The 72,089-nt window shown below is 40.7% G+C and overlaps 2 protein-coding genes and 1 pseudogene across 4 annotated transcripts; all 3 read left to right on the top strand.

The window, feature by feature from the left end:
* Positions 1 to 7,511: 7,511 nt before the first annotated feature.
* SELE (selectin E) lies at positions 7,512 to 16,760 on the top strand. Its single transcript, XM_040986791.1, is given in 12 exon segments — positions 7,512 to 7,515; positions 10,903 to 11,286; positions 11,783 to 11,890; positions 12,214 to 12,399; positions 13,010 to 13,195; positions 14,250 to 14,390; positions 14,393 to 14,464; positions 14,591 to 14,779; positions 14,989 to 15,165; positions 15,684 to 15,794; positions 16,553 to 16,574; positions 16,706 to 16,760. Coding segments are annotated over 12 exon segments (1,635 nt in total).
* Positions 16,761 to 35,396: 18,636 nt separating this feature from the next.
* Positions 35,397 to 56,348, top strand: SELL (selectin L). Of its 3 annotated transcripts, XM_040986811.1 has the most exons (10): positions 35,397 to 35,545; positions 36,308 to 36,389; positions 38,008 to 38,394; positions 39,735 to 39,842; positions 43,232 to 43,417; positions 44,565 to 44,750; positions 46,187 to 46,315; positions 50,693 to 50,741; positions 51,448 to 51,466; positions 56,047 to 56,078. In XM_040986811.1, the coding sequence occupies exons 1-8, from the start codon at positions 35,543 to 35,545 to the stop codon at positions 50,722 to 50,724; spliced, it is 1,113 nt and encodes a 370-aa protein (XP_040842745.1). In that variant the 5' UTR covers positions 35,397 to 35,542; the 3' UTR covers positions 50,725 to 50,741; positions 51,448 to 51,466; positions 56,047 to 56,078. The 3 variants fall into 3 exon arrangements, with proteins under 3 accessions (XP_040842745.1, XP_040842744.1, XP_040842746.1); XM_040986810.1 differs by lacking the exon at positions 50,693 to 50,741 and having other exon boundaries at positions 35,398 to 35,545; positions 56,047 to 56,348; XM_040986812.1 differs by lacking the exons at positions 43,232 to 43,417; positions 50,693 to 50,741 and having other exon boundaries at positions 35,400 to 35,545; positions 56,047 to 56,348.
* Positions 56,349 to 63,383: 7,035 nt separating this feature from the next.
* On the top strand, positions 63,384 to 64,427 carry LOC121160740 (annotated as a pseudogene).
* Positions 64,428 to 72,089: the final 7,662 nt, after the last annotated feature.

The raw sequence follows: 72,089 nt of genomic DNA, 5'->3' as shown, positions 1-72,089 counted from the left end.
TCTTATATGTAAGTCAATGGATGCTGTGGCCCAGCCCAACCCTGCCCATCACCCACTCAGCTCTCATATACCAGTTGGAACTACAGCCTAGTTGGAGTGACCCTCAGTAAATCCCCACCAGGTCTGCCCCCATTCTTGGTTTCTGCACAGGCCATTGTGTGCAGCAGAATAATTCAATCCATTCCATATCTCATTCAGCTCTCGTGTACATCAGTGGGTGCCCTTTCCATCCCATTTCCCATTTAGCTCTTGTACAACCACCCTGGCTTCTGTGAGCACCAGTGGATGCTGGAGCCTAGCCAAGTCTGGCACATTCTAGACCCAGTTCACACCCATGCCAAGGGATATTATAGCCATGTCCAGCCCATTTGGCTGCCCTCTTTATGACTCTCATACTTGCAATGGGAAATGTAGCCCAGCCAGAGTAGCCCCTTAGCTTCTCAGCCAGGCCTGATCCACAGACTTTGCACATGCCATTAGTTGCTCTGACCCGGCCTGGCATAATCCATCACCTGGCTTGGTCTTTGCAATTGGATGATGCCATCTGACTTGGCTCAGCCAGCCCACAGTCCCAACTTCTGCGAGTGGGTTCTGCAGCCTAACCCTGTCCAGCCTGCCCCCATCCCTGGCTTACATGTAAACGAGTAGGTGTGATAGCCTAGCCTAGCCTAGCATGGCCTAAGCCCCATCCTGGCTCCTGTGAGTGCCAGTGTGCTATGGTTTGGCACGGCTCTGCCTGATCTGCTCTCCATTCACCCCACAGAGCCAGCCCACACACCTTTTGACAAGTGCAGCAGCCCTGCCTGGCCTTAGCAATACTCAGCCCTGACTCACATGTTCAACAGAGGCAGTGATATCCCACCAGGCCCACTCCCATACTTAGATTTCATGTGCAATAGCAGGTGGTACGCCCTTATCTGGCACAGTCAGCCCTCCAGTCTAGGCATTTGTGTTGTTGGATTTTGAGGCCCAGCCCACGCTACACATAAGAATTGGGTGCTGTGTGTGCTACAGCCTGGACCAACCTGGTCTGTTCCCAACCGTAGCACCCAGGAGTGTTGGTGAGTTCCATGATCATGCCCAGTTTGGCCCGTCAACACCCCTAGCTCTTGAGCAAGCCAGCTGGTATAGCAGTCCCAAAGGAGTGAGCCTACAAATTCCCCATAGAATCTGTTCCCATACTAGGTTCTCTTTTGTGCTGCCGAGTGTTATGGCCCAGCCTACTGTGGTCTACCTCCTGCCTGACACTCACTGGCTGGGCCTATGGTCAAGCCCTACCAGACAGGACCCCTAGCCATGACTTTCATATGTGCTATTAGGCAGTGGTTGATACCAACAAGCCCAATTTAGGTCTCCCATGTAGGTGGTTGTATTGGTTTGGTGTGGAACAGTCTTCCAATTTCCCTCCTCCAAACCACCTGGTTTCAGCCCCCTCATTAAACTGCAAGTGCAGTAGCCTGGTTGGTGGAAGTCCCCCAGAAGTCATTTCTCACCTGTCACATACTCTTTCAGCAGTCCTCCTTCCCACACATCCCCAGACCTCCCTTCCCTGAGTAATCCATAGCCCCACATATCTGCAAATGCACAGATCCCCAAGCCCAATCCTCCATTGGTGTGTTGTGCCTCGTTGGGGCCCTGCTTTCCTACTTAGGGCCCATTCAGGCTCAGACACATGTCCCCAGACTGCTGGCATGCCAGCGTCTGCCCCCCACATATCTTTAAAAAATAGAATAGGCAACTATGTTGGCACATTGGTATAGCTAACACAATTTTGGTATTTACCAGGTCCAGGATGCCTGCCAGCTATTAGCTGATTATCCGCAAGCAGAGTAACACTTGCTTAGGTACAAAGCAACCTTGCCTGCAGGTGGGAAATGTGCTATTATAAATCTATAGCACACATTTACAAATATTTTACATGCCCCAAGTGACTTTATTCATGTAACCATTCTGCATATTTTTTGATTATGCACTAAAAGGCTGAATCAGGGACTATAGTTACAATACATAAAATAGCATAGGAGAAGAAAGTATTATGCCTTCCAGTAGTATTCCTGTTTCTCACTAAAACTCCTTAGGCCACGTTATTCAAGCATTGCATATTTAATTACACTTCATTAGTAAGGTTTGCAAATGAAGCAACTATGGGCTATCAGTTCACAGAGTGCTGTAACAAGTGAGATATAAAGCTAAGAGAGTTGAGTTATTGATCGGAAAGGTGAGTGGCAAGCGGTTATGGGGAGACATCAAAACTGACTGTGATGCATTGTATATCAAATCTCCACTTAGAGGTTTGATGATGTCCTAGAGATCTCCAAGTGGGGAAGACTGTTCTGAGGGTGTTGAGTGATTTTTGATAGTTCTGAGATGTTGTCCTTTTTGTTGCACTAGGGTTGAGAAAATCTTTCCGAGGTCTACTGGTTGACAAAGTCCACCTCAGTGCATCCATAGATTCAGGGCCAGGGGAACTGTCAGATTTGTTCTGCTTTCATCCTCTTATGAGGAAACTGACCTTGTCCTCTTCTGGCTTAGGCAAGTTGGCTGTTATATCCCACATGTGCTGTTCCTTGCATAGGCATCAGCAACAGAGGAGGCCCCAGTGCCGACACATGCACTCCAAGGTTGGACCACACATCGTGTGATTTTCCCTCTGGCCAGAGTCTGAGTCCGGCAGGATTCAAGAGCTTAAGAATCACACACATACAGGTTTGAATTCCAGTTTCACCATTCATTAACTACAAAGCACAGGCCAATTATTTAATGAAAGATTAAATAAGTCTGTTTTTCTCCTCTTGGAGAGAAATAATGTCTACCTGTCTTTTAGTAGATAATCTACTTAGCACTTTATGAATGGTTACCTAAAAATTTGGTATCAGGAAAAAATAATGGAAATTTTGATTTGATTTAAGGTAGTGTCTTTTCCCATATAGTTTCTTGCCATGACATGTCACAGCCAACAACAATCAAGTGTGCTTGATTTATGGGTGACAAATTTGATGCTTAAAGAGGCAAGGAAATATAATGTAAAAGGGGAACCTCTTACACTAAATCACTGTTTAAACGATATAAATATAAATGGAAACTCACTGTTATCAGGTTAATTGCATCATTTCCAACTATGAACGTTTTTCTAATTAGCTGTCACTTATTGATCTGTAAAGAGGTTTAGAAAATTCATTGTGCTCTTTTCTTCTGTAATTACGTATATTGTGGAGGGAAAAAAAGAGAGCCTTGTCCTTGTTACCTGGCATCCTTTCAGAGCTATCTGTACTGGTTACATTTTCTTTCTCATGGATTGTATTCTCATAACATATAATCAGTTGCATTTTCAAAAGTGACCAGGCTGGAATTTTTCAGATGTGCTGTACTGGGAACAAAGCTAATAATAGTCTTTAGGAAAATTCTGACTTAAAACAAAAAGTCGGTGCAGGTGGCCAAGGAAAACAAGTAAGGGAGCTTTGAAAAAATCTTGTGGGGATATTCCTTCCTCTCCCATTAGCAACATCTCCAAAGCAGCGAGGCTGCATTCAGGAAGAGCTCTGTTAATTAACCTGCTTCCCTTCACTTGTTCCTTCCGCTTTGGGAATTGACCAAAGTTGGTTCATTTGGGAGATATTCCCATTAGCTCTGAGGTCCTGAAACGGAAAGCGGAAGCTTTAAGCTAAGATGCTGCCAAACAGGAAGCTAAGAACACACTGAAACTGTGACTCAGAACCATCTAAGAATGCTGGAGAATGAGCATGAGAGAGGCTATGGACATTTTTTTAATCAAAGGAAAAAAAATATATGTCTCTATTACCATGTTCCTTTTTAATGTTTTTTCTCTCTCTCTTTGGTTTAAAATGATTCACTTTCCATGTCTGAGAATTTATGGTAGATGCAAATATTTGATGTTAATTTATATTTGATCCCCCCACTGCTCATTGTAGCTAGAAAGTAAGAGTTGTATTTGTTTGGTACCATTACAAGTAGAGCCTCTGGGCCTGGCACAATGGCTCCACGGCTAAATCCTTGCCTTGCACACCCTGGGATCGCCTATGGGTGCCAGGTCATGTTCCAGATGCTCCAGTTCCCACTCAGCTCCCTGCTTGTGACCTCGGAAATGAATACAGGACTGGCCAAAACCTTGGGATCCTGCACCCATGTGGGAGACCCAGAAGAAGCTCCTGGCTCCTGGCTTTAGATAGGCTCAGCTTCGGCCACTGCAGCCACTTGAGGAGTAAATCAGCAGATGGAAGATTTTTTTTTTCTGTATCTCTTTCACTCTATAAATCTGATCTGCTTTTTAAATAAAAATAAATCATTTTTTAAGAAAGTAAATAAACAAGTAGAGCCTCCTGATTTTCCTAGTCCCAAAGAAAATGTTATGGATTAACTTTAATGAAATTTTCCATTGCGGTTCTGGTACCTAGACCACAGGACCAACAAACGATGCTTCTGATATTTTGTCAAAACCAGGTTTCTCTGAGCATGATGTCTGGAAGTACAGCAGGGTTTGCTCATCTGTACCAAAATTGCCTGAGAAAGTCATACCAGATGCAACCTGAAAGCTTTAAGTCAGAACCGCTGAGCATTCAATCCAAAGGTGTATATTTATTTTACATACATCTCCCAGGAGATTCTTCTCCATGCCAGAATCTAAGAGGATCATTTTTCCCTAGCATATGAGAAAGCAGAATGAGACAATGTCTGTGAATCCCAAGTGAGTGAGCGTGCTTTCCTAGGACCCCAACCAGACCAAGTTCCCATCAAGTACACTTCTTTATGTGTTGAAACAAGAAAAAATGCCATTCTTTATCACTATGTTCTTCCACAATACCGTGCTTACATTTGGCAAATAGGTTTCCATCTTTACTGGAGTTTTCTTCCTTCTGCCCAAGACAATGCAAAAGCCTACATTTCAACAGAACAGACTTTGAGTGAGGGTGGGGAGAGAACAAGGGAGAAGGACCAAGGCTTTTGAGAATTAAAACCTTTGCAAGGGTTAGGAATCTGTGGCACCCAAGAAGACAGGAGAGGCGTGCTGTTCATAGCTTCCTGCTACATTGAGCCATGGGGACCAAGCAGAAGTTCACATTTCAGTAGTTGCTTCTGCTCCAGTTGAGAAAGGCCAGAGCTGCTTTCCACACATCCAGTACACTCTGTGGATGGGTAGCCTGGTTAAAATTCCATCATTTGTTGGTGGGGGAGAGGCGGGGTGTCTCTGACATGCTCTTACTGTCTCTGCTCACTTCCTTAGAGCTGCCCATTGGCCACAGAGATGAAAATGAGTGGGTCTGGGCACAGACGCAGACAAAGTTGGAGTCTTTGAAATTCAATGAAAGGGCGTGGAGGAGAGAACAAGGGACTTCCAGGAAAAGGGATGATAAGGCCGGGAAGTGTGGCGCCTCAACAGGGCACCAGTCCTGGCAGTGGAGCCCAGGGTGTGCCCAGGTTTCCCTCATGATGGGGATTGCCACAGGGGTTGTGTGAGGCTAAGTTGAAAACTCAGAACTCCTGGGATGGCATTCTATTTTTTTCTAACTATTTATTCATTTTTATGGGAAAGGCAGATATACAGAGAAAATGAGAGGCAGAGAGAAAGGTCATCTGTCAGGCCTGGAGTGATAGCCTAGCAGCTAAAGTCCTCACCTTGCACGCCAGGGATCCCATAGGGGCACGGTTCTGATCCTGGCAGTCCCGCTTCCCATCCAGCTCCCTGCTTGTGGCCTGGGAAAGCAGTGAAGGATGGCCCGAAGCCTTGGGACCCTGCACCCACGCAGAAAACCCGGAAGAGGTGCCTGGCTATTGGCTCAGCTCCAGCTGTTGCGGCTGTTTGGAGAGTGAATCATTGGACAGAAGATTCCTGGGAGTGCAAGGCAAGGACTTTGCTCACTTCATTCTTTCCACCTCACCTGGGTCCTCTTGTCTCCAATTTCCCACAACAAGTGAGTCCTTGTCATCAGAGCATGAGAGGAAGAGCAGGTGAAGAAGCTGCAGCCCCGTCTTGTCTTTTGTTGTCCTGAGTCCTCATGACAGGTTCTCTCCAGGGCCTCTGTGGCCACTCTGGGGAGCCTCCGAAAAGCCTCGTAGCACTGAATATCCATACACCTGATTTGTGAACACAACCTCAGAGGAAGGGATGTAGAAAATGCAGAATAATTATAAGGGTGAGTGGATTTACACCAACATATCTGGTTGACACACTCTTCCCCTCTCTCTTTGTCTCTCTCTCACACACGTTTTACCTTTACTGACCCATTCTTTTCACTCCCTATCTCCCTGTTATTGGATAACTCTTTCCCTAGTTGTAAATTTAGAGCAATCATCTTACCCTTTTGCCTCACAAGAAAGTTTGCTTTGGAGGCAGGAGTGTGGTTTAGGGGTCAAGCCCTTCCGCAGGAGAGCTGGCTGGACCTTGTTCTCTCTGTGTGCTGGGGAGTCTCACTGCCCCTCTCTGTGTAGAGCTGGAGGGTCCAGATAATCTCAGGAATAGAAAGCAAGGAGAGGTGTGGAGGTGGGCAGAACAGGGAACCTCAGCCTAGGGTGTAGCAAAAACAGCAATCAAGGTTTGGGACAGCAGCTCAGGATCCTCAACTCCATGCTTTTAGGGATCAAGACCTTCATGCAAGGATGGAATTAAAAATGTTTATTTTGGTGCAAAGAAATTTGAATTTGATGCACCGTTTTTTCATAATGCATATTTCCATGAATTGTTTGAGCATCTAGAACACCATGTGCCTTTGTATTAAAAGGAAAGGAAAAGAGAAACTTAATTATGAAAAACTCTTTCTTTGCAACTTTTTTTTTGGCGGGGAGAGAGTGGGGGTCTTTGGAATGGCCAGTTCTGGTTCTCTGAATGCAAACAAAGCACAAAGTGGACCCATGTCCTGGGCTGCCGGGAGCCCCAGCTGGCAGGGCTGTGAGTTGCTAGAGGGGACCAAGGCTAAGGCGAGTCAGAGGCATCCACTGGGAACATGCTGGCCTTGGTGACAATGCTCTGCTACGAAAAGTAACTGAAGAATAAAGCAGCTTTCACTGTACAGGGAGTGACTATCAATGATTGCAGCCCAGTTCCTCTGTATCCTTCACAATAATAAATAGTTATCAAGGGTTATTTATGACTTATATCTATTTCAAGAATAATTATTCGGTGTTTTACTTTAATATGTTATACATATTTGTTTCAATATTTGACTACAATGTGCATTTGACGATGCTTTTTCAAAATTTAATAGCATATTGTAGATTGTAATTTATTTATTTATTTATGTAAATGACTTATTTTATTTGAAAGGCAGAGTTACAGAGAGAAGGAGAGAAAGGGAGAGAGATATTTCTTCTACTGGTTCACTTCCCAAATGGCTGCAATGGCCATAGCTGAACCGATCCAAAGCAGGGAGCCACGAGCTTCTTCCTAGTCTCCCATGTGGGTGGACGGGCCAAAGGACCTGATCCAGCCTCTGTTGCTTTTCCAGGCCATTAAAAAAGAGCTGGATCAGAAGTGAGCAGCCGGGATACGAAGTGGTGCCATGGGTGAGTTAGCTTGCTATGCCAAGGTGCCGATCATATAGATTGTAATTTATTAAAATAAAGTGGAACAGGCAGATTACATATGAATCGGTTTCACATCCTTCCCTAATATTTAAATAAGCTTGTGTGAGTGATTTCTCGGGCATGTTTATTGATCACCCACCATTTTATTTTTCTGAGTAAAGTGGGATAAAGACTTGGAATCATGGATTGATGGCCGAGATCTTTCTGTCTCCTTTTCTCTGTAATCTGCCTATCAAATACAAATAAATAATTTTTGGAAAGAGTTGAAATCATTTCAGTATCTATATAATGTAAAGAGAGTGGGAAAGAGGAGGTTCCAAAATTTCTGTTATGAGGACAGTGTTGTGGCACTGTGGGTAAAGCTTCTACTTGGAATGCCTGTATTCTGCATCATAATTCTGGGTTCAGGTATAGAGCCCAGGCTTCTAATCCAACTTCCTGTGAGGCAATGATGACACCAGTGGCTGGGCCTCTGCCAGCCACCTGGAAGACCTTGATGAAATTCTTGCCTCCTGGCTTGGACCTGGCCCAGCCAGTAGAGCAAGAGTCTCACTCCATCTCTTTGTATCTGTCTCCACTCTCAATTTCCCTCCTTCTGTCATCCAGCCTTTCAAATTAAATAAATAAATCTTAAAAAAAAATCAAATCTTTAGGTAAAAGTTGGATTTTCAATAGGAGTTGCATTAAATTAAACAGTTTTCTTTAAAAAAAAAACAGTTGTATTCACTGGAATTTTTCTTTTTTCTTTTTTCTTGGCTCTAGTATTGCTGCTTTTTTGAATGCAAAAACAGCCAATGCTATGACAAAATAGGCCTTTCATCATCTCTCATGATGGCTGAAGGGACTTCTTAAACCCTCTTTTCTTAAAAGAAGAATGATCGTATCCATAGAATAGTAGCTTGACTTAATCTCTACATAATACGGAATTCCTAAATAATATGGAAGTTATAATGATCCCCATTTATTGTCTTTGTCATTTAAATTGGATAAGATGCTGCTATGGAATATGAACCTGCTTTACAGTTATCCAAAAGAAATGTCAAGATAAAGAATAAGAAGTTAGGATATTATTGATATGGTTCTCTTTCAGTTGCATTTGTACATAGGTTTTTAAAGACAGTTTAGTATGAAGCAAAAAAAAAAAAAAGAAAAAAGATCATTGTAAACATTGAAAAATGCTTAAAATACTGGTGGAAGATGTAAAGATCATTCAAAATTTTGCAGAAAGGGATAATCACTGCTAATATTTTGGTGCAGATGTTTTTCTCTGAGTATTCGTAAGCTAAATTTTTTTTTAAAAATGGAGTAAACTAAATAAGTGCATTTGACATTTATCTTTGTTTCAGTAATAGACTATGACTATTTTCCTCAACATGAATATTTGAATCTATTTTCCATTTTTTAAAATAAAAAAAACATAGATATACTTCTTATTTTTTTTTTTTTAGGAAAAAAATAGGGACACAAGCAGAGAGAAAGAGAGAGAGAGCTTCGATTTGTTAGTTTACTCCTCTAAATGCCTCCCGGGTTGGGCCAGGCTGAAGCCTGGTGCTGAAAACTCAACCCAGATTTTCCATGTGGGTGACAGCATCCCAATACTGTCTGTATTTACAGGGAAATGGAATCAGGAGTCTGAGCTAGAAATGGAACCCAAGTACTCTGATGTGGGACACAGGAATTTTAATCACTAGCCTAAACACCCACCCTAAGGCATTATTTTCAATGCTGAGTGAAAGATATTATTTTTAGTGATTTAAGCACAAGTAGTGTATAGAATTTAAGGATTAAAGTTCAACTGTGATCCATTCCTTTGTGTGATAGTACATATTAGAATGATGTAACTAGGTGAAAGAAAAATTAAAAGTGAGTGGATGAGAATGCTGAACAGTAGTTGATGGATGACTAAACTAGTCTCAGTTTATTCCCATGTTTATGAAATTCTGACTATGGCCACAATTACATGAGAGATTTTAATGCAAATCAAGTTTTAACACTTTTTAAAGATATAGACTTTATGTTATTACAGTTGAAAATCATGCATTTGTGGTATGTTAATAAAGATTACATGTTAAGGTATGGGCAAAGCAAGTTATTTTGAGGGACAGAGCATCTGACATCACTGTAACTTTTAGTTTGTGGACATTCCCAGGAAACGTTTTTGGATACTGTTGGGAATTTCCTTTTTACTGGATTTGGACAACTTCCTGCTATTATTCACAGGAAGCAAGCCACCCTATAAAAGTTGGGCAGTGAAAGCAGTGTTCAGAGGTCCTGGGCTTGGCTGCATCAAACTGTTAGTGTGGCACAGGACAACGTGGTGGTTGCCCTGAGAAAGCTACCTACCAAACTAGTGCTTCCCAAAGTGGTAAGTACAGAATTCGTTTCAAAGATGGGCTTGGGCTATGAGACATAGATGATTAAAATCAATGAATGTGGAAAAATCTTTCCTATAAAAGATTTGTGCAAGTGCTAATGTATTGTATCAACACCTGTCTTTTTACTTTGACCTACATTATGAATATCTTAAATTTTGTACTACTTCAGGTTAGTGTTTATGAAGTGTTTATGAAGACAATGGCTGAGGTACCAGAATCACATCTCCAAAATCTTAGGATGCTGCCTTACACATCATGGTTGACTTATTTGAGTATCTGGCTCCTGGAGATTTCCTTCTACAATGAATTTTGTACTTTCTTTTTTTACTCCCCAGAGAAGACTTTTAGATCCAGCTTTGGTGAAAAGAACTGATTGTGATGATGCCCATGCATTTTCTCTCTATTCTCACTTTTGGTAAGTTAGCATCATGAATTAGACCATACTAATAGACTAGGCTATCATCCTAGTGCTATTCTTGTTTGGGATCAGAGTATTATGCTTCGTGCAAGGCTGTCCTGCGACTTGCCTGATATTAGTAGCATTCCTGCCCTCTACCTGCAATATTCCACCCTTGGCAAGGGGCAATTTTCTTTACTTCTAATAGTCTGAATGCAGTGTTGGTCACAAATAATCTGTCTCCCAGAGGCCTGGTGAGGATTAAACATCTTGGCTCAGATATAGTGCATTACACAATGTTCAGTGATCTGAACTGAGTGCTCAGAAAAGCAGTTATTTTGACTTTTCAATCACAAAGTGAGTATATTATTGGGTTATGGTGCCTACTGTGCTAAAGTATCCAGTGGAAGGGCAGTCACAAGAGACAAAATAAATGCTAGTTTCTTCCAACATACCTCTTCTTATTTAAAAAAAAAATTTTTTTAATGTTGTTGGAAGTCCAGACTGTGTCAGAAATACAGCAAAAAGCCTGGCTAGCAGAATTAAACTATAATGGTACTAAACTCTACCATTCCTTTCATCTTTCTGTCCTAGTGCTTCTCATTCAAGAGAGCAGTACCTGGTCTTACTACTTCTCTGGAGAAAACATGACTTATGATGAGGCCAGCGCTTATTGTCAGCAAAAATATACACATCTGGTTGCCATTCAAAATAAAGAAGAGATTGACTATTTAAATTCCATATTAGACTATTCACCAAGTTATTACTGGATTGGAATCAGAAAAGTTAACGATGTGTGGATCTGGGTAGGGACCCAAAAACCTCTCACCGATGAAGCCAAGAACTGGGCTCCAGGTGAACCCAACAATAAGCAAAACAATGAAGACTGTGTGGAGATCTACATCAAGAGACCCAAGGATACAGGCATGTGGAATGATGAGAGATGCAGCAAGAAGAAGCTTGCCTTGTGCTACACAGGTAGGACGGTTGAAGCAGTAGTCAGAGGCAGTTCCACCCTGTGGGCCTCTTGACAAATCTGTAGCATGCACAAATTAGTCTCCACTGTATGTTTGGAAAGAGATGGTTTAAAATCTTTTGCCTAACTGTGCAAGAGTCTGATTTTTTTTTTTTCAGTGAATGCAGGCAAGAATGTCTAATATGCTATGCCTATGTAGAATGTATTCTCATCTGAAAAGCGTATTTTAGTTACTGGTTTATTTATTTATTGTAGGCTATCTGTCTTCAGTCTATGATAGGTTTTGCCAGTGACAGCAGTACTCTGAGGTCTGGATGGACCCTCACAAAAAAAACTCAAAACAGATGATCCTGAATCCTCACAGTTGGCATTTTAAAAAATATTTGGCAGCTTGAAGCATTAGTAATATGCGTGTTGCATAGTATGGATTGTAAATTCATTGCAACTCATTATCAGCATGGTAACAACCCTCCTCCGCATGGATTGTGTTTTCCATAGCTGCCTGTACCCAAGCATCCTGCAGTGGCCATGGTGAATGTGTAGAGACCATAAATAATTACACTTGTAATTGCTACCCTGGCTTCAGTGGACACATGTGTGAGCAGGGTGAGTCTTGTCCTCGTCTCTTTCTTTGGCAGAGTCAGCATGTGTGCCCTTTTTCTGGTGTGTGTGGGGAATGGTGAAGTCAGACGCATGTGGGTTTAAGTCCTATATTCATTCGTTCATTGAATTAGGGTATCTTGACAAGGAGCAGGCAAGCTCTCTGGGTCCCAGATTTCTTGTTGTAAAATGAAGATGAAATATTGCTGACTTTGTAACTTTATGGTTACTCAGTGTCTGGAATGCATGAAATAACCGTTTCCAGTGTTCTTCTCACCTATGCGGGGTAAGAGATGAACAGACCTGATTTAAATTTTTTTCTTTTTCAGTTGTGACCTGTGAAGCTCAGGTAAAACCTCAGCATGGGAACCTGAGTTGTGTTCATCCTTTGGGGACCTTCAGCTACAACTCTTCCTGTTCTGTTACCTGTGCAGAGGGCTACTTGCCGAGCAGCACAGAAACCACGTGGTGTACATCTTCAGGACAGTGGAGTGCTCCCACTGCAACCTGCAATGGTAAATCTTTGAAGCACACAGGGCATTGGCTAGTCCATCCATCTTTGCCTTAATTTTCTGTCCAATTTGTAATGTTTTCAAAACTCCAGGGAAAGTTCTTCTTATGAAGTTTTAAATAATCAACAGTCAACCTATTGGCAAATCTGATATATGCTTGGGGTGAGATTTTTATTTTCTGCCTGGCTATGACAAAAAGACACGTTCAATCTCTTTTTTCCTCTTTCAAGTCTATATTTTTGAACCTGGGTAACCTTGAGGGCCTTCCATGATAGAATATTAAAAGTATTGGGCATGTCAATATTGTTCCTATCACAGTCCATCACAAGTACTGATGTAGAATTTGTTTTTTGTTTTCATTTTTGCCTATGTGTTACAATAAAGCATATCATAGCCTACCCAGCCTAGTCAAAGTAAAAATGTTAGAAGATAAAAACTCAATAGCAAAGAGTAAGAGCTTTATTATGGTTGTACAAGTCCCCAAGAATTGACATAGGACTTCCGAGTCTACTCTAGGGAAGTAATTTCCTTACCTTGGTCTAAATTTTAAATTCAATAGAAAGCAAATGTATTACTCTTCTGTAAAATTTATGGTGCTCTTTCAAATCCCCAGTGGTTGAATGTGATGCTATTGGAAAGCCTACCAATGGAGATGTAAAATGTTCTCCAAGCCAAGAAAGCTCCCCATGGAACACAACCTGTGTATTTGACTGTGAGGAAGGATTTAAACTACAGGGAACCAGGAGCCTGCAGTGTACCTCATCTGGGAGCTGGAATGATGAGAAGCCAACATGTACAGGTAGAGTTGCTCCACATCAAGATTTACTCTAAACATTTTTTTCTCAATTAATTCTACAAATGGCCAAACCAGACTGGCTAATGCGATGTGTCCAGTGTGGTATAGCTGTGTCTTGTGGCATCATCCACAAGCCTCAGGAAGGGCTCAATGACTTGTGGCCAGTATGTGGCCAGCCTCTTCTTGAGCCTTCCATTTCTTGAAGTGCAGTGATCTTCAGACTTCGGCAGTGAAATAAAACTAAATGTCCAACTTTAACCATAGAAATCAGATTTGAATATTTAAGATTCACATAATTTTAAACCAAAGTTTGGCCACGGAGAGGAATGAATGTTTTGCTAATCTAACTGTGCTATGTTAACACAGCTTGATAGATATTGGTATAGAAGAAATAGATTTATTAATCTAAAACAGATAATTTTAGAGCCTTTGCAAATAGAAATAAGGAAAATATTAATGAAATCTGAAATGTTTTCACCTCTTTCTTTTGAAATTACCATCATAATGAATGGTAATGATACTATTTCTAAGCGTGGTGTCACTTACAGAGGCAGTCTTGATATATACATATGTGAACATTGAAATTTACGTCATATTAAAGCAAGAGAAAGAATATTGCAAGTAAGCACCTGTCTTAGTAGGCACTAACATTACTTGACTCAGCCATCATCTAGAATGAGCTGCAATGGCAAAAAGCCACAACACCAAAACCAAAATGTAAATAGATTAATTTGATACAGTGTCTTCATATTTCCTTTATATTTTGTGCTACTGTTAGGCATTTGGGATCCAAAATCTGCTTTCTTGCTGCATAAAGTCTTTCCTTTGACCATAATTTTGTGCATTTGCATGTCAGAAGGCCAATGTTTAGGAACCATTGTTCCTGTTCAAGCTATCCTTGGTTGTGTGCCATCATCATCGAAAGGATTAGAATGTGACAAAACCATAGCCAAGTTGCTTAGGGATTAATGAAAAAAATTCCAATTCTCTGATCATTGCTTTGTCCCAAGTGAACTGGACCGACTCTTCGAATGCTTAGTACTCCCCAATTCCACAGCAATATTTTCTGATTATCCATTGGAAGTCACAGCTTTCCAACGCATAGGCTTGTTCAGCCTAAAGCAAGGCTACTTGAATTGCCTTCCTAATGCTTCTGGAAGTTTCCAACGTACATCCAGCTGTGAATTCACCTGTGAGCATAGATTGTATTAGAGACCCAAAAGTTCCCAGTGGAACTAGGAGAGTAGGACAATGAGAAGCCAACATGTGAAGGCATAGTCTTGTTTATAAAAGGAAATTATTGGTGAGCTTGGGCATTTGACTACCTTGAGAAATCTTTTGCTTCTTATTGCAGACCAAGCTCTGATGTTCTCTGATGTTCCCCTTCTTTGTTTCCAGCTGTGAAATGTGATCCTATAGAGACACTTGAGAATGGCTTGGTGGGCTGTACTGGTCCCCACACTGGGAAATTCACCTATCAGTCCTCTTGCACTTTCAAGTGTAAGGAAGGCTTTGAATTACATGGGCCCACTCAACTCAAATGCACGTCTCAAGGACAGTGGACACAGGAGCTGCCCTCCTGCCACGGTAAGGCTGAGGTCAGACTCGTGGAGTACAGGTGAAATGCTTCCTAATTTCCTAACCCTACATTAGTCCAAAGGGCTTGATCCTCATTTCCTTCCTGCTGAAAATCAAATAGTGCTCATAAATTACATTGACCTGTGACCCTTAAGCCGGTTTAAAGATTTCAATGTATTTTTTTTTGTAAGTACTACTCATGTGCCTGTTATTTGCAGCAGTGCAATGTCCAAGCCTGGATATTCTGGGAAAAATCAACATGAACTGCAGCAGAGAACCTGTGTTTGGAACTGTGTGCAATTTTACATGCCCTGAAGGATGGACCCTTAATGGCTCTTCAGTGTTGATGTGTGATGTCACGGGACACTGGTCTGGGGTGCTGCCTACCTGTGAAGGTGATAAATTGCTTGATGATGATTGTCTGGGGGACTAGAGACAGTAAGAGTTGTCTGGCTATAATAGTTAACTACCCTATGTCCAAAGCAGAAAAACTGATAAGATGAACAAGTTGATAGATGTTTAGCCTTACAGAAATAGAGGGGTAAAATTAGAAGGTAGTGAGATGAGTAGAATTCTGACATTTAGTAGAAGATGATCTGGGAGTAACAGGAGTGACAATGGAAGGAGAGAGAGAAAGAGAGAGAGAGATTAAAGAGAGAAGAGACTAAGGTGGGCCATGGTTTTTATGAAAGAGCTTGATCAGTTAGAATTCAGTCCGGCAGTAGTGAGATATTGGCTCAAAAGTAAAGGGGAAAGATTTAAAGGGATTCTGCTGTCATGGTTGTGCCTCACAATGAACTAGATGACTCTTCTGCTCTTAGTAATTGCTGTATAGAGACAAAGGTCAAGCGGATAGGACAGAAGGATTTCGAAATCAGTTCCTTTCATGATGGTTTTCTCCTTATTTTCTTAGCAGCCAGTGAGCCTGGTGTTGCCTTAGCAGTTGGACTTTCTGTTGGTGGAACCTCCTTCCTGACATTAAGTTCATTTCTTCTTTGGTTTCTGAAGTACTTTCGGAAAAAAGGTGAGGGATGCTGTTTATCTTTCTATCTTTCTATCTATCTATCTATCCATCTATCTATCCATCTATCTAATGAATGGCAGTGTCTCTTGCAAGTTTAAATAGCAACTAGAACATATTTATTAGACAAACACTAATAAACTGACTATAATTAAGTAGAAATCTTAGGGAAAGAGTACAACTCAGAGTGGGAAAAGTTTTATGATATATTGCAATTATGCTGCCCAAAGAGGTGCCCACTTGCATTGAATTCTGTGATGTCCCTGGAGTGGTACAAGAAGGCTGCCATGTTCAGTGTTCTAATGAAAATGAGTAAGATGCTTCCTAAAGAGATGGCTTGGAACATAGACTGAGATATCCCATCAGGAATTTGTAAATGCTTCTTATAGCCACATCCATGATTTGTTTAGCTTACAGATATTTTAAATTTTCTGATTTAAATTCCCATGTGTTCAGAATAGAAAATTTAGCGTAAGAATCTGGACTGTGAACTCCTCATTAAAGATCGGAAGGTGAATCTGACAAACTGAGCGTGCAGCATTGCTGGTGTTGAGTAGTGACCGTGCCCTTTGGAAGGGTGTGAACTTTGCATTTTACCAGTTTTTGCCCCACCAAACTTGGTTGTAGAGGCCCAAGGGCATTGAGTTTGTAACCCTTTATGAGCCATGTCACATTGTGTCTGGATTTGATTTGTTCTCAAAAGCTATTTAAATTAATGATTTTCTTTTTTCTTTTCTTTTCTTTTTTTTTTTTTTTTGTAGCAAAGAAATTTGTTCCTGCCAGGTAAGCTGCATTCCAGTACAGAATGCATGTTATAAATATTCTACACATTATTCTCTCTTCATGTTGAAAACCAATGCTTTACATAGTGTTCTCATCCGTTTTTTTTTTTTTTTTTTTTTTTTTTTTGGCAGCTATGCAGGCCTTGAATCACAAGAAAACTGCCCAGTGCCTTCCAACCTCATTTAAGTTCCAGAGAATCAGGTGAGATCTTAAAATCAGGCATGGCTATGATGCATGCTCTTGTTTGCCCTTGAACTCTCTGAATCTGCTGATCTCTAAGGAAGGCATCAGCATTTTCATGGTATTTTGTAAAAAAAAAAAAACAAAAAAACAAAAAAACTTCATTTCTTTTCAGAAGAAGATTGAGATCTGGTTTCATTGAGTCATTTTGTTTGTAGAGGATGATAGTGACAACAGTCACCCTTTTATAGGACACTATTTCTAGAAACTGTTCTAAGCCTGGAAATGGGGGCAGTTACTGAATTTTGCATTATACAGACCATGTAAATGAGGCATAGAGAAATTAAGTAACTGCCTAACCACTAGAGTTAGTCAGCAACATAATGAGGATTCAAATCCAGACTGCCTGGTTTGAGATGATTTTATTAGCCAGTTAGCTGTGCTTTGTGGGAATTTGCAAGAGTTATGTTCCCCTAATCCAGTAAAAAATAATGTGTGTGTGTGTGTATGTGTGTGTGTGGTGTGTGCACGTGCGTGTGTGTGTGTGTGAAGCTTGAGGATTATAGAAAAATTAATCAGGAAATATAAAGAATTTCAATGTATGTCCTCATCACATCCTCTAATGCCCTCTATTATTGACAATCTGTGCTAGCATGATTCATTTATTTCATAATTGGTGGGCTCAAATCAACACGTTATCATTAAAATCTGCTGGTTCTATTAGGACTCACTCTTCGTGTTGTACATTATACAAGTTTTGATGACTAGAGGATGACACATATCACTACTACAATGTCGTGCAGAGTGCTGTCCTAACTGCATAGGATTTGGTGTTCATGTTTGGACTACCCCCATAAGCATGAATACAGCAGTCTGGGCTAGCATGTATATTTATTATTGCTTGCAGTATATTTAGTGTGATGTTAACATGCATGTTTATGTTTATAGGAATAAGAAACATATCCAAGGACCTCGAGCAATATGTGAAGATGGCAGATATGAAGAACTTCCTTAGGGTCTTTGGCCCTTCTCATCTACTGTAACCGCTGCCCTTAAAACAGGGCTATGAGAACCCTTGATTTCAATGGACCTAAATACGGTAGAACGGCCATCCTTTCACCAACAGGACTCAGATTTCTCCTCCCTTTTCTCAGGACCAAGCATTTGAAGGCTGCTCAATGAAAAGTTTCGAACAAAGCTGCAGGGACTGGAGTCTGGAACCTCAGTGTTCCTTTGCTAACTCTGTCCTCTGCTCAATAGGCAGCAAATTGGTCAAATATTGCGTTGTAACTTGAAAAATGATACAAGTTAATGGTGCAAGGTGCAAATCCTACTTAATGCTCTGTGTAAGGGTTACTAAAAACAGCTGTTTTCATCTTTATCCCTATGGGATTCAACATATTTTTTAGAGTGTTCTTACAGACTGCATTTTTTAAATTTATATTGACTATGGCATACTCTTGCATAACTCTTAATCCAGTAGAGGTGTTATAGGTATTGAAAATTTTCTAACATATTGTGGACTGTAGTAGGAGAAGTTATTTACCCTAAATGACCACCTCTTGGTTTATTAACAAAATCTGATGCTACATACTTAGCAAATTTCTTTTAAAAGAGGAAAAGCATTGTCTCCTAGGATTGCATAATGTTAACCAGTGGGCATTTCTAATGGAAAAAAAATATATAGCTGTTTTTAAAATATGGTACTAACAGGAGCACAAAACTTGGTAGAAGGTTTGCATATTGTCAGGATTTTTTTTTTCAGAAATATGTGTGCTTTTACGATTGGAAAAACGTGAGACCAAATGTTCTGATGTAAATAAAGTGCAAAGGTGTACAATTTTATGAGTGTCTTTTGTTGAGAAAACATGTTGAGATGTGGTGTGCTTTGTTTTTTCACAGAAATTTGTCAGATGTCATGTGTAAACAGGTAATCCTTGTATATTCACAAGACTGGACAGAAATTCACAGCATAAAGGTTCTATTGATTTTTTTCTGAAATGAAGATGTGTAATTATTATTCCCTAGTTATTTTATTTTGCATTTTAGGCTTTTCTGAAAGAAAGGAAATGCTGTGTGAGCATGCTTATTTATACATTTCAAATCCCAGCTATCAGTCAATCACTCTCAATAAGGTATTTTGGGTTAGTAATTAACAAAGTTGCCCCGCCTCATAACTGTGGATCAGAGCACAAGCTTTCCCATGCTTTTCGGTGCGGAAAACAAAAGTTTCAGAGCAGGGCTGGCTAAGCATTGATGATAACAAAGTTGATGATAACTAGGAAAGTGTGACAGGTACCAGAGTAGCAGAGGGGTTTTCTTTTTCTTTCTTTCTTTTTCTTTCTTTCTTTTTTCTTGAAAATCAGATTAACTCTGGGAAACAAGAGAGTTAAAAATGCATAATTGTCTCTGATACTACTGGAGATTGGTTCTAGGATTCTTTGTAGATAGCAAAATTTTAGATACTCAAGTCCATTCCATAAAATGATATAGTATTTGAGATATAATATGTATAGCACATATTCCCTTAAGCTTTAAATCATCTCTACATTATAATACCTAGTGCACTATAAATGTGATGAAAATATTTGTTATAATGTGTAGTTTAGGGGATAATGACAATGAGAAAATTCTGAAGGCATTCAGCACACGCACAATTAAAAATATTTTATACCCATGATTGGTTGACTACACGGACATAAATCTGTGGACACTGAGGGCTGACTGTACTGGGATTATGCTACCTATAGCATGAATTCTTATTTCCTCTGAGATGTTCAAATGGTATAAATATTTTACAGGTAGCGGCATAAACAATTGTGTGAATAAAATATACTCTGCACTTGGGTTTTATCAAGTTATTTAAATTATGATTTAAAATGTGTTTCATTTTAAAAGTATGTATCTATTTAAGCTTATGTCTGGCATATTGTATTTAACTTAGCACTATGGAATTTGACAATAAAAGGTCATATTTATCTCTGTGTGTAGGCTTGTTCTTTTTTTTTAAGATTTATTTTTATTATATTTTATTGGAAAGGCAGATATACAGAGAGGAGAGACAGAAAGGAAGATCTTCCATCCGATGATTCACTCTCCAAGTGAGCGTGGGTGCAAGGTCCCAAGGCTTTGGGCCATCCTCGACTGCTTTCCCAGGCCACAGGCAGGGAGCTGGATGGGAAGCGGGGCTGCCAGGATAGAACCGGCACCCATATGGGATCCCGGGCGTGCAAGGCGAGGACCTTAACAATTTGCGCCACCGCGCCGGGCCCATGTAGGCTTGTTCTTAAAACATTGTGCTGGCAATGCTTATTGGGGTCTTTCCCCAGCTTAGTATAGAAATAAAAAGTCAGGAATTGGTTGCACACTAAGAAGTTTTATTTGGAAGTGAACAAGTGAACATGAACAGAAGAAGGAAAAGGGAAACTCTTCCTAGGAAATGGGTGTATCTTGAATGGAGAGCAAAGACACTGTAGTTACCAGAAGTGTCAGAGGTTTTTTTAGATTTTATTTATTGCAAAGTCAGATTTACAGAGAAAGAGTGACAGAGAGAAAGATCTTCCAGCCATTGATTTACTTCCTAAGTGGCTGCCACAGTCAGAGCTGAGCTGGTCCAAAGCCAGGAGCTTCTTCTGGGTCTGCCATGTGGATGCAAGGTCCCAAGGCTTTGGGCCATGCTGGACTGCTTTCCCAGGTCACTTACAGGGAGCTGGATGGGAAGTGGAGCAGCCAGGTCACAAATAGGATCCCGACACGTCCAAGGCGAAGACATTAGCTGCTGGGATACCATGCTGGGCTAGTGTGTCTTAGGTTTTTAAGGGTTCCCTGGCTCCTCCTTATCTGGGCAGGAAACTGCAGGAGACCATTCCCATTGGTACACTCTAACCAGTTAGAAAATGGCTGGGCAATTCCTGTGTTGCCCTCTTGAAGGCATTATTTTCCTAGTCACTTGGTGAGACAAACAGGTGGTAAGCAAATGGTAAGTTTCTTGACAAAACAGTGTAGGTACATGCATGGGGCAGTGAGATGGTGGCCCATGGAAAATGGCCTTACAAGGTTTCCCCAGAAACTTGGCACAATATTTTAGCAGGCTTGCGTGATTGAATTATTTGGATGAAATACACAGGCCATAAAAATTTCCCTTTTAAAATGCAGTTCTTTGTGACTAAATGGGCCCAACTGGAAACTATAATACTAAGGGAAATGAGCGAATCCCAAAAGGTTAGATACCACATGTTTGCCTTGATTTAACCTGAAATTTTTGTTTGGTTGTTTGTTACTTTTTGAACTTGTCATTGATACTGTCTCAACCCAGATGTTTTGAAGAATTGAACTTGCATTATTTTTAACATATTGTTTACTCAATACTATGTCAATTAATTCTGTAACATTGTATATTGATGCTGATGTTATGTTGGGGCTTTTAGTTGACCAGAACTTTACTCTGTTAGCTCTACCTTCAGACCAGAGAAGGTCTCCCCAAGAAGCCACTGAACTTATCTGGACAATAAGATGCTGGACTTTATGCTAGGTATATGCTTGCAATGAAGGAATCTCAACTGAACTTGAACTGTGGTTATGCAGCAAGGTGGAGGAATCCACTATTGGGGGAGGGTTGTGGGAGGGGTGGGGGGAATCCCCAGTGCCTATAAAACTGTATCACATAATACAATGTTAATAACAATTAAAAAATAAATATATATTTAAAAAAATGTACAAGATTGGGGAAGGCACTTATCCTCGTGGTGAACAGGCAAGTGGAAGCTCTCTCTCCTTGAGTGTGCTTCTTTCTACAGATGTCTCTCGGCTGCTTAAATTAAAACAAATTAACCCATTAATCAAATTATACAGCATTGCTCAATTGCCAGCACTACCCAATTCCAGAAGGTTTCTTTTGCCCCCAAAAGACACCTTACAGCTGTTCGCAATTACTCTTCATTCTCCCCTTGGGCCACTATTCATCTAATTCCTGCCTATGCGAATTTTTCTGTTATGGACATTTTGTGTAAGTCAAATCATTCACTATGTGACCTTTGTGTCCATCTTAACATAATGTTTTCAAGATTCATTCATGCTAAAGTGTCAGTACTTTCTTGTATTTTTTAAAGATCTATTCTATTTTTATTGGAAAGTCAGGTAGACAGAGAGGAAGTACTTCCTTCTTTTTTTTTTTTTTTTTGAGAATATCCTGTTCTACTGTCCAACAACGCATAAGGTTTCCAGTTTTTCCACACTCCGGCCAACACTTGCTACTGTTTCTAGTTTTGGTTATCCTAGAGGGTGTAAAGAGGTGTGCAAAAATAGGCTCTTGCATTGATACTGTAAAATTGCCTGAAATTTGCCAGTTATTCCAGAAGATCATTAAGACCAATGAAACCAATGCCTTATCCTGGAGTCTTTGCTTCATGTCAGTTTCAATTCTAAGTTGCTTGAGTTAACCTGCTTTTCCTTGATAGCCTAGACATCGTCTGTTTTCCAAGAACAGTTCCAGAGTAGTTTTTTTTTTTTTAATCACCCGAAATATCTATCTTTTCTATTTTGAGGTAGTGTCAGTCCCAGAACTGGTGTATATCACACTAAAAATTATGAAGATTTTTTTTTTTGGTCAGAGTTAGCATATTGGAAATGTCTGAGAAAACAGCATTTGGCTTTACTATCTAGATGAAGAATTTGTTACTGTAGCACTCTGATGCATGAGGGTGAGTTTTATTTTGATTTTATGCTGCATTGAGGATTACAATAATATATTTTTGCTATTAAAATTTTATTTTTATTGAAAAGACAGATCAGATTTGTGGAGAGAAGGAAAGAGAGAAAGATTTTCCATCCATTGGTTCTCTCCCCAAATGGCTGTAGCAGTTCCCACGTGTGCTTGTTGGGTACTGCGGCCCAGTCTGGCATGGCCTGCCTTGCCTTGGCATTTGCCAGTGGGTGCTGTGACCTGGCCTGGCCTGACCCACCCCCATTTCCAGCTCATGCTGGTGGGAGTTACAGGTAGCCCTGCCCAGGCCTGTTCCTAACCATAGGTCTTGTATATGCCAGTGGAGATCGTGCTTCCACATGGGTGAGCCCACATACTCCCCCACAGATTCTACCCCCAGACCTAATTCACTCATGTGCTGGGTTCTTGTCATGGACCAGCCTCACATTACCTGTTCCGTATTCTGACTCTGGCTGGTGGGTTCCATGATTTAGCCATGCAAGTACAGTGGCCTTGTGCATGGAAGACCCTCAGAAAGTTGCTGCTCACCTGAACATGAACGCTCAGGTTCCTTATTGCCCCCACCTGTGCCATCCCTCAGACAAAATGTAATTCCACACCACCAAGTCTCCAGAGTGCACTGCTGGGTGGCACCAGAGCTTGGCCCAGGATCATGAGCAAGTGCCCAGGGCCTCCCCTTTCTTGGGGAGTCATGTTGCCCAGCTGTTTGCCCCTGTGCCAGTCCAGGAAACACCTAGGCTTGGGGGCCTGGGACCTTGCTGGGCCTCCTCTCCCTAGTGTGTCATGAACTTTTGAAGAACTCTCATATGCATGGAATCTCCTCCCCCTCACCTTACTGTCAGTTTGCTATCTTACATTTTCATGGCCTAGATTTCCTGGTAATTATCTGAAGTAAATCCAGTAGGTATTATTGTAGGGGATGAGCAAAAAGAGGATAAAGAAAAGGCGGGAGTGACGATTTAAAGGAACAGGAGTTGGAAAAGAAAACAAGGGGAAGTAACAAAAAGAGAAAAATTGCATATACTGGGGAAAAAAAAAGTGTGAGTTCTGGATCTGCCCACAGGGGAGAGTTTAAACTGTGAAATCCGATCACAAAATGGAGTCACTTTGGTTCAGGCCTGCATAAGTCTGCTAACCTGATCTTTATGCTTCTGTACAAAATACCTTGCCATCTTCCTGCTTTTTGGACCAGCTCACTAGGTGAGCATGCCCTGCTAGCATTGCTTGGTTCAATACTGTATGATTTATTCCCCTATTGTTCCTATTATCCCCTCCTGTGGCTGCTAAGCCCACCCATTCTGCCCATGGCAGCTTCCTGCGGTTGTTACAACCCACCCATTGTCCTAATGTCAGCCTCCTGTGGCTGCCCAACTCACCTGGTTGCCATTGCTGTATAACTCACTGTAGACTCAGTCTTTCTATAAAATCCCATCTAACTCTCACCTTGGGGTCACCTTGGAAAGCAGAGCTGACCCCAATCAGTTGATCTGTTTGCTTGCCTCCTCAATAAACTTTGCTACTTTGCAGAACTGTCTGGTCTATACTTCTTGGGGAGAGGCTTGGCTTGGATGCAACAGAACAAGGCAGGCAAGTAGAAGTGCTCATGTGTGGGGCACGAAATTTTTTTATTTATTAATAAAAATAATTTTAAAATCTCAGTAGAAATTCACAGGTGGTATTTTATTTTACATTGATTAAAATTAAACCTTAGGGCGCCTATTACTTATGCAGACTGTGATATTACAAGTCCTCAGTCTTAGAAATGAAGTTACCTAGTGATGCATTTTGTAACATCTGTAAGAGCAAGGTACTTTTATATTCCTTTCTTAAAGAGAAACCCAGAAAATGCTTCAGAAATATACTTCAGGTCATGTAAAGTTCTGAATCTGTCTGATCAATCCAGAATATTCCGTTTAGTAGGTTTTGGAGTGAATTCTGTCTCTTAAAAAAAAATGTTTATTGTTATTGGAAAAGCAGATCTACAGAGAGAAGGTGAAACAGTGGGAAAGATTTTTAATCCACTGATTCACTCTCCCTAAGTGGCCACAATATCTGGAGCTTAGCCAATCCAAAGCCAGGAGCCAGGATCCTCTTCCAGGTCTTCTACCTGAGTGCAGGGTTCTAAGTCTTGGGCCATCCACTGATTTCCCAGGTCACAGGCAGGGAGCCGGAAGGGAAGTGGAGCAACCAGGAAATGAAGCATGGAGGATCCCTATGTTTGAAGGGGGAAAATTATCTAATCAAGCCACTGCACCCCTTAATGAGGTCTTTATATATGCATATATATTTATTACATTATACTTATTTATTTAAGCAGAGGTTGTGAAGTTATTTTGACACACATGTTTGGAAATCACTGTGAATGGGCTATACACTGAGCAGTTTAAAAAGTCCCTTCCATCTAGGTAAATGCTTCTTTGTAAAATTTATTTTTTAATTTTAATTTACCTAAAATGTTTTGTTTATTTATAGTACATGGTGTAACTCAGTGCATGCACACACTGCATAATGACCTAAACAAGATATTAGCATTTTGACCTCTTCAAATATAATCAGGTCTGTGTAAAAAATCATCAAAATTGGCAACCAGGAAATGTAAAAATTGAGTTGTGGTACCAATAGAGTCACTTCTGCAAGTGTGTCTTGGTACCGCCCCCCACCCATCACTTCACTTCCAGCCTTCTCTCTTCCCCTCTTTGGCCTCTAGTAACCTTGACTCCACTCTTGACTGTAAATGAGAGAAAGCATACAGTATTTGTTGGTTTTTCTTTTCGGGTTGGGATATAAGCCAGGTACAGTATGGAGTATGTAAACAGCTGCTTGGGAACCTTCTCTTCCGCATTTACAGGATGAATCACTCCATGCGTTGTGCTGAGGGCAGCCAGTTCTTCTTACCTGTAGGTTCTGGATCTAAATATTCTATATTAGTAGACTCAATAAACTGCAAACAGGAAATATTTGAAGAAAAGTTAGAGAAAGCTGCAAAAGCATACATTCTAATGAAACACACTTCTGTGTATGTTCTCCCATGCATGGTCTTGGCAGCTGAGGAGGTACACACATGATAGGTGCACTTTAAGGTCAGACCTTGCATTTTGTAATTTTAGCTGTGGCCAGGGTTAGAGTTCAGTTGAGGAGTTCCCCATGAAACTTTGCCTGTGATGATCTCAGACCTCATTCTTTCATGTGCCAGCTACAGCAGGGTTGGGTTTGGTTTGTCACCTGTACCAGCGAAAACATATACTGGTGGATGTAGCTGCCTGGCCAGTTCAGCCTCCAGCCCCATCTCACAAGCAAACATTTGTACTGGTGCGGCAGCCTAGCCAAGCCCAGCTCACCACAGACCTCATGCATATCAGTGCGTATTGTTGGGGTGATCCCTAATAACCTCCACCAGGCCCACTTCTAGCCCTGCTGTTCGCATGTGCTGCTGTCTAGTCCATCTTGTATCCCCAACCCCCGACCCCTGACTCCCATACACACCCCTGTGGCTTGGTTTAGCTTACCATGCCCCAGAACCAGCCCACATGAATGCCAATGGGTACTGTTGCCTTGTCCAGCTTGGTCTATCCTCTACACCGGCTCTCACGCTAGCCAGTGAAAGCTGCAACTCAGTAGTGGAGTGCCTTCAGCTCCCCTTCCAGGCCTGCTCCTAGCCCTGTATCTTTTTCTTGCCAGGGAGTTCTGTGGTTCAGGCTACCACGACTCGCACCCTGTCCTGGCTCTTGTCAGCAAATGCTGTGGTAAAGCTCAGGTGACCCACACTTATTCTGGTTCTTGTGTGTGCTAACAGGTGTGGCAACCCAGCCCAGCCTGGCATTCCCTCAGGTCCAGCCTATATGCAGGTTGATTCGTGTTGCAACCGCAACTGGCCCAGCTTGCTCCGAGTCTAGGCCCTCACACTGAGCAGTGGAAGCAGTTGCCTAGCAGGAGGGTCCCTGAAGCTCCTCTATCAGGCCTATTTTCAGCCCTAAAGGTATCATGTATGTTGGTGGATGGTAGGTCACTGCCCAGCATGGTCTGCAGCAAGTACCAACCTTTGTCTGAGCTGGTAGGTATTAAAACCTGGACCAACCTAGCCTGCTCCTAACCTCAGCTCCTGAAAGTATCCCAGTTCCATGGTCATGTCTGACTCGGCCCATCACCATCCCTAGCTCTTGCACAAAGCAGCGGGTACTGCAGTTCCACAGAGGTGATCTTAAAACTACCCTATAAAATTTCTCCCCAGATCGGGTTCTTTCTCATGCCGGTTGATGCCACAGCTTAACTTCACATGACCCACCTGAAACTCACTGGTGGGAACTGTGGCCTAGCTCTGCTAGGCAGACCTCCCAATGCTAGCTTTGTATGTACCTGTGGTGATATTACTTAGCTCCCAGTCCATGTCTCCCAGATGGATGGGTGCCTTGGTCTGAACCAGTCATGGCCTCTGGTTTCCCTTTTCTAAATCACTCCACCTCAACTCCCTCATTAACCTGTCAGTGTAGTGGCCTGGTCCACGGAAGCCCCCTAAAGTCTTTCTTCATCTGCATTGGCCCAGGTATTAGATTCCCCAAGAAGTCGTTCTACACTGACAAACACTCCCTTAGTGGCGCCCCCTGCTACATATCCCCAAATTCACTTCCCTGGGCATTCTATAGGCCTCTACTGTGTGGGCCGATGCTGCAGCAGCAGTTTCTTGTCTAAGGCCAGGTGCTGAGGAAGAACTGAGAGTTGAAACAGTGGGCTGGCTTGTGCATATGGATGAGGAACTCAGAGATGGGAAATGCTGATAGGGATGGGATTTCCAGGAGCAGCATGAGAGATTGTGAGGTTGCTCCAATGATGCCTGTGATAAAATGGGCTATTTTACTGTCAGGCGCAAGGTTATTTCATTTCTCATATTCCATTTTAAAAGAAGATAGAAAGATCCCAGTCATTGACAACTGCCTGGGATGCTACCTTCCACCTGGGCAAGCATTACACTGCTGGGAGAACAGTAGCCAATAGCTGATGGGCATTCTGGTCCTAAGTAATGCAAATTTCTTTTTTTTTTTTTAAAGATTTATTTTTATTATTTTTTATTGGAAAGGCGGATATACAGAGAGGAGAGACAGAGAGGAAGATCTTCCATCCGATGATTCACTCCCCAAGTGAGCCGCAACGGGCCGATACTATGCCGATCCGAAGCCAGGAGCCTCTTCCGGGTCTCCCACGCGGGTGCAGGTTCCCAAAGCTTTGGGCCGTCCTCAACTGCTTTCCTGGGCCACAGGCAGGGAGCTGGAAGGGAAGCGGGGCTGCCGGGATTAGAACCGGCGCCCATATGGGATCCCGGGCGTGCAAGGCGAGGACTTAACCACTTGCGCCACCGCGCCGGGCCCAGTAATGCAAATTTCAATGTTAATTATACCAGTATGCCAACATAGTGGCGGCTTCTTCTTCTTCTTTTCCTCCTCCTCCGCCTCCCTTCCTCCTCCGCCTCCCTTCCTCCTCCTCCTTCTTCTCCTCCTCTTCCTTTTAAAAGATAAGTGAGGAAGGTGGGGAATACCAGATGGGGATACCCATTCCGGGTCCCCAGGCAGGGGGTTTTAGGTTGTCTGAGGAGAGGTCTGAGATGTATTGGAGTGGCAGTGGTTGAGGGTATGTTTGACAGGGAAGGAATGCTTTCTGAGGTCTCCCATAGGCCTTACCACTGCACTCACAGGTAGGCGATGGAGCTGAGATAGAGTGGTTTAGAGGGGGAGAAACTGGAGGATATGTCTGGGTCTGGCTAAGGCACCCACCCAGTGTGGGAGATCTGGGCTGGGCTAAATAGCATTGCCTGCCAACTACCGGTGCTCACAAAATCTGGGGCTGGAGGTATGCCTGTCTGGACTAAGCCAAAGTACCCACTCATTGAGTCAAGCAGTGGGTAGGTTAGGTCAGGCTGGGCTGCAGCACCTGCCAGAATGCAAGAGAATTCAATTTGGAGGTGGATTCTGCATGGGACTAATGGGCTCACCTGTGAGGAACTGCAACACCCACTGATTTATGGGGAGAGCTGAGGATGGTGAGGGAAACTTACAGGAATCTACCTGATATTCACAGAGGCTGGAGCTGGGAAAAGGCTGCAGCACCCTCCAGCACCCTCCAGTATGAATTGAGGCATCCATCAGAACATGCAGGAACTGGAGTTAGGAGTGGTAAAGGAATTCAGGCGATTCTTCTGCTGGGCTACAGCTCTCATAGTGAGTGCGAGAGCTGGGGTTGTAGGCAGACCAGGCTGGGCAAGGCTACAACACCCATCAGCATTTGTGTAAGCAGGGTCTGGGGGTGAGCCAAACTGGGCTGGGCTCCAGCAAATGCTGGTGCTTACAAGAACCAGAATTGGTGTGGGACAGGCAGGATAAACCATGGTATTCGTTGGGTCATATGAGAGCTGGGTATGGTGGTGTGCCAGGCTGAACTAGGCTGGAGCATCCTGTGGTGAGAGCCAGAATGAGTGTGGGGCAATTGGGCTAGGCCATAGTACCCATTGGTGAGTTCCAGGACTGGGAGCTGGTGATACCAGTTTGGGCAGCAGCACCTGATGGCACACGTGGGATGGCACCTGGCCTGGGGTTTGAAGCAGACCTGATAGGAACTTGGGAATCTCCCTGCTAGGTACAGCTTCCAGTGGTGAGCACAAGAGCCAGGGCTGGGAGCAAGCTAGACTAGGCTGGGCTCCAGCATCTGTTGACACATGAGTGAGATAGGTCTAGGAGTTGGCCAAGTAGGGTCGTTTCATAGCACACACTGACATGAGTGACAGCCAGGTTAGGGTGCGGGTCAGGCCAGGTTGGACTGTAATACCCACCAGTTCACATGAAGGATGGATGTGTGCCATATTGGGCTAAGCAGCTGCAGCTGCCTATGAGAGTTGGTACTGCAGGTGGGCTATGCTGAGCCTGTATGTAGCATCTGCTGATGAATGCTGGGACTGGAGGCGGGCCATCTCAGACTGAGCCACTGAACCTACTGGCAAATGCAGAACCTGGAAATGGATGTGGACCACGGCAGGGAACTTCAGGGACTCTTTCTGGGCTGCTACTGTACTGGTGAATGTGAGAGCTGGCATTAGGGGTGGGCTTATTTGGAGACAGGTCTAGCTGGGCTAGGCTTCTGTACCCACTGGCGTGCATGAGAATCAGTATGGGTGTGGGCCAGCCAAGCTAAGCTGCTACACCAACTGGCAAGTGCCTGGACTGGGTGTGAGTCATTTTAGACTAGACTGCAGTATTCCCTGGCAGGTGCAAAATCCAGGGCTGGGAGCAGGGCTGGCCAGGAAATGTGGGCACTCCCCTGCTAGGTATACCTATCACTGCTGAGCACAAGAACCAGGGCTGGAGGGAGGCAAGGCTGGACAAGATGTTGGCACCTGTCTGTATATGTAGGGCTAGGTGTTTGGGGATGGGTTGGTCTGAGTGACCATCCCTCATTCCTGGGTGCTGATGTAATATAACAGCAAGAATGGCTTCTCCCTCACCCTTCCCCTGTGGTCACAGGAAGAAGAAAAAAATTAAAACCTGAAGCATTTGTCCCACCAGCCTTCTTCTATGCCTGCCTCTTCACCCTAATCAGAGGCTACAGGGGTATGCAACCCTCCCAAAAAGGAAATATGAAATCAAAAAATATTTATTTATTTTTATTTTATTTAAAAGACAGAGACAGACTCAAGAGATGTAGATAAAAAGATCTTTCATCCGCAGATTCACTCCCTAAATGCCCACCACAGCTAGAGCTGAGCCAAGTTGTGTCGGCATCGCCTGCCTTGCCACCTCAAACCCCTAGCTGAGCGGAGGGATTAGGGTTACAAAAAGACAACACACAGTGGGTCATTCTTGTAGAGAGAATGCCATTTATTTGAAGTTGGCCTGCCTCTTTTATAGTCTGCCTAGGTCCTTCCAGTATTATCCCAATGCTCAAGCAACTCCTAAGCTCCCCCAAGGGCATTTTGAAAAAGGGGAAGCAGGGAAGAGGGAACTTGCAGTCAAGCCAGGGGCTAAATGTATCAGGCCAAGATTGCCCATCCTGTTACACCTTGAGAAACAAGCTAAGCTGTGGAGTTAACCCTTGGGAGACCGGTGCCTACGAAGCTGAAGCTGGGAGCTTGGAACTCCATGTGGCCCAGGTGCTGGAATCAACATTTGCTGCCTCCTGTGCACACATCAGGGTTTGCATTAACAGGAAGTTGGATCAGAAACAGGATCTGAAACTCCAACCAAGCAGTCTGAGAAGGAATGTTTGCATCCCAACCAAGTAGAATGTAAGCATTACACCTAATGTCCACCCCCCAGTTCTCTGTTAAATGTCACCCAGATTTTCAACCACAGCAGTTCCCTGAGATGATTTTCACCGAGGCCTTACTCTTCATTGGCACTGATAACCAATTCTCCACTTCATTTTCTTTGACCTGGTTTGCCTCTTACTTTACCAACTACCCCTTCTTTTCTATTCTTTGTCACCCCTGCACCCTCCAAACCTCTGCAAAGTTCAGGGATTAGTTCCTGTCTTTTTTAATCTCTCCTCACTGACTTGGCTATAAATTATCCATGGTGGTTTTATTTTTTAAGGAAGACTATGTTTGGATTGGAGCATTTCCTTCTTTTTAAAAAATTTTTCATGTGAAACGTTAGTTAAAATGAACCCAAATGACAAACAATGTACTATTGCTATAGACAGCAAAAAGTGATTTTTGTCCTGGTTCTCACCTACAACTTAAAAAGAAAAAATTTGTTGTTTTTTATTTTTGAAACTAAATGCAAACACAGTCTTCAGAACATTTGCTAGTGCATGTCTGCACATCAGGATTATGAAGCGGGGAAGCAAAATGCACATTCTGAATAATATTTTTTCAATACAAAATCCTTCCATTCTCTGCAACATGTTGAATTATTTTTATGTTTGTGTACAATTTTATTATATATACATATATATATACATAGTTATTTCATGATACAGTTCCTTAGGCTCTGGAATTTCCCTCACCACCTTCCCAATCCCCCTTTTCCAGTACTAATTTCCCCAATGTTTTTTTTCCTATTTGTTTATGTATTGATTTTTTTTGCATTTTGTTATGTTTGTTACTCTAGTCACCGCTGGACATTTCTACTGTGCTTTAATAACTACAAATATATTCAGAGGGTTTTTTTTGTTGTTGTTGAGAAAGTGACGCTCGGTCAAGTTTGCACAAGCCCTTTGTCTGCGTCATATCCCGAGGACATGCCAGCAATTCAGACCCTTGTCAGAGAAAAGGAAATAGATGCCCTCTGAAGTCATTTTATTTGGGCAGAAGGAGAAAATTTAGTGAACATTATCAAATATATGTACAACCTTTTCACATTTCTGTACTTTTAAAGTTCTGTCCTCATATCAAATTTTTAGCATCTTTGGACCACATTAACTTAGCTCCTGAATTCATAGCACAGTATTTATGTACTGGGGCTGGCGTGGTGTTGTAACTGGCTAATTCTCCACCCATGAATGCTGGCATCCCATGTGAGCCAGCTGCTCTGCCTCCTAATCCACTTACCTGTTCATGGCCTAGGAAGGCAACAGAGAATAGCACAAACCCTTGGATCCCCAGTCCACATGGGAGATCTGGAGGAAGCTCCTGACTCTTAGCTTCATGCTATTCTGGCTCTGGCTGTAGTGGCCATTTGGGGAGAGCGCCACTGAAAGGAAGATCTCTATGTCTCCTGCTCTCTGTGTAACTCTGACTTCTCAAGTGAAAAAAAAAAACAACTTTAAAACTATTCATATTCTTACTATTTATGAATTTGCTTAGCAAGGCAGAGCCACAGAGGAGATAGATAAGTTCCAGCTGATAGTTCATTTTAAATGACTGCCATGTCTCGAACTGGATCAGGCCAAAGTGAGGGGGTCAGCACCTCATTTGTGTTTCCCATGTTGGTGATAGGGGCACTTGGGTCATGTTTCACTACTTTTCCAGGCACATTTTCAGGGAGCTGGATGAGAAGCAGAACAGCTGGGATTCAAAATCGATGACTTTATCCACTACAATACACTGACCCCAAATGGTTTGGTTACTTACTTTTCTTTCATGAAAGATTTTATATACAGGCTTTTTAATCACAAGGACTGATCTTGTCCTTATTTGCAAGCATTCCTGAGAACACAGTGAGGAAATCCTGTTAAAATTTAGTGTACAGTTGTCTGTACTGTGGAACATTACTCAATCATAAAAAGAATGAATTATTAATGCATGTTACAATGTAGATGAGCCTTAAAGTGATATACTAATTGAAAGAAGCCAGATACATAATATATAATTGTATTCACATGAAATGTATAAAAGTAGGTCAATTTGCAAAGATGGAAAGTAGATTAGAAGTTGTCATCTGTTACCTTACACAAAAGTCAGTTGTAAATGCATCTAGGAACTAAATCTGTGCCCAGAAACCATCCAACTATCAGAAGAAAACATTGGAAGCACTCTCCAAGATAGAGGGCTAGGAAAAGACTTATAAGAAAAGTAACCAAAAGCACGGGTAGTCGAAACCAAAATAAACAAATGGGACTATATCTAACTAAAAAGCTCCGTACAGCAAAGGAGACTATCAACAAAGAGAAAAATCAATGAACAGAATTGGAGAAAATCTTTGCACACTACACAACTGATAAGGTACTAATATCCCAGATTTACAAAGAGCTTCAGAAACTCAGCAATAGTAAAACAAACAACCCTGTGAAGAACTGGGCAAAGGAAATGAACAGACAATTTTCAAAAGAACAAGTTCAAATGGCTAATAGACATATGAAAAAATGCTCAGGCTCCCTAGCCATTAGGGAGATATAAATGAAAACCACAATGAAGTTCCACCTAACTCCAATGAAACTGGCCTACATTCAAAACTCTACACCTACTGGTATGGATGTGGGGAGAAAGGCACCCTCCTTCACTGTTGGTGGGAGTGTAGGCTAGTACAACCACTATGGAAACCAGTATGGAGAGTGTTTGGAGAACTGTAAATAAACCTGTCATATGATTCAGCTGTCCCACAGCTGGAAATATATCTAAATGAAATGAAATCTGCATACAACCAAGGGAGCTGTAATCCTATATTTACTGCAATACAGTCTACAACAGAAAAGATATGGAAACAGCCTAGGTGCCTGTTGAAAGAGGAGTAAAGAAATGACAGTACATCTACTTCATGGAATACTTCTCAGTTATTAAAAAGAATGAAATTCTACCATTTGTGGCCAAATGATCTCAACTAGAGATCAGTGTACTCAGTGAAATAAAACAATCTTGAAAGGACAAATATCATATGTTCTCTCTGATATAACGCACCTCCTTGGAAAATACGAGATCAACAACCCTTTCACTACTGTTTTGGAGTTTGATATTTTTATTTTTATTTTTACTCATTCAAAATAAAGTTTCTGTTTTTCTTACTCATTTCCTCTCTGAGTCACAGGTCATACAATAGCATCATTTGCTTCAGGAAGGTCTTTAATTTTCTTTTTCATTTCTTCAGCGACACATTAGTCTTTCCGTAACATGTTATTCAACTTCATGTTGCTGTAAATTTTCTATTTTTCTCTCTCTTGTTGATTTTGTTGTATGGCTTTTCATTTACTGGCATGTATAGTAGAGGTTATCACATACGGATGTGAAGCTACAATGCAGTATGCATCTCTATTGCCAAATCCAAGATGGACTCCCAATGAAACCGTTGAATGTATCTTGACAATAGATGCTGGACTCTTTATTAATGTCCATGCCTTCAATATCAGGATACACTTTGATAGCAGAATGATGGACTTGTGACTGATTGTGAAGAACTATACTATTGTAATGACATGTAAGAAATTTTGCATGTCGGCAGGGGCGCAGACTTGGGGAGGGAGGAAGGGAAATCCTGGAGTTTATAGAACTATCATGGAATTAAAACAAATTGACATCATTCAGGCCCAGAATGCCCAGCAGCCATTGATTGCTTTTCTCCCAGCAGTGTAACATTTGCCAAGGTACAAGGCAACCTAGGCAATTGCCTGCAGCTGGGGAAAAAATTAATTTTTAAGAAGAAAGAATTGGAGGAGATGATTTACCCATTTGTTTTGGAGTATAAGAGCATCACTGGCACATTTACAAGTCTCATTCTCTGCAGACCAGTTCTCATCTTACTGTGTTTTCTAAGAAATCCGGCTTAATGTTTGGGAGTCCAGGCCTTAGAATGACTCCTTCAAAACCCAAACTCTGTCACCTTAATAACTTTATGACTAAGGTAACTTACTTAAACCTTTCAGAAACTCTAAAAACTTCAGATAATTGTATTCAATGGAATGTTATGAAGATAGCATGAGACGATGAATATGGGTTATGAGCTCAACAGCTCAGTAGTTATCTTCTGAAAATACAAAACTGATGATTGTTGTAGCACTTTCAATTTTTCTCTTAACACGAACTCTAGAAAGGATCATTAACAAGGCCCTCCACTAGGGGGTGAGCATGGAAAGAAAGAAGAGAAAGAACTGAAACAGTCAACATGCTGGTTAGCTCTGCTGAAGTTTGGCAAATCACAAATTTGCCCAAAATATAGTTTTGATTCATACTATTTGCATCTGTCACATGTAGGCAAGAGTTGGTCTACTGTTATGGAAAACAGAAGAATATGGGAGGCCAATGTGGGTAGACAACACAAATAAGAAAAAAGAAGAAAGATGGAGGAGGAGCAGGTGGAAGGGAGAATGCCCAGGAGAATGGGAGGAAGTATGGAAAGATGGAGGGAGGGAAAGAAGGGGGAACAGAACAACAATAGCCTGATAACCATCAGTGTGTGTTTTCTAAGTGGTGAGGAGATGCAAGCCAGTCTAGGAAAGGTATGGTGAAAGAGGAGGGTGGTGAAGAGGAAGGGGTTGGGGAAGGGGGAGGGAGAACTGAGACTGGGTAACAGAAATGAAAAACTAAGTTTTTGTGGTGACACTGCCCAAGCACTCTGAAGTACAACAGGCTTCCTTTCAAAAAGGGCTCAGAGATCCTCAGGGCTGCGCTGAAAGGCTGAAGGGCTGTAGAAGAACGCAAGAAGGACCAAGCAAAGCCATGGTGAGCCACTCAGTCTCAAAGATTTCCAGCTTCACAGGTGGAAGAGGCATAGAAGGAGCTCGTTTTATGTTTGATTTGAACACAGATGAAAACCTAAAATGCTCTCAGAGTCTCAAAAGAGGGAGCCTAGGTTCTCCCAAATGTACTGATTTCCTCTTTTTTGGTGTCTGGTAAGGTTCTTGAAGAGGCACTCTTGAGATTAGTAATCTTTCAACTAAACTCAGTGGCTGACATGCTTCAGAAAACGTGATTTTTAAGATATACAATATAGTCTGTGGTTTTGTCATTTTGAGCTGCACAAAAGTGTGTTTCTTAATATTTAGAGGAAAATAAGCTGCTTTGGTTTCCTGATGGCTGTTCGATCACTTAATTCTTTCTGATATTTAGGGTATTGACACATAATAATCAAATGTGAGCTATCAGCACTAGTTCATTAATGACCAGGAACACTTGCAACTCACATTAAATATTACATAGTTTGATCTAACATCTCAGTAGAAAAGCAAGTACTGAAAAATATTGAAATGTAGAAAAAAAAGATGGTGGAAACTATGATTGCAACTTGAGAATAAAGTATGACAAATTTATGTACCAATTTTGAGGTATATTTGAAATTACTTTTGTTAATCTACATCTGAGAAATCTCTTGCCTTTGGACAGGGTTAGCAGACACAGGTGATTTATTGTGAATTTTAAGGAACTCAAAGAGTGTGAGTTTGTGCTATGGCAGCATGATCTAAATGTAACTTTGTCTATTTGCAGATATTTCTATGGAAATGTCAGAACCCTCAGAGGGCACTGTGGAACATCTTCAAGCTGTGGGTGTGGGTAGCACTCCTTTGTGGTATGTTGTGGTAATTGTATATTGCTAAGACCTTTCTTAACCCCATGTTGACTTTTCTTAAAAACCCACTGTGGGTACATAATCACAAGAAGAATAAGGTAGATGGGTGTAGATTCCATCCTTTCTGGAAACATCCCTAGTCTCCCTCTTCCCTTTAGTACTTTGTTAGAAACCTCTTAACCTTGTCTTCACCTACTACCCTCCTTGCTGCGGGGGGTCAAATCCCACAACAGCTTTCAGTTCTGCAGGATTTGAGGCAAAGCAAGAAATCTCTGATAAGGCACTCAGAGGCTGTACAGATTTTTCAATTCTGGCCAAGCAAATGCTGTGACTGTACCCTCTCACAGGTTTCTGATGGCATATGTGTCTTGTGCAAGCAGGGAACCGAATGCTCTTTTCATTCAACACTCTTTCTGAGTCGCTACAATGGGTTAACACTACCTGAGGCACTGAGGAAGCAGCAGTGGTCACGACACTTTCTTCTGCCTTTGAACTTACATTGGGGCAGGATATCCCATCAAAACTTAGGTCATACATTTATAACATGCTGCTATTTATCCATGAACCATATCTGTTTCCTGCTTCCATTTTTGATATATTTGATTTAATTCAGATCATTCCTGTTTTGTTTACAACTGCTATCTCTTATTGAAGATTATTAGAAAACCTTAAGAATTAGATCTTTTTTGGGTATTTATTCATGGTACTTATCTTGCACTGTGAAGACTCAGTAAATATTGACAGATCTGAAAGCTTTTTACTCTCCCATGTTATTATTTTTCATATAATGCATATACTGTACTTACAATGATACGCATTGTAGGGTTATTGTGCAATTGTGTGTTTAATTCAGTTTCAAATTCGTTATCTTTGAAGCCTTCCTATGTTAATCAAAAACTAACCATTCAATATTTTTATATTAAGAAGATGATGTAACTGATGTAATAATTCTACATTATTTTGCTTTATAAATTTTTCTCTTTGCTATGTGGTGTTTAGATAATTAAGACTTGTACTATTGATTGATGCTTTTCCTGCAACAAAATATAATATTTTTATAAGAAATTGGTGACTTAATATGCCATCCTTTTGTTTATTTTGCTTCTTGCTTAACAGAAGAGCTAAAGAAATGGATATAGACTACACATTTTAAAATTAGTTGAATTTTCACCTCAATTATTTTAAGTCAGTGCTAACCAATAAGAAAAAGATGGGTATCCCCAAACTATAGTCCTTACATTTCACTTACAAGAATTTTGACAAAAATTATTGCATAATAGTAATCTATACAGATTTTTAGATATATATATATAACGCTATATATAACATTATATATAATGCTATCTACCTATCGATCCATTTATCTATCTATATATGTAGCAGTAAATCTATAACCAAATTTGTGGAAAATAGAGTTATGAATACAAATGTTCTGCATTCAGTCAGAGACGTAGGTCCTACTTTAAATCTGGTAACAACTAGTTGTGTTGGCGAAGTCATCATTTACACTCTCAGACTGTGGGTTTCCTCATCTTGGGTGGCTCAGCCTGGATTGGAGCCAGGTTCTTTGCAGCTGGGACGTTAGGCAATTTATGTGGGTCACACTGATGTCTTTCAGATTTTCTGAAATATCATGGAATCAGCTGTTGGACTTATCATTATTCTGAAAAACCCATGAACTGGGAAAGGGCTCGAAAGTTCTGCCAAGAAAATTACACGGATTTAGTCGCCATACAAAACAAGGGGGAAATTGAGTATTTGGTAAACACGCTGCCCTTTAGTCGCTCTTACTACTGGATAGGAATCCGGAAGATAGGAAACGTGTGGACATGGGTGGGAACCAACAAGTCTCTCACTGAAGCAGCGGAGAACTGGGGAGATGGGGAGCCCAACAACAGGAAGTCCAAGGAAGACTGTGTGGAGATCTACATCAAGAGGCTCAAAGACTCGGGGAAATGGAATGATGACTCCTGTCAAAAACGGAAGGCGGCCCTTTGCTACACAGGTAGGGTGGGCAGACTGCAGTGCTGCCTCAGGCATGGGGCAACCAGGCTAGGAAAATGATTGGTCTGAGCCGGTGGAACCCTGGAGAGTGGTACAAGTTCCTAATTCAATCTATAACTATTCCAACTTCCTGTCCAAGTTTCAGTCAAGTCATTTCTGAACATTTTTGGTTTGTGAGCCTGTTCCCCAACTCCAAAAGCTGTACCCCTAAATCAAGTTACATCAAGTTGATCACCACCCATAGAAAGTGAGGATGAAGAACTAGATATTAGCAGCCCTAACAAGGCACGGAAGGGGAGCTGAAAATTGGTTCAGTGGAGAACTTACATCCGTAGCACCCTAGTTTCTTCACTGTGGAGTTGAGACTTTCTATTTCTTTTTCTTTTTTTAAAATATATTTTTATTTTGAATTTTGAATTATGTGGAACAATTTTGTATAAGCTGGGATCCCCCCCCCCCAATCTATTTCCTTCTTTAGTCTAATTTCACGTTATTACAGACAACAAAACATTGGAATAATTTTGTGTATGAAAATTTTGGGGGGCTGCTGTCGTGCACAAATTAAGCTGCCACTTGTGATGATATTATCCCATAACAAAGGAGAGTTCAGGTTCCATCTCTGCTTCTTATCCGGCTCCCCATGATTGCACCTGGGAAGGCAGCAGAGGTGACTCGGGTACTTGGGGCCCTTACACTGTGTGGGAGATGACTTGGAGTTACAGCCTCCCGACTTCAGCCTGATCTAGCCCCGGGCTGTTGAAACCAACTGGGGAGTCTCCCAACAGACGGAAGTTCTCTCTTCTCTCAGTCTCTCCCTCTCTATCACTGTGCTTTGAAATAAATAAAGTAAACCTGCAAAGAAGAAAATTTCTGTAAAAACTATACGAAGATTTCAAAAGCTATGTTTCAGATCATTTTACCTGGGAAATATAGTCAATTGGGTCTCTTCTAAATTGGGTGCTTTATTACTTTGTCAAGTTTAGATCTTTAAATCTTAGTACTTTCTATAAAGGAATGGGATTCCAAATAAGACTGCAAAAGTGAATGAGGTTAGGTCATCAATGTATACTGTTTATTATATTAAAAACAAATAGTTTCAATGGGGAAGCTTTGATCAGAAGGCTGTTTTCCAAAATGTTATGCAGTGTTAATGTCAGTAAATTTGTTAGACGTCCGTAACTATGTGTCTATTCCATAATATAGATATTTAGTGTACAATTTTATGCCATGAATGTACAAATAAACCTTAAAATAGTATCAGGCACAAAGTTATTTATGTTTGCTCCAAATAATAAGATGTGATCACTTTAACCTATTTTTTTTTTCCTGACCTCTTTAAAGCTTCCTGCCAGCCTGAATCATGTAGTGGCCATGGAGAATGTGTGGAAGTCATCAATAACTACACTTGCAACTGTGATGAGGGTTACTACGGGCCCCAGTGCCAGTTTGGTGAGTACTTTCTGTTTCATTGTTTCTTTTCTATGTAAAGTCACAGGAATCATTATAGCCCATTGAAACAGGTTGGGCAGAAACGATACTAGCTGTTCTTGAGAAATGGGAAGTTTTGATCAGAAAGCTGTTCTTTCACAATGTTACCTTTCCGAAAATATTTGGTAACTCAGCATGACATGTCAGTTCACTTCTCAACAAATGTTTCTTGTGTACCACAAGGAACATGAAGGTGGCAAAGTAAGTGCCCATCCAGCATTCTTTTTCAATGTTTTTTTTTTTTTTAAAATCTAAACATGTGGAATCACCACATGGGTGATTTATTTGAGGACTCTGGAGTGAGAGCCTCTCATAACATTTATGTAAGGCAACATAAGCTTACATTTTCATAACTTTTCACAGTTTGTCTCCTACTTGCCAACCCTTCACTTAGTTACGTTTGTTCAAGGCTTTTGCAATAGTTTCCTAGATGAGTTCCACAAATTTAAATTAGCTCTCCTCAAATATACTTTTCATACTATTTTGGCAGGCTGATCAGTTAAAAAGAACAAAAAACACAACACACATGTGTAACTATCTACCCTTTAATTTCTGCTTGTCATTTGTCCTACACAATGAAATCTAAGCACCTCAAGGCCTAGGGTAATGTTTGTTATATAATCAATGTTCACTGAAGCAGGTTTTTGTTTTAATTTCTTTCTCTCAAATCACATTTCTTAATATTCCCTGCTTTCTTTTTCCTTCTAGAAACATCATCATATTTGTAGTTCTCCATAATTGTCATCTGTTCTTTGTATCATATTGATTCTACAGATGCCTTGTTTATCATTTTACACATGATTAGCATACTTGCTCTTCTTTATTTCATTTTATTAAATTTTTAATACAATTTCATAAGCTCAGGGATTTTCCCTCTCCCCCTCCTCGTTTCTTCTTCCCCCTCAACTAATTTCCTCTATATTATTAAAATAGCAAGGGCCTTCAAAAAAAAGTCAAAAGCCCATATTTTTGCTATTTAAGTATATCCTGACATTGTTTTTATAGGCAATGCTAGAAAGTCCAGCATCCCATTGTCAGGATCAATTGAACAGTTTCATTGGGAGTCCATCTTTTATTCAGAAGTACAGATGCCTGTTGCAATGTATTTCCACTTCTTGAGATGAGCGCTTTTACTGCACAGTTCCTCTAGATGAATATATGTACATGCATGTCTATATATCTATTGATCCTGTATTTTGCATGAAGATTGCATTATATCAGGGAGAACATGTGATATTTGTACTTTGAGATTGGCTTATTTCACTGAGTATAATGATCTCTAGTGGGACCATTTGGCTACCAATGGTAGAATTTCTTTCTTTTTAATGACTGAATAGTATTCCATAGGGTAGATATACCACAGTTTCTTTATCCACTCCTCTTTCAACAGGCAATGGCGTGTCTTTGCTATTGTAGATCGTATTGCTGTAAATATAGGATTACAGCTCCCTTTCTCATAGTCTGATTTAATTTCCTCTGAATATATTCCCAGCAGTGGGATAGTTGGATCATGCGGCAGGTCAATTTTCAGTTTTCTTAGTACTCTTCATACCGGCTTCTTTAGTGGTTGTACTAGCCTACACTCCCATAAGCAGTGAAGGAGGGTACGTTTCTCCCTACATCCATGTTAGCAGGTGTTATTAGTGGAATTATGAATGTAGTCCAGTTTCATTGGAGTTAGGTGGAACTGCAATGTGGCTTTTATTTGTGTTTTCCTGATGGCTAAGGGACCTGACTTGCTGACCTTTCTCTCTCTCCTCCTTTATTTTGAATTTTATGATACAATTCCTTAGGCTCTGGGATTTCCCTTTCCTACTCCCCAATTTCCCTCCCACCAACTGATTTCTCCCATATTAATATAATAGTATAAACAGTTGTAAGTCCATAATTCTGCCATTGAAGTGTATCCTGACATTGCGGATACAGAAATGTCAGACACTATTGTCTGATATTGTCAAGATATATCCAATAGTTTTATTGATAGTCCATCTTTGATTTGGAAGTAGAGGTGCTTACTGCGTTGTATCTTCACATCTGGATATGGTATTCTGTATTATGTAGTTACTATACAAACCCTTAAATGACAAACCATGAAACAAAATAAATACAGGAATAAAGTTATAAATAAAGGAATAAAGAAATAAAGCTAAAAAATTTACAGCACCATCTTTAAGTTCAGAGACATTTTCTTTCATAAAGCATTCTTTGGCCCACAAGATGGCATAAATGTCCCTATTCTGTATTTGAAAACTTCATATATTTCTTGCTCTTTTCCTCCACATTTGCTGAGGTCATTTATTTACTTGTCTGTCTCCATAGCTGCTGAACTTTTCTTAAGATTGATATGTGTCCCACTTATTAATGAATCTGTGGGATTAAGACTATTTTTATTATACATCAGGAAGTTGTTTGGGGATCCGAGTCAGACAATTTAATTGAATTTAGACTTTTACTGTATAGGATAATACAAATTTTGTCTTGTTCCTTGAATTTATTTATTCTTCTTTGACATCTCCGGAGTAAAAATCACAAGGTAGGCTCTTATTAAACATTTATTTATTAAAAATCTTATTGAAGATTTTTAGGGTGATAGATATAAAGATAGATAGAAGCATCCATCTGTTGATTCATTCCTCAAATACCTGCAACAGATAGGATAAGGCCAGACCTAAGCCAGGATGCAGGAACTTTATCCTGCCTCCCACTTTATTCACTTTCTGCTACCTTTCCAGTCAGATTAGCAGGAAGTTGGACTGGAAGCAGAGCAACTGGGAATGGATGGGAACTTGAGCTAGGACTCGACCAACCCTCTGATATGGAATGCTTGTTTCTTATGTCCAACTTAACTCATTGCACCACAAAAGCAACTTCTCTCACTTGTGTTTTATTGATAAAAAACTAAGTGTGAAATTTACAATATTTCCCCAAATAGCATAGAAGGACTTAAATGTAAAGACTTTGTATTGCTTTAGTCTACTTTACTGCCAATTAGTGGGGAGAAATAGACACAGTTTTGGGGAGGATTAGTAAGAACAAAAGAGCTAAAGTTCTGGAACTAAGAGAGGACGAGGAAGATAGAATTGAAGATGAGGTCTTTCCTAGGCTTTCTCTTGTAAAGACCCATTGAGGAGACTCACCATTTCTCTGAATCTTCTGCCCCCAGGACTCCTTCATCTTCAGGGAGCTCTGGTGCCAGAGTTACTTCCTGCCCGCACTGGTCACTCCAGCTAACATTTCTATCTATTTAACAGCTCTTTCTCCAGATAATTCCCAAAACAATCATCTGAAGACTAGCTAATGTATAATTAGGATTGCTTAAGGAGCCAACTGCTGTTTTTTCTTTATTGAAGTGATTCAGTGTGAGCCTTTGGAGACCCCAGTGCTGGGTACCATGGCCTGCACTCACCCTTTGGGGAATTTCAGCTTCTACTCTCAGTGTGACTTCAACTGCTCTGAGGGAACAAAGTTAATTGGGGTCAAAGAGACCACTTGTGGACCATTTGGAAACTGGTCATCTCTAGAACCAACCTGCCAAGGTGAGTAATCTCGGACTAGAGATTTTGTCTTGGCTTTGTTATGTGTTCACAGTCTGAGAAAATGCAGTGAAGTCTTGCCAAAATGTCTGTTTCTTCTTTTGGAGCACAGTTTAACTTAATTTAGATTATGCTATGATGATTTTCAAAGAGGTTCTTTCTTCCTTCCTTTTTAATTTTATTTACGTTATTCTTAATTTTAACTAGGAATAAAAACCTCCAAATAAAAATCCCAATCTAATGCCTTTCAAGTTTATAGTGTGTAACATGATTTACAGCAGTACAGTGAGTGCGTTGGTACTGGCTTTCTTCTTTATTTCATATTTTATTTTTCTTGTTGTCAGGGCATAAATAGTCTTACTGAATCTTGGTCAAATTTTCTTCCTCTCCTTTCAATAACACTTACTTCATGTGGCATCTTCTTTAACACCAATCAATTTCCTTTTCAAGGGTGTAGAGGTCTTTCTTGATTATTTTATGTGGTTTCTTCTTAAAATCAACCTTTACTTTATTTCCACATGACCCTGAACAGGAATAGCTTCCATGAAAAACAAAAACACAATCTTGTTGTCTTTTGCTTGTTTGTTTGAAAAAAAAAATGTGTTTTTTTTTTGATTGCCAAGTTTATCCTCTTAGTAGAAAATTTGTAGCTTGTGGGTTTGTGAAGTTTTGATTGCATTTTCTACCTTTATGCTCTGATTCACTTAGTTTAAGTAGTGAAAGAACTATCCAAGTCCTGTTTTGAAATCAACGGAATCAACTTACCTGCTAAATTCTGTGCACACTGGACTTGCTTCAGAGAACTGCAATTCTTTTCAAAACAGTTTGAGCAAACTTTAAATATGTACAGGATGAAAATTCTCTATAATCATTGAGAATATTTGCAAAGTACTCTTGAGGCAGAGATCACACACAGCAACCTGGAGTTGCCATCCCTCTTCAAGTGTATTTTCAGGGCCCTCTGATCTTTCTCCTTGAGTCATCACTTACAAATGATCAAAGAAGATGAATTTTGGAAGTAATTTCAAGAAGTCAGAAATTTGGAACATGTTACAGATAGTTCCACAGTTGCGTCAGCCAGATCTGGGTGAAAATGTGTGGTCAATGGAATGTCTCTATTCAGAAATACTCTGTTTTGTTTGCATTGAAGTGATTCAGTGTGAGCCTCTCTCAGCACCTGATTTTGGGGCCATGGAATGTCATCATCCTCTCGCTGCCTTCGGATTTACTTCTACATGCACCTTCGACTGCTCAGAAGGATCTGAATTAATTGGAAATAATCAAACTGTTTGTGGATCATCTGGACTCTGGGATAGTCCTAGTCCAAAATGTCAAAGTGAGTAAGTTCATCCTGATGCATCAAAAACTTACAGGTGGAGCTGATGGACAAACAGGCTGTGGGGAAAGATGCTAAACTTCAAAATTTTGCTTTGCTAAATACACATGGACTAAAAACATGCATGAGATTATCACAATATGTTTCATCCTTTAATGACATTTGTTTCTTTATTCATTATCTTTTCAACTCAAAACTTTAAAAGTCTTAACCCACTGTCTTTAATGATTCATTTCTTACCTGAATTTCAATTCTGTTATTATCTGATTTCTCTGTCAGTTCATTTAGCTACTTCGGCAAGACTGTTGGTGTCTAGCCAATAAGGACCTAGTTCTTCAAATAGTGTTCATGTCTTAATTATCATTGGCAGCTTGTGACTTCTAAATCTGTACATAAGAAGTGACATATCTTCCACATGTTTGAATAACTGGCACAGTTCCTGGAAGCAAATGCTAAAATAAAAGCATACTGAAGTTTCATGTGAAACAATGATGACCAATGTCTTTCCTTGAGATCATTGGTTTGGATGATAAAAGCTTTTAAGTGATGGGGTCTGTGTGAGCACCAAGAGAATATGCTTTCTGTTTAACCATAGTAGAGTGGAATTAGGCCAGCTGATAGCAGAGGAGTATGTGTTGAGCTTATTGGGGACATTTTCTTGTAAGGACTGGCTAGTGTCTATTTCTTCATGTTTACCAAGCTTCTATGTATGAGTCCTCTAGGAGCCCACAAATTCTTTCCATTATAGAGTTAAGAGTGGATGTACCTTGAATAGGTCATTAAAGTAATATGGAGGATTAAAGCACATGGACTCTGGACTAATGAAAAGTCAAGGTTTTCTAGCTACTGGTATCAGAAGACAGATTTTCTTAGTATTAGTGCCTTTTTAATGATGACTCCAAAATTAACTTAGTTTTTGTTTGTAAGAAAAGATATAGATGTGTTCTTAATGGATAAATGGAAATGATAAGATTGTATCATTTGAATGATAGAAACTCAAAGTCCTTGGCATATAAACCATATTTGCTTAACTGCATAATTGCTTTAATGTAAAAACACTAACAATTCCTTTTACTGAAAAATGCTTAGTTCATATTATTGACTTTCACTTTTTCCAATGTTATATTCAGTTCTGTCTTGTGTTTCAGAATTCCAGTCACTTAACAGGACCATGGAACTAAATGACAGTCAGGGTTATTTCTCAAGCATTTTAGAAATGCTACCAGGAATCCCATGAAACATAAATCTGTGTATTGGGTTTTTGTAGGCATAGAGAACCTGTTGTGAACCTCTCTTGGCCTTCCCATGTCTGTTTTCTAATGTGTCAGATGGCATCATATGAGCTATTGCTGGAAAACATAAAGTAGAGAAAGTCAAATATGCCAAGACAGCGTAAGGAGATCATGCTATGTGCCTGACTGATTTTTTTCTTGCAGAGGTGGACAGAAGTTTCTCCATGATCAAGGAGGGCAATTATAACCCCCTCTTCATTCCTGTGGCGGTCGTGGTTACTGCATTATGTGGGCTGGCATTTATCATTTGGCTGGCAAGGCGACTCAGAAAAGGTATGTAAGTTTAACTTTACACGAAAGCAATACAACTTTAAAGGGGAAAAGGAAAAAAAGAAATTCAGAGAAAGTTAAATGTCAGAATAAACTGAAGTACAATTCTGAGCTTTATGTTCTGTGTCTTTAGTCCTTGGAGACTTAGACAGGCTTAGTCAGCCCACTGCAAACCTTTACTGGAGAAAGCTAGTTCCCTGTCAGCTATTTAAGAAATATTGTTATCTTCAGAATACCTTTCTTTGGGAGTAGTTCCAGCTAATGAGATATTCTAATGATCCTTTTCTCAAATGGAGGCAATGGATGCATAAACTCTGTTCTCTTAGAGCCGACATGTCATCGATTTCAGAATTGCAGTTCCATTGAGAAGTGAATGTATTTTTTTATTATAACATTTTTTTATTGCATTTCATTTTATAACAATGTTTTATAAGCTCTGATGTTCCCCCTTGCCCTCTCTGTGCCCTCCTCCCATGGTGGATTGCTCCACCTTATTGCAGTATTACAGTTCAAATCTAGTCTTGTTTCTTTCAATGCAAGCATGTGCCTTGCATAGTCCAGTATCTTATTGCCCAGCTGAATTCAACAGTTTCTTGGGGAGACCAACTCTGGTCTGGAGACACAGCTGGCAGATTATCGTTCCGACCAATTAAATGCCATAACATAACATCAACAACATTATGGGGTTAATTAACATTGTATTGAGTGACTGATATGTTAGAGAATGCGAGTTCTTAACCGCATCCTGAGACTAGAGAAGTGAATGTAATGTTAACTGATATTTCCAAGGACTACTTCCAAATACTTGACCTTTGTAAGAGTTGCATACTTGTCTGTCACCTGATGCGGGAGTTGCATTGTCTCTGGAAGAAATGTCCATCTTTTATTCCTCGTAGCTATTCACCAAGCACACAACTCCACTCAAATTTACTATATACACTTTCTACTCCCTCCTGGAATGTGCAAGATAGAGAAAGTTAAGAGTTCCTTGAGGAGTTATTACCTGTTACCTGGAATAATAATAGAGTATTCTCAGTGAACAACAGCATCACTCCCCCTAACCTCCATCCTGAGTGTGTCCAAGCCTTAAAGTAGGACAAACCTACCAGTGCAGAACCACAGTCCATAGCAGGTCTGGGCCATGTGTTGTCCTCTTTGCCCAAACTTACCATGTAGAGCCATTCAAGACTTGAAATTCATGGACATTGGGCATCCATTGGGATACAGATTTCAAGGGTTGGAGTCATGGATAACCTCAAAATGACTACTAACCAGTTGACCTGCACTGCTCTTATGTGGGGTCAGTTAATACTACATTAACTTCACTTTTTGTCATATTCGCCAGTGGGTATTGCATTTGCTGAACATAGCATTCAATCTTTAGAATTATTACCTACCGTTTTCAAAGATCTTCCCCCTATAATCTGATAGTTCTTCTGAGTTTTGGAATAAAGGGTGTTAAGTCAATGTTCTAGTTGACCCTGAAAGACAAACGGTGAGGGCACTGTTGAAGTGCAAGGACTTCATTAAGGTGATGACAGTGCTGGGAAAACACCGGCAACCCTGCTGCTTGATATTCTGCAAAGACTGAAACTTAAAGACTGACCCTAATAGTAAGCCCTCTCCGCCTCCCATACCTTCTGACTTCCTCCAGTGGTAACAGAACTAAGGCAGTAGAAAACAGAGGAGGTACCAATATGCTGACTATTCCCTGGCTAACCTGAAGGATCTGAGAGCTGTGAGTTACCTTAATAAGGAGACGTTATTCCTAAATCCCAAAATCCCTCAGTAAATGTTTATATATTCAGAAGAGAATCAAAGACATATGTATCTTGTGAGGGATTAGTTGGGTAAGACTATTTCACAGCAAGGGTGAGAAAAAGTAACGGGGTTGTTTTTGCATTTTTTACCTTGGAGTCATTTCTGTACCAGATCTTAAAGTGATAACTTGAAAACTGCATACCCCTGCTGTGGGAATCAATGTGGGGCAAACAGGAAATAGAGAGCGGGCAGTTGGTTACGGTTGTGCCAACAAAGACAAGAGAAGCCCCAAAGCATCACTGACTATATAGGGAAGTTGATGTGTCTTTAATGTAACATTGAAATACACTTGAGAGACATCTACCGATATCTCTAACTTTGAAATAAATGACTTTGTCTTGCAAAAATTTTAGTCATAGGCTGGTGTTTAAGATGTAGAGATTATTTTTCCCCATAGAGATTGTGTTAATAATGATGGCTAGGTTCCCAGGCTACTAGACAGGGATTTTGTTAAACAAAGTATGTCTCTGATACATTCACAAGGTTATAAGTAAAAATTAACGAATCAGTGCATATCAGGGAATTACAAAATGTGGAAATGAAATTAAAATATTTAAAAATAAGACTTTATTTCCCAACATAAGCGCCAGTAAATTCAAAGCAGCCTTGTGTCACAACAGCCATTTAACCTATTCTTAAAGGACTGAAGGTCCTTGAGAAATTAACCATATCTACATAGTCTTTTCAACATTCTAAAAGAAGTAAAATGGCTGCCATCTAAAGATTTTTTTTTTAATAATTAGGAAACAGAAAGAAACCAAAAGAAATCAAATCAGCACGGAATTTGGGTGTCTAATGACTTCTCAAAATTATTATGAGGTTGCCCTTGCTTGATAAGACAAATGAGCAGGAGCATTTTGCAGCAACGTTGCCATTGGTGTTCCTGTACAAAGTCAGCAAGCAGAATGCCTTTCTCACCCTAAGACACAGTTGCCATGACTTCTGCCTTTTTCTGTCTGCTTTTGCTTGACTGGACCATTTCCATCACCTGGTAGCCATTGCTTTGACCATGCTTGGTTTACAGGATCAAACTTTCGTATGAGTGGGGAATAAAAGTGGGCATGTTCCCTAATACCACGAGTCTTCAGATGTGTAAGACTATTGTTTTCCTCAGTTGGGAGCATTTTTCACCTGAACCAACACAAGGGGTTAGAACAGGGCATGAAACTGAACACATGCCACTGTTAGTTCCTCTTTCTCCAAAAAAAGAGATCCTCTTGGTGAGAACCGCTTCTTGCTCATCTACTGTGATTTATTTTATTGTTCCTCAAAAAATAAAATACAAATATATGAAGAAAAGCAAATTGAACCTGAAGTTAACCAATTTCAGCTTGTTATCTCTGCTCAATTACATTTGTTCCATGTCATCAACAGGCTGAATTTTGAAAGAAAAGATTTTTAATTAATTTGAATCACTAATTTACTTTTCTTAAATTCAAAAGGTGGAGAGAAATGAGATCGAGAAAGAGATAGATAGGGAGAGAAAAGAGAGATCATCTTCTGGTTCATTATCCAAGCACCCTTTATTGTTGAGTTTATACCAAGTCAAAACTAGGTGCTGGAAACTCACTCTGGCTCTTGCACATAAGTACCTGAGGTACTACCTACTCTTTCTAAAAGGAGACAAGCAGGAGTGGAAACTCAAAACACTGACGTGGGATGTGCACACACAAATTGGGATTTTATGCTTATCTGAATCCCTGTCCCAGAAGAAAAGCTCTTAAATAGTAATTCCCAACACTTCAGAGGTTTAAGCAATTATTTAGCACTATGCCTAAATGTTAGACCTTGATTTAAGTACTTTAAATACATTTGCATTTTTCTACTTAGTGAGGGAGCTACAATTATTATTCCCTCTGTATAGATGAAGAAGTTGTAGCTTAGAGAAGATAAATAAATGTTCAGACACCTTGTGTAACAGGTGGCAAGATAAGGCTTGACTTTCACCTTTGTCTGGTATAGTGTTCTAGCTTTCAGCCAATGAAATGCCAAAATGCTATGTCTCAAATGATTCTTTTCCCTTAAAAAAACTTTTTTTTTTTACTTTATTTCCTCTGGACCCCAACTTTACAATTAATTTATTTATAGATTTGTTTTTAAAGAGGGAACATGAAGCAACTTACAAAATTCATTCCACTTATCAAATTAAAAAGTAAGAAAAATAAAATCACTGTTAAAGAAAGAGAAAAAAGTTGGATCCGAGGTGGAAGTTTGGACACAAATCCTAAGCATTTAATTTATAGAAGTGATCTCGGATCTGGCTCGGAATATTCTTGCAGCCAAAGGAAGAAGCTAAACCGGTGTGACATCACTGTGTTTTGTGAAATGAAAACACATGAGTTGTTGCGATGAAGCTATTCCGTTCCTAACAATGAAACCTGAGTGAAATTCTCTTATGAATTCACATATAGAAGTTGTCATGAGTTACACTGCAACGTATTCTTACTGTGTTAGTGGCCAGTGCCTTGGGAAGAAGTTGCACGTAGAGGAAGATGGTAGATTTGGAAGATACATTATATGTGATCACCAGGCACTTTAGCCAAGGCTTCTGTCTTCATGAGAGCACTGAGGATGATGCAATGGAACCCTAAACACCATTTGCATGAATGTATGTGTTCTGATGTGTGTGCCACTATTTTAATCAGCGCATTAGGCCTGTGTCTTAACTACCCTTTATCTTGGGTCAGCCAATATCTCATGTAGCCAGGGTCTATCTATATGGGCTACACTTCAAAAGACAATTTTGAGGATGATAATCCTTCCTCGTTGTCACTCATGTGTTGGTTACTCAGCGGTGTATTTGTTCATGGTGCTGTAATTTGTTGTTGATGTTGTTGTTGTTGTGGCTTTTCTAACTCATACCAGTTATTGACCTTGTTTCATGGCTTCTCAATTATGGAAATGTATAGTGATGGAATACTGGAGTCTATCATATACAGTTGTGGGGGTGCAATGGAACATGCATCCCTGCTTACAGGTGAAAGATGGATTCCCAAAGAAACTGTTGGACATGTGTAGACAATGGAAGCTGGACTATCTGACGTTATCTGTACCAACAATGTCGGGGTACACTTAAATAAGAGACGGACAGAATTATGATTCCTTATGAAGGACTACAACATTGTAGTAAAATGGGGAAAATCTGTAGTGGGGTGGGAGTTTGGGGACGAATGCCAGCCTATACAAAATTGTACCACATAATTCAAAATGCAAAAAAATATATATTAAATAATTTAAAAGAAGGAAGGATTATATTTAAAATTCAAAAATATGTACTTTTTATTCATGCCATGTCTCTATTTTCTCTTTTTTAGGGAAGAAATCTCAGAAAAGGTAAGTCTCACCATTGAAAAGATGCTACATCTATTGATCTCCTCTGTTACTGGGTTAAGGGACTTCCTGTTACAGGCTAGTCACATCAAGTGCTAAAGAGTTACTAAAGTAAAATTCCAGTCCAATGGAAGTTTCCAGATGAAGTGACCAATATATTAACTTCCCTGAAAACCTGTGTTACATTTCTTTATATACTTACATATTTATTTTGGTACTAGTGGACCTGAAAGAATGAACACGTACTATCCTACAAAGAAAGAGAGGTTTACGGAAAGCGAGATTTTCTGACTGTCCCTGTTAAACGTATTTAGTGGATAGAAGCTTTGCAAAGTTTCTCTTGTATGTCTCTTCTTGTCCTGAGTGAACATGAGGCCCCGATACAGTATTCAAGAAACATTTGCTGCAATAACATTTGAAAATTTAATGCACAAGGTACATCTCCAGTCTCTAGACCCTCAGTGCCTAACAAAGAGGTAAAGGGCTAATACTCTAATCAGCATCAGCCTTCGGACATGTGCAAAAGGTAAGCAGCATAAACGCCACCTATATTTTCCCCAAGGAGAGAATTTTAACTTTTTTACAGTTTGGCCTTGAAGCTCAAGTTTCTTTAGTTGCAGACAAAGCATACCAAGAAGAGATAACAGTCACGTGAAAGAGCTTGGTTCATCAGGCAGAAATGAAAATTGCACAGTATTTGTAAGTTTCCGTTTAGTGATGACTTTGATATTTTAGGAGGGAGAGTGTCAGAAAAAAAAAAAAAGAAGAAAAGAAAGAAACAATGTAGGACAAGACTTTGGTGGCATATTACATACCCAGCTGGAAAACTGAGGTCCTGCTGAAATGTAAATGAAATTCAAGATGGTTACTGAGTCAACCACAAATTATTATTGAAAAGTTCTTAGTGGTTTAGTGGGCTGTGGCTTAGAGCACTACTAAGAAACTGTGGAGGGATGAGACACTAAATACTCAATCATAAAATACTCATAGACCTGTGCAGAGGAATACAAGCTTTTTCTTGAGGTCTTTGGGATATTACCAAAGGCGTTTAGCAGACATGCCATCTTTCATTATATTTCTCGAGAGCATCACCTTGCACAGAAGTATGGCATATATTGATTGTTGGTGAGTCTGAAAGCCAAGAGATCTATTTTGATGACATTTTAAATTATGAGATTGAAGCCGATGGTGTTTGTCTAGAAAAAAAGCAGTGAGGATGGACTCAGGAGATAAGAGGAAGTAGGATCAACTTAATCTGTTTGTCAGTGCGTTCAGAATGCAAGAGATGAGTCAGAGCAATTGCCATGTTTCTTACCTGAAAACAGAAAGTAATGGTACGGTTTACTGCTGAGTGAGGCAGAGGAGAACAAAGCAAACAAAGAAAATGGTGAACAAAGGAGAATTTTGGAGATGAAGGTCATGAGTTGAGTTTTGTACAGGTTAAGCATCAGGTGTCAGAATTCACTGAATTTATACAAAGCACAGGAAATACATTAAGGTGGAAGAGGTAGATGTAGGGGTTCTCACATTGTAGGTGGTCACTGCCATCCCAGAAGGGGCTGCAGTCATCCAGGGAGAATGAAAGCCAGAACAAAAAATCAGGGCAGGAATCCAAGGAACAATGTCAAACAAGTCAGCGTGGGAAAAGGAGAATGAGGCAAGACTGCCGGAGAGCTAGAAGGGAAATGATAGAGCATGTGCGATCATGAATATTAAGGATAAAAGAAATAGAATTTCCAGTGTTGCCAGGAGAACCAATACGTTTCCACTGGATCTATCAAAGCTGCCACTGGGGAGACCATTTTCAGTGCAGTGACTGAAACAGAAAGTAGAAGGCTAAGGGTTGAGTCGTGAAAATGAGAATATAGGGCCCAGAGTAATGGTCTGGTGGGGCTAAATTCTTTCCTTGCATGCACCACCAGGATCCCTTATGGGCACCGGTTCATGCCCACGGCGGCTCCACTTCCCATCTAGCTCACTGCTTGGATCTGGGAAAGCAGTCGAGGGTGGGAACCCTGCACCCATGTGGGAGACCCAAGAATAAGCTCCTGGCTCCTCTCCTTCTCTCTGTGAATCTGTCATTCCAATAAAAATAAATAAATCTTAAAAAAAAGATGAGAATGTAGACGCAGAAAATGTCATCATCTCTTTTAAGAAGTTCAGCTACAAAGGAGAAGAGATAATTAGATGGGATCTCGAGGTCTGTGGAAATGATTTTCTTCCGTTTGTTACCCTGCCTTTTCTGTAATAGCACTGAGGGGGTGGAAGGGGTCCTGGTAAAGAAAGGATCACTTTCCTGCTTTTGCTTCCCTATCTCTGTGGCAGGAAACCCACAAGATATAAAGATTTCTTTCATACTTGCACCCACTAAGTGAAAGTTTTCTGGTACAATCTACCCAGTGCTGTTGTTGGCCACAGGTAACATCTGCTTGAATTGCCACTAGATGGGAGCAGGTCAACTGGGTTTTATTTTTAAAAATGTCCTTGAGGGATAAGATGTGACTCGGTCGATCGAGCATCAGCATTACTTACTATATTCACCGTATTAAAATTGTCCTATTTATTTTAGTGGTCAGTGATTTTTCACACGAAATCAGTTACTAGTTGTTTCTTGGGGATTATGTGTTGGCACAAGATTAAATTCCACTGAGACACCTAGAGGAATAAGCCCTAGTCATTGATCAGCTTGATCTTGTTTAGGAGGAATACAGGTATAAAACCTGAAAAGTATGAGGCCGGATAGAATAACTGAGGACAGATTCTATATTGAAGAAAAGCCATTCGTGATCACAAAAATTCCTACAGGGAAGGTAGAGTTGCTTTTTGAAGGATGGATAAGCCCGAGTTGTGTGGAGAGAAGCAGGGTGGAAAGGAAGTTTGGAAAGGAAAATTGATTTAAAAAAAAAAAAAAGTATGGTGCTGGAACTTGTAAGCATGTTCATAAGTCAATGGGCAGTTACTAAAGATTTATGCAATAGCAATTGCAAAGGAAGGCAAGCATAGATTTTGGATGGTTCAGAAGTATCTAAATATGAAGAATTATTTTCTCAATCATCTTGGGAGATTGCTCATTTATTGGCAAAGGTGATTTTAACTCATTGAGTTATAAAGCTGGAAAGGATCTTGGTGGCTAAAAGGCTCCAACATTTTTTGGTTTTTTTACAGTTAAATACCTCGCTTAAAGACAATGATGGAATCGGTTATATTAATAATAAACATTTATCAAGTGTTATTTACATGCTGGGCATTGTGATGACTATCATATGTATCTTAATTCAACATTGCCTATAAGCCTGAGAGAGGAGGGACTATTAATATCCTATTTCTCGGTAAGGAATCAAAGGCACTGAGGAATAAAGTGCCTGGGTGAGGCACTGAACAAGTGGCAGAGATGCTCCAGGGATCCTGCTCTTAACGCTTAGGTGTCTGGCACTGGGAGTTTGTGATGCCCAGGTTAGAGTTGTGAGTCATATTGATCTGTTCTAGTAATATGATTTTTTTTCTCACTGAGAGAGCTGTATGAAGGCACTGAGAAAAGGCGGGGTTGAAGAAGAAGGGTGTGTTTCTAGAATAAGTTAAAGGTCAAATGAAAACTGCCACATTAAATGCAATGTGTCAGTTTTTTTTTTTTTTTAAGCCTTTGAGCTAACCACCAGAGAGCTTTGTGCTAATTTCTATTAGCTTTTGGTTAGTGAATCAATGACTGCTTGGGCAATTGTGGTTTCAATTCCTGCTGGATTATTTTGACACTCTTTGACACTTTTGCAAACAGATTTTTGTTTATCACCTCATTTGGCTTCTAGTTTCTAAATTTTGCCTGGGTAAAAGCTACACCCAAGATACACAGGAAGATACGGTGCCAACCTCAGAGGAGGGTGTATGTGATTTTTCAGAAATGTTTTTATCTCTGTGTTGCCAAGAGTGCAGCTGCTGAACTGTGGTTTACCCTGGCAGTTCATTATGAGACCAACGTGTCAGAACCCAGTTCTGCCTTTGAGACATCATATTAAAACATCTTGCCTTTGGCTCTCCTGTTGTTTCCAAGAACAAAACAGTTGTATCAACCCCAAACAGGCATTTGCATCATAAAACTAAACTTGTAATTCCCTTAAATCACATCCCACCACAATCTGGCATTTAGAACAACTGCTATTCCTTTCACGAGTTTTGATTTTCTCCAATTTCACTTTCCCTTTGAGTACGTCTTCTAGTTTCTTAATTTTCTGTTGGTAAAAATCAATATGCAATGTCCTTTAAGTACATTAGATCTGGAAACAGAGGCTGTACTTGAGAAATCTCTGTAAGTATGGTTGTGACCTCGCAGCATAAGCCACCCTGCTCTGTGGAGTCGTAGGCTGCCTGTGTTGACCACAACCTCTGGGTGGCAGGCAAAGGACTGAGTGAGAAATAGTGCTCAGGGACCATTTGCCTTAAAACGTGCTGCATCTTGTCCAAGGTTTCCACCTGGATGCATTGCCTTGCTCCTTCTGCTCATCTTCGGGAAATGCTTGCCTTTTCTACTAACATTACTTTTTGCATCATTGAAGTTGATATTGATTTATCATCTCTTGCTTTTCTTGCAGCAAAGATGACATATTAATTCAGCCTCTGTGAATGAAAATTCTTGGTGTATATGCTAAGGCATCACTGGATCCCTCAAAGACATCCAAAAGAAGACGAAATGTGTTTTCTTCAGTGCACCTGGGAAAGGTTCGATGCGACCAACAGTTCTTTGTGTTCCTGCTTTTCCTCTCATCCATCTCCTAGCCCCACCTCAGAGTGACTTATATAGCTTAGTCTTTTAGCCCATTTTCTGTGAAAAGGAAAAGACCATGGGGAAAAAAAAGAATTGCTGTGAAATAAAGAGATGCCCAATTCTGCTCTATCTTGTCTTTTGTGGTGTACCTCTGGGCTTCGTACGATGTACACTCGCACAGACTTGGATGGCAGGCCTGATCGTGAATGCTCACTCATGTAAGACATTGGAACCACTAATTCCATGCCATCCATGCACACACTATTTCTTGGCTGTGAGGTTTGCATACGCTTACAAATAAAATTCAATATTCAAGCGCCAAAGTTAACTACATGATCTTAGGAATTATGTCATGTTGCATCTCTTCAGTAAAGATTCGTGGGACAAATTTCTCCAAAGATTTTGGTCTTTCCCTCCTGAGACGTAGTTTCTTTGCTTCCAACCTAAGAATGAACTCTGCCTTGCTCATCTTACAGAGCCCTCGTGATGTTGTATCAGGTATTCAATCGATTTGTGAACCGAACATTAAACATAGATATGTTTTTCACACCCCAATTTTTTCTTTCATGCTCTCTTAGCACAGGCTTGTGAGTCTTACCTGCAGGCTGGAGCACAAGCAGTTCTTGGGATTTTGCCTGAAATTAGAAGCCAAACAGGCCTTTACCCTTTGTTCAGAAAGGAACCAAATCTTCACATTCCACTGCAGAAAGTTGTCTCTGTCAGATATATTCCTTCTGGCGTAGGGTGGAAGGGAACCTGTTGGGGATTCAAAGATACCTGGCTGACCTCTATAAAAGCCAGGTGAATCATTACTCTCTCTGAAACTCAGATTATTTGTGAAAGGGAGATATCATGTTGTTTCTCATGCAATCATGCTCTAGAAGAAACAACTCATTTTTTCTCATGAATCAGAACAACAATGTTCATGAAAGGGACAGAGTCCAAGGAATAGAGAGTCTTATGTTTTTCTGGATTTGTTTGCCCCATTTATCAATGTGCCTTGGCTGTGTTAGTACAGTTCCCTGCCAATTTTCAATCTAATTGTATTGTTGTAGCTTTGATAAGAACGTCTGCCACACCCTCTTAGTGGCTCCACCTTGGACCCCGGGCTTCTCTGAAGCTGTGGTCTCTTGTTGGACACATGTTCTACATAGTCCCAGGTTTCTGATGATTAAGTGAGGTACATAAGATGAGCTACACAAGAGGATTTGTTTTCAAATCAGCTGCTGGGAAACAAACAAATTGATTTTTTAGGCAACTATGCCCTTCACCTCAGAGTTCCTATTCTCTACCCATTGTTTCTCTTCACTTCCCCTTTTCTGCAGAACTCTGCTAAGATTTTTCTCTCCTGATTCCATCGGTTACTTCTGTCTGTTCACCTATTCCATTCAGGAGAGAAAAACTGCAGTCAACCAAACTGCCAACAGCCCATGGCAAGGCATAGGGAAATTATTAGTAAAATAGCGAGACTTTCACTTTTCTTTGGTTATATCAGTCTCATTTCGTGTAGTCAGCCCCCAGCACCTGCAGTCTTCCCTGTATAATTCTGACAAGTTTTAGTTGAAAGTGAACTTTACACAGCATCTTGATATGAAACTTGGTTCATGTTACAGATCTACCAGTAGGAGCTTCAGTTTTGTTGCAATGGTAGCAGCAGCCATGATGATGATACTGGTGGAGAATAATTAGGTTTTCCCCAAGTTTATTGCCATAAATTGAGCTTACTTGATATTCAGTTATCTTAGCTGGCATCCAGATTGCTCTTTAGGAGAAAACTCCTTTTTTTGATAAGCTTCTAAAACCTTCAAAAGGTAAGACCCTATAGACTGTTAGCAGGAATATAGAATGAGAATGCTCTGTGTTAAAAAATACAGGGAGGTTGGTTTTCTTTGTTCCTCTAGACACGAGGAGAATACAAAGGGGAAGTCTTGGGAGTTGAAGGAGAATATACTGGGAAAGATGGGAGAAGCTGAAGAGCTCCATGGAAGCAGCATGGCCTCCTGGGATCAATATGGATGGCAAGCTGTGTGGTCCCACAGCCTTCCAGAACCCTAAAACTCTGCACATAGGCCTACATTCAGGCTGTTTTGAGGAAGAAGCTTGAGGTGAAGGTGTTGCTTCCTTTATTTTGGGATAATAGATATGAAAAAATAATCACGAAAGAGAATGTTGGGACAAAGTATTTGGGCAGAAACAAAATATTTAAAAGGAAATTAGTGTCAGGGTAAGCATGAAAATTATGCTCCCTGGGAATTTACAGAGCTCTTAAGGTTTGGGACTTCCATAATTCTAGATGTTTTTAACCCATTGTATCAGACATGTAGAAGAGAGATCTATCTGACATCTAGGCTGCATTGATTTTAGCATTTTTTTTCCATATTGTTTCCTTCATGTTTAAAAAGGGGAGTATTAAGGAAGAAGGCCCACCCAATTTCCCACCCTCCCCATGTTCCACATGTAGGGTTTGCTCCGAGGTTCTTGCTCAGGTGGTTTTGATAGTTCACCAGTTATAAATTGCTGCCAGCCTTGTCACTCCAAGCACTATGAGGTTTTTGAACAATCCACCAATTGACATAGTCCATCATAGAGTCTCCATTTGCCCTGTATTTCGCTGCCAACATATAGCTGAGATGGTTGATTGACCTGTTCTGTCTTCCCTCTTTTCTTGGTTAGGGTTCTGAGTCCAGCATTTTGATTGGGGAGATCTCCAAAGAAACTTCGTCTGAGGTGTTCTCGGACCAGATTCTTGTATGTACTAGCAGGTACAGGGCCTGGCTCAGTCCATGGCCCTGATCAGGGTTTTAACATTTAACATGTGGATATATGTGATATTATCCCCATTTTCAGTTGAAGAAAATGGAAGTTCAAAAGCTACATAATTGAAGTCTACATGGCTAGATGATGTATACAAAGCTAGTAAGAAAAGGTACTCTGGGAGGGTTGTGTGTCTAATACTAGAGAGAAAAGAAAGTAAAAATCTATATAGGCCAGATCTGATGTGATGAACTCTTGCTAAAGTGGGCAGTCCGGAGTATGTGACCATTGCCCAATCACAACAAAATTACACTCAAAAGCAGTCTGTACAGAAAGGCCATGCATCTTGGCATCGGCATCCTCAGACCCGACCTCTTTATCAGGAAGGCTGAGGGTAATTACCAAGGTTGTTGAGCAATGAGGGGTATGAGCATGCCTTGTAAGAAGAGAAGCCCAAGATGCGGGGCAATGGCTTACAACTGACCAAGTAAATGCTTATTAGAAATTTACTATTTCCAAAAATATTAACAGTGGTTACGGAAGCAAAGGGTGGCAGAGTTCCTTTCCTCAGAAACCAGCCTGTGAAGGGAGAGGAGTGTCTCCAACCCTAACCCAAAGTGGAGGACCAAGCTGAGTGTGCCGGATCAGAGATGCGCTGCTATAGGTGGTGGGAGGTTTGTTTGGCAAAGGGGAGCAAGATTCAAAAGCAGACTTAGATTCCAGTTTTTTTTTTTTTTTTTTTTTTTTAATCTTATTTATTTTTTTTTTATTATTATTGTTGCTTACATTGTATTATGTAGTACAGCTCCATAGGCGCTGGGGATTCCCCCCACCCCTCCCACACCCCTCCCCCCATGGTGGATTCCTCCACCTTGTTGCATAACCATAGATCAAGTTCAGTTGAGATTCATTGCTTGCAAACACATGCCTAGCATAAAGTTCCGTGTCCTATTGTCCAGATAAGTTCAGTGGCCTCTTGGGGAGACCTTCTATGGTCTGAAGATAGGTCTAACAGAGTAAAGATCCGGTCAGTTAAAAGCCCCAACAAGGCCTCAGTATCATTATACAACATTATGGAATTAATTGACATAGTATTGGGTAAACAATATGTTAAAAATAATGCAAGTTCCATTCTTCGAGACATCTGGGTTGAGACAGTATCAATGACAGGTTCAAAAAATAACAAACAACCAAACAAAAATTACACATTAAATCAAGGCAAACATGTGGTATCTAATCTTTTGGGATTCACTCATTTCCCTTAGTATTATAGTTTCCAGTTGTGCCCATTTAGCCACAAAGAACTGCATTTTGTTTTTTTTAATAGCTGAGTAGTATTCCATGGAGTAGATGAACCAAAGCTTTCTTATCCAATCTTCTGCTGATGGGCATTTTGGTTGCTTCCATGTTTTTGCAATTACTGATTGTGCTGCAATGAACATAGGGATGCATGTTGGTTTGTCGTAAAACAGGTGTTTTGGATATATTCCTAGGAGTGCTATTGCTGGGTCATATGGTATGCAGATTTTGAGTTGTTTGAGTGTTCTCCAGACTGATTCCAGTTTTTAGTAAAATTTTGAGGGAAGAGTCATGTATGTTAGCAACATTGAGAAGAATTCATTCAGGGGTGTCAGAAACGTTCTATTAGCTTAGCAGAGAAGCAAGAGTGAAAAAGAGTAAATTTAAGCTTACAGCTAAATGTTATCAAGTTTATACTGTAGTTTCTGGGAAACCTGAGCAAGAGAGGAACAGGATCACAATGGTATTCTGGGAAGATGAATGTGCCTCAGAGTTCAGGAGTGGAGAGAAACGGAAGCAGGGGAGAGCAGTCAGGACATGTAATTATTTGGTTGCGATGATAAGGGTGTGGTCAGGAAAGTTCCAGCGTAAAGTCTTTGGTCTCTGACTTGCTGGGCTTGAGGTGCCTGGGAGAGCAGATGCATAACAAAGCATTTAGAAAGGAAAAACATGAAATGACGAGTCTAGTTAAATATGGCTATGCAAATGGTCCTTCTTCAAAGATCTTGTAGGAAAGTCCCTCCTTTGTTATATTTTCTTTGCATGAATTTATCTCCCTTATTCTTAATTTAGGATTGAGTCAAGGATGTGATCGAAATTTCTATAGACTCACACAAACAAGTAGAAGAGATTGGGAATTGGAAAATCCCCAGACTGAAGCACTTTTGGAACATGTGGGTTTGATTCTGATCTCCTTTAAAAAAGTATTCTGGGTTGCATTACAGAAATGCAATTTTGACAGAGATCTTGATACAAACTGGCCAAGTAAGGGAAAATGACTGGCCACTGACCTTACCCTGACTGTGAGGCTGTCTTTGTGTGCATTTGAAGTAAACAAAATGAATGCATGTTTGATGATACACAAGGCTTGTACAATTATCCTAATTGATTCTGGAGTGTTACTAGTAATAATCTGGAGAAATCAGTATCTTATTTGGAAGTACATGGCCACAGTGATAATTTTCGTATTTTTCCCTCATGAGGAACATATTAAAGTTAAAAAAAAATTGAGGGTAATGATTTTGGTTGAATTGAGAAAAGTACAGATGAGTATATAGATTAAAATGCATATATGCCTTATTGGAAGAAAACTTAAGTATCTGAGAGTACATAGAAACCACTGCTTGTTTCTACACTCAGCAATTTCCTTAGAGAGTCTAATTCTAAAGATTTCTCTCTGTTCAGCAGGTTGTATATTCACATGTAACTGATATGTGAACCTGCATTGAAATAGTCCAGAATCTCCATCTTTGACTGGAAAGTGGGAAGGCTAGATCATACTTAAAGCTCTAGCTCTAGCTCTAACTCTTAATGACTGATTTTAAGTATCTGCTTTATCCCTTTGAAGTTGAATTTGAATACCCAATTTAAATAACAGAACATGGACGGAATTGGAGGCCATTACATGATGTGAAATAAACGCAATAGGCTTTAGTGTTACCTAGCAGAGGAGAGCAGCTACAGATAACAGGTTACACATCTATAAACAACGGTAGGCTCTGAACACAGAGGAAGGGTGGGGAGGTGGAGATGCTGGTTGCCTGAATGGATCAGTTACTCTGTGTATCTGTTGGAGTACTGAACTGTGAGAAAAAGAGAGAGAGAGAGAGAGAGAGAGAGAAATATCACACTGTGGTTCCATAACGATATGCAAGTGTTACATGTTAATAAGATAATCTTAAAAATTAAAAAATGATAATTCAAATGATAAGAGGGCAGAAGGAAGTAAACAGTAAGCTTAATAATAGAACTTAATAAATAAAAAACAAAGAACAAGAGAGAATCAAGAGGATCAAAAAGTAGGCTAACTGGTTAAGAGCAAAAGAAACATGGTACACATATATATACAAGGAATGGAGAACTGAAAGCTATCCCTGAAGATGGAACGGATAAAGTAGATTTGGTAAAAATTAAATAAATTTGTTAAAATCTTCTTGCTAAACTTACTGCTCAAGAAAGAGAAAGCCTCAATCGTCTCCTATGACAATTAAAGAATTTGAATCTGGAGATAAAATTCTTCCCATAAAGACAACCTTAGACTCAGATAATCTCTACCAATTTCTAACAAAACAGATGTCCAAATCTACTTAACATGCTTGACTTACAAGATATTAGGTTATCCCTTACATATAATATCAGGCTAAAACACATTTGAATAAAAAAAATAAGTATTTGGCAAGGAAGAATAGTTATAGTTCAAATCTACTTATTAATCTATGGAAAGAAATCTTGAACATAATATTAGCAAATCAAATACTGAATCAAGATTTTAAAAAAAAAAGGAAAAACATAACCTCATGCTGAGTTGCTCAGTGTAGTTTTGTTTTGGAATAAAGAATAGAATTACCATTAGAAAAATTTCTGAACATAAAACACAATAGAGTAGAAAACAGGTAGCTGTCTCCATATCACAAATTCCATGACTTTAATTGTTTTCCTATAATGCGCAGGGAGAAACCCCTTGCTTGCTCTCACCAGCCCTGTTCCAGTCGCGGGTGATCCCCGTGCTCCTGCAGCTCTTCGAGGTTCATGAGGAGCACGTGCGGATGGTGCTGCTCTCCCACATCGAGGCCTACGTGGAGCACTTCACCCAGGAGCAGCTCAAGAAGGTCATCTTACCGCAGGTGTCTCTGCGCCTGTGAGACACCAGTAATTCCATCGTGGTGATTACCCTTCACAGCCTCACCGTTATGGTCTCTTTGCTTTGACCCGAGGTAGTTACAGATAGAGAACTAAAATCTTCAAACAAACTGCCCCTATGGGATCCCAGCGCGTACAAGGTGAGGACCTTAACCATGACGCTATCGTGCCGGACGGAAGATCTTCCTCTCTGTACATCTGACTTTGATATAAAATAAATAAATCTTAAAAAACAAATAAAAAAACCAAACTACCCCAAGTTTTGCTAAAACTATTGACCTTTCTCCAGAAGGTGATCAGCTTTCCATGAATGGAATCTCAGATGTGAAAAATGCTCCAGGGCACAGTGACAATTGCCCATCAGATTCTAACAAGTCTGAGGAGTGGCCTGACTGGAGTGAGCCAGAGGATCCAACTGTGGGCACACAGATGGGGCCGGGAGAAGCACACGATGGTGCAGGGTCCCCGTGTCCTGGTGTGGCTGTGGAGTCACCCTGTGAACCCAGCAGGGGAGACGCGGAATTAAACCCAGGCGTTGGCATCTCTGCTCCAGGACCGGTTAGCCCAGGGGGGCAGGCGCCTGTTCCTGCTTCGCTGTCACTCACTGAGGAGTCTAAGCCCCGGAAATCAAGTCTACCCCAAAAGACCAGTCTAGTTCCAAGTGGGGGTGACCCAAACCAAATGCAGCTACCCAAAGTGTTGTCCCAAGAAAGGCCACTGAGGGTGCCATCGGAACTTGGTTTGGGAGAGGAGTTTACCATTCAGGTGAAGAAGAAGCCAGTTCAGGACCCCGAGGTGGACTGGTTTGCTGATATGACCCCTGACATTAAGCCTCCAGCTGCTTTGTTTATTTCACCTGAACTGAGGACAGCAATAATGGTCCCTGACAAGGATGCTGTCTCACCAGTAAGCCAGTTTTCCTCCAAATTTGCTGCAGCAGAAATGACTGAGGGAAGTGCAAGGCTGAGGAGAAGAAGGGGAGATGAACTGGAAAGACAATAACTGGTGACAACGGACATGAGTTAAACTCAAGGAAAAGTCAAATTAATACCTCAACAGCAGGCCATGTGCACAGTGAAGCCCAGAGCAGCCTGTGTGGCCCATCCCAGGGGATCTTGCTCCCAGGCGTGCCAAGTGGAGTGTGACAAGGGCTGGGTAAAAGCTCTGGACACCCAGAGGCTCCCGCTGCTCTCCGCAGGGAAAGCCTGTGTGCATTCGACACAAGGAGCTGAGCAAAGGCTGGACTGACGCTTTCTCCAGAAACTTCTGCCAGTAAAGAAAATAAATGCAAAAAAATCAAGCCGTTTAGCTTGAAGCCGTTTAGCAGAGAAGCTCTATTATGACATACAACTTGCTGAATAAATTTGTTATAATAAATTATATAAATGATTTTAAACTGCTAAGGTTTCCTTAGATAGCTTATTTATTTGTTCACAGTTGTACTGTGAGGGTCTGGGCAGTAACTGTTCCACATGTATGACGTTGTACCAAAGCTCTTCATGAGAAACACGCCCCCCCCCCACAGCCCTGTTCTCTAAATGTCAAATAAAGACTATTTCACCAGAAAAAAATTATTATTTTCTATGATACATTTTTGTAGGCATAGAGCTTTCTTCCTCCCCCTTGCATTCATCCCTCCCTATTGTTGACTCCACCATCCTCTCCCATAGTTTCATGGAAGTTTAGTCCTTAATAATAGTTACAAGGTTAACATTCTGCTATTTAAGTGTATCATGGCACTGTATGTATAAGCAAAAATAGAAAATGTAGTATCATACTGCCAGGCTATGTTTACACTGTTTTATTGGGTGTCCCTCTTTTATACTGGAGTAGAAACATGTGCTGCAATTTATCTTTACTTACCACTATACTAGCCTCCATTATACGGTTCATCCATGAGAATATATGTATATATGTGTTTATTTTGTGTTTTTGAATGAATGTTGTCTTATGCCAGAGAGAGCAAATGATATTTTTTCTTTTGGGACTGGCTTATTTCACTGATCATAATGGTCTCCAGTTAGGATATTTGGTTGCAAATGGCAGAATTTTACTCTTTTTAATGGCTGAGTAGTATTTTACAGAGTAGATATACCATGGTTTCTTTATCCATTCCTCTTTCCATGGGCATCTGGATTGTCCCCGGGTCCAGATCTGGCCCACAGAAATGCTCACAAGTGCTGCAACCTTGCCAAGTCTGGTTTCCCTCAGCCACAATATTGTGCTCCCCACAATAAATTAAAAAAGGAGTTCCATGAGTTCTCCTACCGCTCGAGGATCTCATGTGTGTTGGCTTGTGCCACAGACCTGCTTTGCATCGCCTGCCCTCAGTCCTGGCCTTTGCATATGCTGGCAGGTGCTGCAGCCTGGATGGTCCAGCCTTCCTCTTACCCCCTGCTCCTGTGTCAAGTGGGTTCCTGTCAGGTGAGTTTTGTAGACCAGCCTGGCTAAGCCCATCACCACCCCCAGCTCTCTGTGCAAACCAGAGGATCCTGCAGCCACACGGAAAGCCCACAAGTCCTGTACAGAACCTACCCCCACACTGGGTTCTCTTGCATTCTGGCGAGTGCTGAAGCCTAACCTTGACCTGACTCACCTCCTGCTCCAATGCTCTCTGGTAGTTGCTGTAACCCAGTCCAGCCAAGTGTAATCTCCAGTCCTGGCTTTTGCAAGTACCAGTGGATGGAGGATGATGCTATTTAGCCCAGTCCAGGTCTCCCACAGGGGTGGTGTCTTGACTTGACCCATAGGTGCCCTCCTGTTTGCCCCGCTCTAAACCACTACATCTCAGCTTCCTCATCTACCTGTAAGTGCAGGGGCTGGGTTTGTGAAAGCTCTGAGAAGTGATTTGGACCCTTTCAAATGTGCCCTTAGCTGCTCTCACTCTATTACGTGCCCAAACTCCCTTCCTTGGGCAATCTACAGCCCCCTGCCTGCAGATAGAATGTATTGTGTAAGGCCCAGCACTTCCCTTCTTCCCCACATCTTTAAAAAAACAAAAACAAATCAAAACAAAAAACAAACAACAAAAACAGAAGAATAGGTATAGTTAAAACAAATTGGTATAGTTAAAACAAATTGGCACTAGCCAGGCCCAGAATGCCCTCCATCTATTGGTTGTTTGTCTCCACGCAATGTAACACTTGGCTAAATACAAGGCAAGTGAGGCAGTTACCTACAGCTGGGCAGCTGGGGAGTTTCTCTTTTTTGGAGAACCTATACTGTCACTCCTTCCATTCAGCACTTCAGCATGGAGTAAAGTTGTCCCTCAGTTTTGATGCACTAGTTGCTTAGCTCTAATCCTAAGTTTCAGACACAACAGAGTGTCAGTCTTTGTTTAACAGTCCGTGTGCTTCCCTCTTTCTGAACCGCTATTTGGGCTGTGGCCTCTACAATTGCTCAAGCGTAACTTATGCTACAAGACCAGTTTAAAACATATTTTCCTCATGAAATTCTTCTGAATTCCCAAATTGTAGAAATCTCTTGATCTACAAAGATTCTACAGCTGTGTGTCGCATTACTGTAATGATCACAACCAGTCACAAAGATTTTAATTTTTGCGTGATTCTTCTATCAGATGACAAACTCTTTAAAATACTGATTATAGAGGAGAATCAAGATGGTGGAATAGGGTAAGGACACATTTAAATGACTAGAGAAACATTTAATCAGGATGAAGCAGAGAGGACACATTCCAGGAAATAGAAGAGGACAGAACAACAGCAGAGGGGTACCTGGAGACGGACCGTCACAGGAAAGCAGCAGACACAATGGTGTGGTGTTGCAGTGACTGATACTCCAGCGGCATTCAGAAAATGGCAATCTGAACTCCACCAGCAGCCGGAACTCCACCAGCAACCAGGTGGGAAGAAACTTTCACTGGAAGCTGAAGAGGTGAACCCAGACAAAGAACTGTCTGACCTGCTGGTCTGTTTGATTTGACCAGGAGCAGAAACAGAGCAGGAAATCCCAGATGGGCAGTGTGAGAACAAGGTGGATTTCACAGCCCAGTCAGCCCCCTAGAGCCAAATTGGGCACCATTTTGCATAAGGAGGCAAAGGCAAGGGAAAGGACTAAGCATATGCTGGGAGTGAACTCATTTCTGACTTAGTGAACTGCAGCAATGTGGCATTCTACAGGTTCCACCCAAGACAGGTCTGGGTTGCCCTCAGACCTGAGGCCAGCAGATTAAGAACTCTAGGAGTGGCATGTCAGGTGCCATTTTGTACAGTGTGGCAAAAGTTTTAGGACTGCAGGGGACAACAGTGAACTGCGTATGTGCTGAGCTCATGAGAACTCGCTGTGTTCAGTGGATTGAACTGGTCCCACAGGAAAATAATACCGATTGTGGCATTGTATGGGTCAAAATATGTCCATGTGGCACCTAGACCTAATGTCCAACAGGTTCCAGCAAGATCCGCACCAGCAAAAACCTAGCTTTATATGATACCTGGTGTCTCGCTAATCCTGGGACCTGCTCCAGCCAGAAGTGGGAGTAAAGTTGCAGAGACAACAGTGCAACCTCAGCATGATATTATAGGAAGTGTAGAGTGGTGAGCCAGGACCTGGTGCTGTGGAGATCATGGTGGAAATCTAACATAAGAACCCAGACCTGGAACTTGCTGGAGGGAGGGGCACAATTGGCTGCAAGCGAAGAGCTGGGTACCAATGGCTATAAGTAAAATTGAACTGTAGACCTGTGGGTGACACAGTTTAGAAACCTGCCCCAAGAGAAGTACAATGACCAAGAGCAAAAGAAGAGACAAAGGCACAATGAATATTAATGAAGACTCCCCTGCAAAGGAGTAAAACCCTATGCCAACCTCAGAGTTCACTGAGGAAGACATCAAGAAAATGGGGGAAACAGAATTCAGAAAACTCATTATAAAACTTCTGATCAACAGTGAGAAGCTCATCCAAGAGTTCAAAGGATTTAAGGAATATGTTAAACAGGAAAAAGCATCAAGAAAGCAAATCAAGGCTGATATATCAAAAATTAAGAACACAATAGAGCAAATTACAAGTACAGTGAAAAGTTTCCAAATTAGAATGAAGCAAGCAGAAGAAAGAATCTCAGGATTAGAATATATTTCCTGTCACCAGGGGGAAGCAAACAAAAAGCTGGAAGCAGATCTGGATCAGGCCAAAAAAAGTATTCAAGAACTGAAAGACACTATTAAGAGGCCTAATAAAAGAGTTATGGGAGTCCCAGAAGGTGCAGAAAGAGAAACTGGTTTAACGAATATATTTAATGAAATAATAAGGGAAAATTTCCCTTATCTAGAGAAAGAATTTGGAAACAAGATCCGGGAGGGGCACAGAACTCCCAACAGGCTTGGTCAAAAGTGATCTTCACCAAGACACATGATAATCAAGCTCTCTTCAATGTTCTTATGTTCAATAAGGAAAAGATCCTTAAATGTGCATCTGAAAAAAATCAATTGACATATAAAGGAATGCCAATTAAACTCACAAGAGACTTTTCATAGGAAACTCTACAGGCAAGAAGAGAATGGAGTGACATATTCCAGATTCTAAAAGAAAAAAATTGTCGGCCCAGGATAACGTACCCAGTAAAAATTTCCTTTGTCTTTGAAAATGAAATAAAATTCTTCCACAGTAAAGAAAAGTTAAAAGAATATGCCTCTTTCAAACTTGCCCTGCAAAAGATACTTCAAGATGTTCTCTTGACAGAGAAGAGGAATAGCACCCAGCAAAACCAAAGCCAAATGTGAAGAACATCCCAGTAAAATAACAACGGAAGACTAAGTCAATGAACAACCCATTCGTAAAATGACAGGGCCAAAGTACCACCCATACATGTTAACCCTGAATGTAAATGGCTCAAGCTCAATCAAACATCATAGATTAGTAGACTGGATTAAAAAACAAAACCCATCTCTTTGTTGCCTAGAAGAGGCACATTTCACCAACAAAAATCAGCATAAACTATATCTCATTGATTTTGATTTTTTTGTTTTTATTAGTTTCATCTCTTCAAAACAGTTTCTTCTGATTAAATTCCTCAATGACTTATGGATCATAAAGTAGCATCATTTTCTGCAAGAAGATTCTTGATTTTCTTTTTCATTTCTTCAGTGACACATTAATCATTCAGTAGCATGTTATTTAATTTCATGGCATTGTAAATTTCTATTTTCTTTCTGTTGTTGATTTTGTATTGTGGTTTTTCATTGAAGGGGATTTATAGTAACTGTGTAATTGAGATTATCATATCTAGTAACATGTTATTTAATTTCATGGCATTGTAAATTTCTATTTTTCTTCCTATTTTTGATTCTGTGTTGTGATTTTTCATTTAAAAGGATGTAGAGTAACTGTGAAATGGAGACTAACATATCTAGAGGTGAAGATACAATAGAGTATGCATCCTTACTTCCAGACAAAGATGGACTCCCAATGAAGCTGTTTACTATATCTTGACAATAGGATGTTGAACTCTCTGTCATTGTCCATGCCCGCAATGATGGACATATGACTGTGTATGAAGAATTATACTTTAGTAATGATATAGGGGAACTAGGTAGGAGGGTGGGAATTGGGGAAGGGATAAGGGAAGTCTCAGGAGCCTCCTTAACTGTATCATAAAATAATACTAATACTACTACTAATAATAATAAATTTAAAAAGATTTTTAATAAACCATTAGCAGTACATAACCTGTATGGGGAAGTGGTGCAGCCTGACATGAACCAGCATCCTTTTGGGGTGCTAGCATTGGAGTCTACAGGCTTACATTCTGCCCTACCGTACCAACCCCAGACTTCTTTTGTTTGGAAGTATGCATTTAACTCTCGCCATGTTTAGCACTGAGTAATATTTCCATTCATTTATTCTTGATAGATCTTATCCAGAATTATTCCCTCCACATTAACTGAATGATCTCTGTCTTACCTGTATTTGACAGTTCCTCTGCAAATTCCCATAGACTAATAAATCACCCAACAATTTAGTGCAAAAAAAACAAAAAACAAACAAAACAAAACAACAAAACTGATTGTCACTAGATAGTCAACTCCTGAAAGCTGCTCACTGTTGTGCTCAATAGATGTTTGGATTAAGATCCACACTAATCCACCTTTTCATGCCTTGTAAATAAGGATACACCATATTAATAAGAAGCCACAGTGTCCCAGAGTGGGCAAGGCCTGAACTACATCCTGGTCTGATCCTTCACATTGGTGGCAGGACCCCAACTACTTAGGCCACCATCTGCTTCTTTCTTGGGTACATTAGCAGGAATCTGGATGGGAAGCAGAACAGCTGAGTTTTGAGCTGATGTTCTGATATGGGATCCTAGTATTGCAAATGGGATTAAAGTCACTGCACCATAACACCGTTCCTTAAATATCCTTTATAATCAGTTTGGAATCCAGTAATTCTTTCTAAATTTAAATGTAACCTAAATTTCTCTTTCTTCAATGTCATGCATTTGCTCTTTTGGCAGAACTGGTATAACCAACATAACTGGGCAACTGTTCCACAAAGGAAGAGCCAATAATGCTTGTTACAATTAACCCAAGACTTTATTTCTGTCAATATGATAGCAGGAGCTGATGATGGTCCCAAACCATTGCCTCAAGCAAGAATCTTTATCCTGTTCATGATTTGCATGTGTGGTGCTGTTCTAGGCTGCTCACCTCCTCAATGAAGGAGATCCGGAGTGGGATGGGTCAAATTGGAAAAATTCCCTAAGGTTAAAAAGCCACCACTTCCCCTTCCTGTTCTGAAATACAATGCCTGGACAATGTTTCCTTGTCTAGAGTCATCCTCCAGTTAGGTCCTTTTGTGTGCTGAGGATAGCTCATCACTTTCTTCCCCACCGAGAAAGTCCTGGGGAAACTTGTGGACTGTGCTTCTGATTCATGCACCAGGCAGCAACAATAGCAGATGGAAACAGACAAGGAAGGCGCTTGTGCAACAGGGTGTGCAAATAAATTTGGTTTTTAGCTTTGTAATTCTGATAAGGACCTTGCCAAGTCACTCTCTTTCCCTCAGAGGCTACATGTAGTTGCCAAATAGTCTGCTTATCTGTTTGGATACTGTTTCATCTATTGTTAACCAACTACAGGAGGATATATTTAAATTCCTTGACTTCATCTAACATGACTGCTGCTTCCTGGTCAGTATCCATGGGATTGAATCAATTCTAGGGTTCAGGAGAGTAACAGAGTGTAGTTGGAATCAGTTATTTCTTAGCTATAGCCAACTGAGAGATGCTGAGTGAATACTAAGTAAACATACAAGCACCAACACTAGTTGGCGCATTTAGATTGTTTGCGTGCCCTTCCTTATTCCTCTTTCCCTCTTGCTGGGAGGCATGCAATTGGGATGAATGACACAAGGATGTAAAGAAGATAGCTCCCCTGTGACAAGGCCGTGAGGAGCTTCCAGCTGCATGGCAGGGGCTGGCAGGTGTCTCTCTAACCACCTCAACGCGGTTTCACTCCCTTTGCATGGACACTCAACCACCCCTTTAAAATATTCTGAAGTCTATTGAGGCATTGTTTCTTGCCCTTATGAGATGGTTTCTGTAACTGATGTGAGCTTAGGAAACAATATTTCTGATATTGTCTTGGTGAGTGGACCTTTCATAATTTGTAAGAATTTATGCACACAGGTGTACTCTTGAGCCCATGCTATTGCTGAACACCTTATTGTGTTCCTAACTATTGCCCTGGAGCCTGGCCCAGATACATAGTGCATTTTCTGGGAAACGGCTTGATAAATATCCAAAAAATTAATGAACACTATAGGAACATGAGCTAAAACTGTTGTGGCGATAAATATAGTTACTGTAACCTTAAGGTGTGCCCTGTTCTTGCAATTTCTTTTGAGCACAGAAAATGGATCTGTCCAAGCTGCTTTTATGATTCTTTGGCTAGAGGAGTTTAAGGATGCTTGTACTAACATGATAAAAACATGTTTTTAATTGTT

Source organism: Ochotona curzoniae, unplaced genomic scaffold (assembly GCF_017591425.1).
Source record: "Ochotona curzoniae isolate NIBS_2020 unplaced genomic scaffold, NIBS_Ocur_1.0 contig_4558, whole genome shotgun sequence".
NCBI lineage: Eukaryota > Metazoa > Chordata > Mammalia > Lagomorpha > Ochotonidae > Ochotona > Ochotona curzoniae.
Note: the sequence above shows the minus strand (reverse complement) of the source record. Positions and strands in the feature narration are given on the sequence as shown.

What these genes read in the sequence shown, in the direction of transcription:
- SELL (XM_040986810.1), top strand. An exon ending in GTGGGTAGCACTCCTTTGTG is followed by an intron (nt 36,390 to 38,007) that starts GTATGTTGTGGT and finishes GATGTCTTTCAG; the next exon opens with ATTTTCTGAAATATCATGGA. An exon ending in TCCTAGTCCAAAATGTCAAA is followed by an intron (nt 44,751 to 46,186) that starts GTGAGTAAGTTC and finishes TTTTTCTTGCAG; the next exon opens with AGGTGGACAGAAGTTTCTCC.